Genomic DNA, 72,089 nt, shown 5'->3' with positions numbered 1-72,089 from the left:
ACCTCACACCCATCACACACACACACACACACACACACAAGCTCATGTGCACACACACTCACACACGCCTCACACTCACACCCATCATGCACCACACACATACTCACACACACACACCTCACACTCACACCCATCATACACCACCCACACACACACAAGCTCATGTGCACACACCTCACACCCATCACACACACACAAGCTCATGTGCACACACCTCACACCCATCTCACACACACACACAAACTCATGTGCACACACACCTCACAGACACACACACACACACACACACACACACACACCTCACACCCATCACACACACACACCGCACACCAATCACACACACACACCTCACACCCATCACACACACACACACACACACACACACACACACACACACACACACACACTCACACACACCTCAGACACACACTCACACACACAGATACACATCTATATACTATATTACTACATTGGTATTATTGATTATTGGATGTTTGTCAGGCTTTGTAATGTGTAGTTTTTCATGGATTCTATTGTCTTTCTTTAGTGGATGCTTGCAAGAAGTTGAATCTCAAGGTTATTTATTGTATACTAACTTTGATTATAAATTTACTTTGAACTTTGTACCTGTGGATATTGCACGCTCCTTCTCCAGATCACACAGACACGGATGTAATCTTGGAAGAGGGGCGGGTAGTTGCCTCAGGCAGAATCCTTGACTATATAGACATATGAATGGCCACCTTGGCCAGGCCTTGCAGCAAACCCGACCAGGAGAAAATCCAAATTTGGAGTAGTCGAAGCTTAATATTGGATGGTAATGCCTGTTTCTGTTTCAGCTCATCCAGACAGGTGTGAAAGCTGGTCCCAATATGTCATGTCCAGAACCTCTCTGCCTGGTTCATTGCGACCCCTCATAAGGCAAACCTTCCAGTATCATGGGATGAGATACAGCTGAGGATAGTCATATCCAGACCAGGTATCTCCATGCCACTGAACTGCTGGAGCTTTGGCAAGCAAATGTATTTGATGAACAAGGAATGGATCCAAATGGCAATGGTGGTGCACATTGGGGAACCAGGAATGTCCATGGTCCCAATTAAAAAAAAGATAATTTTGAACCCCATTCAAAGGGAGTCAAAGAAGCATTTGCTTTTCCTTTGTGGGGAATGGTTATTCATTAACACAGTCAGCACCAGATCTGGGGCACTGTGGTGCACTGAATACCAAGCCAGCTGCTTTTCTCTAACTTATCAGTGCATTGTAAAGCTGGCACAGGGACAACAGGTTGAGTATCCCATATTTTAACTCTTTCTCACCTCAGACTCGAATTTTACTGATGGGAAATTTTGGCCCTTTGGTTCTTACTGCACAGCTATACTAGCCTCAAGTTCAGATACTTATCCATTTCAAATTGTTACTATTTGACAGCCTCTCCATTGTCCATCAGTAAGTCTGAGAGATTCACCTGCATGAGAACCACACAAGACAGTGGCAATATTATTTTCAGTCAGAATGCAACAACAATGAAAATCATTCTGACCAATGTCCTGTGGGATACACGAGGAATACCTAACTATTTTATTAGCAGTTAATGAAGTCAATAACCTTGAGCTACCAAGATAACATTACTTTGTTTGCCTTTGGTAACTGATTGCAATGCTTATTTATAGCAGAGCTGCAAAAGTCCTAACTGGGAGGTTTTGTGATTTGAAATAAACCACGCATGGATAAATGTCACTGAGAATTATTTTAGAGGCAGCAATGACTAACCAACGTGGATTTGAAATTGCTACTCTGTCAGTGTAATCCACCAAATAATTGAATATCTTATAAATACCAAAAACCTAATTTCTGCTCAATCAGTAAAACAGTGCAAAATATCACAGTGAAACCTAATTTGACATTGTTAGTATGACTCTGGAATGAGCTTTTCTTTTCCCCATATGGAAAGATTGAAGAAGGTTGGTATTCACTCACCGGGGCTTAGAAGAATAAGAGGTGATCAATCAAGAATAAGAAGATACTTCACTCTATGGAGTCTAGATCTATGGGGAGTTGCCTCAGGAGAGGGAGAAACCAATCAGGACTGAGATGAGAAGTAATTTCTTACTCAGAGGCATTAACATCTGTACAACTCTGCAGAGAGGATGTAATTGTTTCACCTTTGACTACATTCAACATTGTGATGCTAAAAATAAAGGCATAGAGATTGAGTGGACGGGTGGCCTTTCCTGGGGTAGTGGGATCATTTTGAACGGTGAGTGGGTTTGAGAGACCATGTGGACTACTGCTACTCTTCTGCTCTACATTTTTTGAAGAAAGTGAACCCAAGAGAACTCTGCAACATTTTTGAAAACAGTTTATTGACCTCATGACGAAATGTCTTTGATCTGCAACATTAACTCTGATTCTGTTAAAACAGATGCTGCCTGATCTGCGCAAGTTTCCAATATTTTGTGTCCTTATCTCAGATTTCCAGCATCTATTGCTTTTAATTTATATTTTACTGTACCTAATTGAAAGGAGTAGTAACCCCAAATCACCACGACCCTTTTGGATGCTTTTTGCTGGATCCTGGGAATGAAAGGGTAAATGTATAAGGAGCATTTAATGGCTCTGGGCCTATATTGACAGGAGTTTAAAATAATGAGTGGGGATCCCGATGAAACTTTTCAAATATTGGAAGGCCTAGATAAAGTGGACATGAAGAGAATGTTTCCAAAAGTGGGGGAGTCTAGGACCAGAGGGCACAGTCTCAGAGTACAAGAATGCCTCTTTAAAAGAGATAAGGAGGAATTTCTTTAGCCATACAGAGTTGAATCTGTGGATTTCATAGCCATGGACAGCTGTGGAGGCCAAGTAATTGGGTATATTTAAAGCAGAGATTAATAGGTTCCTGATAAGTATGTGTGTCAAAGGTTATGGGCAGAAGGCAGGAGAATGAGGCTGAGATGGAAAATAAATCAGCCTCGATCAAATTGAGAAGCAGACTCGATTGGCCAAATGGTCTAAGTCTGTTCTTACGTCCTACAATCATTTTAATGGATGCTGGAGCAAGCTCAATAGACTGGATAGCCTACTCTGCTTCCTCTTATCGTGTTCCTGGGAAACTCCAATGAAAATCCAATGTCAAACCCAAGTTACCAGGGATCAGATAAGTCAGGTCCTAGTCTTTAGTGAATTCCAGAGGGTAGTTTTTAAAGTGTGAAGCCTCCAAACCATAACATAATTGAAGTGATCATATCATTTGTACTTTCAATATACCTTCATTCTGGATTGATTTTCTCTTCCATCAATCTCAAGTCAATTAGAAAAATATTAATCTCAAAGACATGCAAGTTAGTAGGTTAATTGGTTATTATAATACTGACTCTTAAGGGAGAGAAAGAATGTTGGGGAGAAATTGATGAAAATGTGGAAAGAATAAAAAAAGGGTAGAATTAGTAGAATTAGTGTATTGGATGGTTGATAATCAAAGCGCATTTGATGGGCCAAAGGGCTTGTTTCCTCACTGTATCTCTCAAGGAATATAACCTTAGAACTTGATATATCATAGACCAGCTCTAATAGGTCATAGAATGTTAAGATGCCTGCTAGATATATGTGATTAAGATTTCCCAATCAGCTTTGTCAAAGATCAACAGATTGCAGACAGACGGCTGTCTGTTGGCAAAATGCCGACGCGATATTCATCTAATTCTAGGCAAATTCTTAAGACATTCCTCAGAAGTCAATAGAGTGGGCCGGAATCTGTGATCTCAGCTTAATTGAGCCAATTAATTTTGCTTTGCGGGCTTTGTCTCTCTGGAGTCCGCTGTGTCAGTGATATTCAGCATTTCCATTTAAAGAGAGGGTAAATGTCTGTAGAATTTGTTACTGTCAGGGATGGGTGGTGCACATAGGGTAAGGGGAGGTGGGAGGGGTGTGGACAGAGGAATGTGTGGGTGGGTAGCACCTCGGGTTATGGCACTCATCTGAATCAGAGCTAGGTGCGGACAGGAGGAGGCAGGATACACTTCACAATGTGAGGACATAAACTACCGCTGTTACCTTGGCATGCTGAGAGGTAACTGAAGCGAAAAGCACCAGGAGAACTGGACAAGCTGTAGGGAGCACTTTTGTAACCAGAGTAAGGGTTGGGAGAGCAGGGAAAAGTTGGAATGTTTGCTGCATTGGCCACATCCTGTGGTTTAATCCACCCTTTCCTTTGTTTCCCCCAAATTTCTTAGTGTTCCCCATCACCATATTTCTCACATCCATTTCATATTTCAGTAGCGCTCAGCTTGTTTGTGTCCCTAGCCACTTCATCACCCTCTTGGTCATTCATTCACTAGCTCCGAAGTGATATGGATTCATTTCCAATTCATTTATTAATTACATGTACATCAAAACATCCAGTGATATATGCTGTTTTGTGTTCACAACCAACACACCCAAGGATGTGCTGGGGCAGCCCACACCTTCCAGTGCTGACACGTCATGCTCACAATGTTCAACACAACCAGAACAGAACACAGTATACCACAAGGAGCAGCAACAACAACAGGCTCCTTTTCAGCTCTCCAAACCCCTCACACATACAAGGCTCTGACCTCTAACCTCGCAGGCATTGGGCCCCCAACCACCAGTCTCTGGCCTAGACTCGCCCTCTACTTCTGGACTCGTTGATGTTGGTCTTTTACCTATCTGGCTTTCTATCTTCAGTCTTGCCGAGTTCCAGATATAGGCCTTTGACTTTTCCCTCTGGATTTTGCTGACCTATGGTTATCGACCCCAGAACTCACTGATTATGGGTTTATCCTTTGGAGCTCGACTCCAGGACTTGCCAGTCGCGGGTTTGACCCTCAGGCCTCAACCGTAGGCTTCACCAGTCATGGGTTTGACATTTGGGCCTCAACTGACCCAACCACCGGAATCATTGGCCTTCGATTGCAGAGTGCCTTGGACCGCGACTTCCATACTTGCACAGACCTCCGACCCAGTGCCTGGGGAAGTCACCAGCACTCGTGATTCCCACCCACACAGACCTCCAACTTGGGTTTTGGCAACCTGGAGATCACTGGTTTCTTTAATGCCTGTTGGCCTAACCCAACCCTTGACCTTACTTTGGCTTAGCGGAAGAAACTACAGTCTGGTAGTAGATGAATTGTCTGTCTGGCTGGAGACCTGTGACTAGCAATGTGCCGCAGGGATTGGTGCTGAGTCAGTTGTTGTTTACCAATCATGTTAATGATTGAAATGATAATGCGGTAAACTGGATCAGCAAACTTGTTGATGAGACCAAGATTAGGGCCCTAGTGGACAGCGAGGAAGGCCATCAAAGCTTGAAGGAAATGGGTTGAACAGTGGAAAATGGAACTTAATGTAGACAAGTGTGAAGTGTTCCACCTTGGGAGGACCAACTGAAGGAGGTCTTACACAGTGAGCACTAGGGCACCGAGGAGTGTAGTAGAACAGCAGGATTTGGGAATACAGATCATAATTCCTTGGAAGTGGTATCACAGACAGACAGGGACTTAGAGAGCTTTTGGCACCTTGGTCTTTATAAATCAGGGCACTGGGTACAGGAGTTGAGATGTTATGTTGAAGTTGTATAAGATGTTGCTAAGGCCGAATTTGGAGTACTAAGTGCATTTCTGTCAACTACCTACAAGAAAGTTTTCAATAAGCTTGAAAGAGTGCAGAGAAAATTTACAAAGACTTGAGGACCTGAGTTATAAGGAAAGTCTGAATTGGTAATGTTCTCAAAGGCTACGGGGAGAAGGCAGGAGAATAAGTGTGAGAGAGACAATAAACCATCAACGATCAAAGGGCAGAGCAGATTTGATGGGCCAAATGGTCTAATTCTGCTCCTACGTCTTATGATTTTATGGTCTAGGTTAGGACTTTATTCTCTGGAGTATTGGAATATAGGAGAATGAGGGGAGATCTTTCACCAATAGTACAGTGGTAACAATAAAGACGGAAAATCATAGAGTGCAGAAACAGACCCTTCAGGCTACATAGTCTATGCTAGCCATGAAGCACCGATTTAAACCAAGCCCAAATTTGAATATTCTCCCCGCATTCGAAAGATTTCAATAAGATCCACCCCTCATGTCTAAATTCCTGCTAATATAGACCCAGAGCTATCAAACGTCTCTCATATGATAACCCTTTCATTCCCAGAATCGTCCTTGTGAACCTCCTCTGGACCTTTCTAATGCTAACACATCTTTTCTTAGATGAGGAGCCCAAAACTATTCACAATACTAAAGGTGAGGCTTCTCCAGTGCCTTATAAAGCCTCAGCATCAAATCCCTACTCTTGTATTCAAGAGTTCTTGAAATGAATGCCAACAGTACATTTGCCTTCCTCACAACTGACTCAATCTGCAAGTTAACCTTTTGGGTGTTTTGCACGGGGATTCCCAAGTCTCTTTGTATATCAAATTTTTGGATTTTCTCCCTGTTTAGAAAGTTGTCTGCACATTTATTTCTATTACTAAAGTGCATGACCAAGCATTTTACAACATTGTATTTCATTTGCCACTTTCTTGCCCATTCTCCAAACCTGTCTAAGTCCTCCTGCAGACTGACTGTTTCCTCAACACTACCTGCCCCTCCACTAATACTCGTATCATCTGCAAACGTGGCAACAAAGCCATCTATTCCATCATCTAAAGCATTATTTTTTACATACTTGAAAAAGCTTCTACGATCCACTTTGATATTGTTCACTTACTTGCTTTCATATTTCATCTCTTCCCTTCTAATGATCCTTTTAGTTGCTCTCTGTAGGTTTTTAAAAGTTACACAATTCTCTGTCTTCCCAATAATCTTTGCTTTATTGTATGCCCTCTCTTTTGCTTTTACATTAGCTTTGACTTCCCTTGTCAGCCATGATTGTACTATTTTGCTATTTGAGTATTTCTTTGTTTTTGGAATACATCTATCCTGCAGTTTCCTCATTTTTCCCAGAAACTCACACCGTTGCTGCTCTGCTGTCAACCCTTCCAGCAGCTCCTTCCAATTTACTTTGGCCAACTCCTCTCTCATGCAATTGTAATTCCCTTTACTCCACCAAAATACTGCTACGTCAGACTTTACTTTCTCCCTATCAAATTTCAAGCTGAACTCAATCATATGATCACTTGCTCCAAAGGGCTCTTTTACCTTAAGCTCTCTAATTACCTTCGGTTCATTACATAACACCCAATAGCTGATCCTATAGTAGGGTCAATGCCAAACTGCTCTAAAAAGTAATCTCGTAGGCATTCAACAAACTCACTCTCTTGAGATCCATTACCAATCTGATTTTCCCAATCTCCCATGACTATCACAACCTTGCATTTTTGACAAGCCTTTTCTATTTCCTGTGGTAATCTGTGGTGCACACCCCAGCTACTGTTGGGAGGCCTGTATATAACGCCATCAAGGTCTTTTTACCCTTGCGGTTTCAACTCAACCCACAAGGATTCAACATCTTCAGATCCTATGTCACACCTTTCCCTGATTTGATGCAAATCTTTACCAGCAGAGCCACATCACCCCCTCTGCCCACCTTCCTACCTTCTGATACAACGTGTAACCTTGGGCATTTAGCTCCCAACTAAAACCATCCTTCAGCCGTGATTCAGTCTGGCCACAACATTATACCTGACAATATGTAATAATGCATCAAGATCATCCACCTTATTTCTTATGCTCTGTGCATTGAGATATGACACTTTGAGTGCTGTATTTCCTACCCTTTTTGATTTTTCATCCCTAATGCACTGATACTCACCCTGCTGAATACAACTTTGTCCTATTATCTGCCTGCCCTTCCTGACATTCTGACTGCACGCAATCTTTGCTTTTTTTTACCATCCATTCTATACTGAGTCTCTTCATTCTGGTTCCCATAACCCTGCCAAATTAGCTTAAACCCTCCCCAACAGCTCGAACAAACTAGCCCATGAAAATATTGGTTCTGCTCGGGTTCAGGTGCACCCTGTCACTTTTGAACAGGTCTTACCTTTCCCAGAAGAGATCCCAATGATCCAATAACCAGAAGCCCTGCCTGCTGCACCAGCTTCACAGCCACACATTTATCTGCCAAATCATCCTGTTTCTACCCTCACTGGAGTGTGGCACAGGCAGCAATCCAGAAATTACTATCCTGGAGGTCCTGCTTCTCAGCTTTCTGTTGTGCTCTCTAAATTCTCTCTTTAGGACCTCATGGCTTTTCCTTCCTATATCATTGGTACCAATATGTACCAAGATATCTGGCTGCTTTCCCTCCCTCTCCAAAATGCTGTGGACGTGAACTGAGATGTCCCTGACCCTGGCACCTGGGAGGCAACAAATCATCCGGGTGTACCATTCACATCCACAGAATCTCCTGACTGTTCCTCTGACTATTGAGTCCCCTATCACTACCGCTCCCCTCTTCTCCCTCTTTCCCTTCTGCACCATGGAACTATGCTCAGTGCCATTAACCTGGTCTCCGTGGCATTCCCTGGGGGGGGGGGGTTATCCCCCACAACAGTATCCAAAACAGTATACTTATTATTGAGGGGAATGGCGACAGGGGTCTCTGCACTAACTGCCTATTCACATTTCCATTTCTCCTGACAGTCACCAGCTAGTTGCCTCTTGCAGCTTAGGGATTACTACTTCCCTGTAACTCTGATCGATGATCTCCTCACTCTCCCGTACAAGCCAAAGGTCATCCAGCTGTTGCTCTAGATCCCTGATACGGTCTTTAAGGAGCTTCAGCTGGATGAGGTTCACACAGATGTAGCTCCCTGGGAGAATCTGAGTTTCCCAGGACTCCAGCATCTGTATGAAGAACTCACAATGAGACAAGAAAAGAATGGTACGGTACAGGAACTGTGGTGCACAAAAGCTGTGAATCTACTCAAGAAGAAGAGCTTACAAAAGGTTCAAAAAAACTAGGTAATGGTAGGAATCTAGAAGATTATAAGGCTAGCAGGAAGGAGCTTAAGAAAGAAAGTAGGAGAGCCAGAAGGGGCCATGAGAAGGTCTTGGCAGACAGGATTAAGGAAAACCCCAAGGCATTCTACAAGTATGCGAAGAGCAAGAGGATAAGACATAAGAGAATAGGACCAATCAAGTGTGACAGTGGAAAAGTGTGTATGGAACCAGAGGAGATAGCAGAGGTACTTAATGAGTACCTTGCTTCAGTATTCATATGGAAAAGGATCTTGGCGATTGTAGGGATGACTTACAGCGGACTGAAAAGCTTGAGCCTGTAGGTGTTAAGAAGGAGGATGTGCTGGAGCTTTTGGAAAGCATCAAGTTGGATAAGTCTCTGGGACCAGACGAGATGTACACCAGGCTACTGTGGGAGATGAGGGAGGAGATTGCTGAACCTCTGGCGATGATCTTTACATCATCAATGGGGATGGGAGAGGTTCCAGAGGAATGGAGGGTTGCTGATGTTGTTCCATTGTTCAAGAAAGGGAGTAGAGATAGCCCAGGAAATTATAGACCAGTGAGTCTTACTTGGTGGTTGGTAATTTGATGGAGAAGATCCTGAGAGCCAGGATTTATGACCATTTGGAGAGGTATAATATGATTAGGAATAGTCAGCATGGCTTCGTCAAAGGCAGGTCGTGCCTTACGAGCCTGATTGAGTTTTTTGAGATGTGACTAAACACATTGATGAAGGTAGAGCAGTAGATGTAATGTATATGGATTTCAGCAAGGAATTTGATAAGGTACCCCATGCAAGGATTATTGAGAAAGTAAGGAGACATGGGATCCAAGGGCATATTGCTTTGTGGATCCAGAACTGGCTTGTCCACAGAAGGCAAAGAGTGTTTTTGCATGGAGGTCGGTGACCAGTGGTGTGCCTCAGGGATTTGTTCTGGGACCCCTGCACTTCATAATTTTTATAAATGACCTGGATGAAGAAGTGGAGGGATGGGTTAGTAAGTTTGCTGATGACACAAAGGTTGGGGGTGTTGTGGTTAGTGTGGAGGGTTGTCAGAGGTTATAGCGGGACATTGATAGGATGCAAAACTGGGCTGAGATGTGGCAGATGGAGTTCAACCCAGATAAGTGTGAGGTGGTACATTTTGGTAGGTTAAATATGATGGCAGAATGTAATATTAATAGTAAGACTCTTGTCAGTGTGGAGGATCAGAGGGATCTTGTGGTCCGAGTTCATAGGACACTCAAAGCTGCTACGCAGGTTGACACTGTGGTTAAGAAAGCACAAGGTGCATTGGCCTTCATCAATCGTGGAGGTGAATTTAGGAGCTGAGAGGTAATGTTGCAGCTATATAGGACCCTGGTCAGACTCCACTTGGAATACTGTGCTCAGTTCTGGTTGCCTCACTGTGGGAAGGATGTGGAAACCATAGAAAGGATGCAGAGGAGATTTACAAGGATGTTGCCTGGATTGGGGAGCATGCCTTATGAGAATAGGTTGAGTGAACTCAGCCTTTTCTCCTTGGAGCAACGGAGGATGAGAGGTGACCTGATAGAGGTGTATAAGATGGTGAGAGACATTGATAGTGTGGATAGTCAGAGGCCTTTTCCCAGGGCTGGAATGGCTAGCACTAGAGGCCACAGTTTCTTTTTGTAATTTATTTTTTATCGAATTTCATCAACAAACAAGCATTTCAGATACAGTGCTATACATATATATCATACAATCATATTCGTCACAAATCTCCACATAATATTTATCTGAGGTATACTCTTATAGAAAGGAGAGGAAAGAAAGAACAATTGAAAGAAGAAAACTATGTACAGAGTAGGGAGTGATCTTTTTTTACAACATATTTATTGACTTGTGAGAATAAAATCAGGCCTATGAGGTGTTATGTAGTTAAACCATTTTTTCCAGTTTATTCAGCGTAAAATCCAAGTCACACGCACATCATTTAAGACTCTCTCTCTCTAGTTCATATTCTTTTATAATAGTTTTCCATATTTTAAGAGTCCATTTCACCCACGGGTTGTCAATATTATTTATGTAACTTTGTAGGTTGTTATCAGCCAAAATTGCCTGTATGGGGATGGAAAGTATCCCCTCCTCAATGTTTTTCCATTGAGCGTCATATGATGGGTTGCACCAGCATATCACAGCTCTCAACTGTGCTGAAAAATAATAATCTCTAAGAGAAGGTAGGCCCCATCCCCCCTTTTCCTTGGCTAATTGCAAAGTTTTGAGACGAACCCTAGGCCTTTTACCTTGCCATATGTATCTTGATAGCATCTTGTTCCATTCATTGAATTGATTTTGGTTAATCTCTATTGGTAGGGTCTGAAAGAGATATAGTAGTCTGGGCAGTATATTCATTTTAATAGATTCAGTCCTTGAACTGAGACCAAGAAAAGGAATTAGAACCCACCTTGTTATATCTTCCTTAATTTTTTATATATAGGCTGATAATTGCATTCTGATAATTTTGCCAAATCTTTTGGCATAATGATGCCCAAATATTTGACATCTCTGTTTGCCATGCCCAAGGATATCTATTTTCAATTTCTCTTGGTGGGCTATAGTTGTATGAAAGTAGTTGGGTTTTATCTATGTTGATCTTGTATTCTGATAATTGGCCATATTGTTCAAAGGATTACATCAATTTAGGTAAAGAGTCTGTTGGTTGCCCTAGAAAGATCAAAATGTCATCCGCGTAACAGGCCAATTTATGCTCTGTCCCTTTAATAGTAATTCCCTTAATATCTTCATTTTGTCTGATGTATTGAGCTAATGGTTCCAGATATAATGCGAAGAGTAGTGGTGACCGTGCACAACCCTGTCTCGTGCCCCTTTCTAGGGTAAAACTATTAGATAAACATCCATTGATTTTAATCCTGGCAGTAGGATTGTCGTATAGTGCCTGTATAGTTTTAATAATTGTGTCATGTAGACCAAATCTATGTAAAACTCTATAAAGAAAACTCCAGTTAACTGAATTAAATGCCTTTTCAGCGTCCACGCTTATCACTATTGCTTCTATTTCATTTGTTAAATATGATTCATAATGTGAAGTGTCCTGCGTATATTGTCTTGTGTTTGGCGTTGTTGTATGAAACCTGTCTGAGCATTATGTATCAGTGTGGGTAGAAACTCTTCTAATCGTTTGGCCATGATGGAGGTAAGTAATCTATAATCCACATTAAGAACAGATATTGGTCTAAATGACCCACATTCCATTTTATCCTTGCCTTCTTTCGGTATAGCTGAGATTATCGCCTCCTTCCTGCGGGATGGCATTTGCGCCTTTCTCAGGGCCCAGTTCAGTGTGGGGTGTAAAACAGGGATTGACTCACTTCTAAACTCTTTATACCACTCTGCTGTATATCAATCTGATCCTGGTGACTTGCTTAATTTAAGCCTACTAATTGCAGTTTTTAGTTCAGCTTCAGTTATGTCAGCAGTCATCTTTCTCTTTTGTTCTTTGCTTAAAGTGGTTTACTCTAAAGAATTCAGGAAGGTGTCAATTTGGGTTAAATTTCTCCCTGGAACTTTGGAATATAGAGTTTCGTAAAACATTTCAAAAGCTTCATGGATTTCACTTAGCTTATTTTTATCACTTTTGTTCTTGGATCCCTTATTCTATGAATTGTATTTTCTGCTATCTTTTTCTTCAGGTTCCACGCCAGTATTTTCTTAGATTTAGATCCACTTTCGTAGTGTCTCTGTTTCAGAAACATTAATTTTTTTCTAATTTCTTGTGCAGCTAAACTATTAATTTCATTCCTAATTTTTAAAATTTCCTCTTGTGTATCTTGTGTCAAACTCAATTTAGGTTTTTTCCTAGTTCCTTCAGCTTATTTTGTAATTCCTCTAATATTCTATTTCTTATTTTTTTCTTATATGAAGATATCGCTATAATTTTCCCTCTTAAGACAGCTTTCAGAGTATCCCATAGAACGGGAGGTGAAACCTCTCCATTATCATTGAATTCTAAGTAAAGACCAATTTCTTTTTTAATTTGTTCTTTAAAATAGGGATCATTGAGTAGACTTGAATTTTGTTTCCAAATAGTATTCTTTGGTTGTAGGTCAAAATCAACAGATAAATATATAGGTGCATGGTCACTTACATCTATTGTCCCAATTCCACAGGTGATTATTTTGTTTCTATCTTTTCCAAATGTTATGAAATAGTCTATTCTTGTATATACGGAATGGGGAGCAGAATAATGCGTGTAATCCCTTCTGTCGGGGAAAAAGTCCCTCCATATATCAATTAGTCCAACATCCTTAAAAAGTGTGTTAATTTTCTTTATGTAAGGACTTTGTTTCATAAGTTTTTCTATTGGAAAAGTCTAACTTTGGTTGTAATTGTAAAATTAAGTCCCCCCCCCGCCCCCCATATCAAGAGACCTTCTGTTTCCGTTACCATAATATTTGTAGTTTTCTGGAAGAAACTAATATCACTTCCTGGGAATGCATATATATTCAATAAAGTAACTGGATTTCCACCTATATTCCCCCTTACCAGAATATATCTGCCCTCCTTATCTCCCAGTTCAAATACTTTTTCAAAATTTAGCTTACTTGAGATGAGATTAGAAACTCCGCTTTTATGTCCTGGTTTATATGAGGAGAAAAACAAATTAGTGAAGCCCATTCTCTTTAATTTTCCATGCTCATTATCACTTAAGTGAGTTTCCTGTAAATATACTACATGGGCTTGTTCTATTTTCATCTTTGATAGAATTTTACTGCGCTTGACTGGATTCATTATCCCAGTCCCCAAGTCTGGATCCCTCACAAAGTCTGGATCTCTCACAAAGACAGATAACTACTGTGGTATCAGCTTGACCTGCATTTTAGCAAAGTTATACAATCGGATGATCTTGAACAGAATTCGCACCGCCATTGACCCTAAGCTAAGATTCAATCAGAATGGTTTTTGGCAGAAGAGAACAACAGTAACGCAAATACTTGCTCTCCGTAGGGTCATCGAGGAGGTCAAGAACAACTTACCAGCCGTGCGTACTTACATCGATTTTCGCAAAGCTTTTGACTCCATTCATCGAGGTAAAATGCTGAAGATCCTGAAAGCTTACAGAGTGCCAGACCATCTACTGAGAGCAATAGAGTCCAGCTATACCAAAACCATGGCGAAAGTTGTATCAACAGATGGAGAAACAGCAATGTTCGAGCTCGTAGCTGGAGTGCTGCAAGGAGACACTCTGGCACCCTACGTCTTTATAATAGTCTTTGATTACGCTCTGCGTCAAGCTACCAAAGATCATGACAAGCTTGGTTTTTCCATAAAACCATGGTGAACCAAAAGGGTCAGAGCAGTTACACTCACAGATCTCGATTTTGCAGATGACATAGTCCTGCTCTCTGACCAGATGGAGGAAGCACAGCAGCTACTGACAAAAGTGGAAATTGAGTGCAATAAAATTGGAGTTCACCTAATCGCTAAAAGGACAGAGTACATGGCGTTTAGATGCAACCAAGGTACTCTCAAACTGCAGAGAATGACACCATTAAGAAAGTCTTTGACTACAAGTACCTCGGGTCAAGAATGATGAGTTCGGAGAAGGACATAAAGATATGGAAGGCGCTGGTGTGAAGGGCTGTGAATGACATGAAGGAAATCTGGAAGTTGAACCTGACCAGAGGGCTTAAAAAGAGGATTTTCATAGCAGTCATAGAGTCCATTCTCACATACGGATGTGAGACGTGGACACTCACCAAGACGATGTGAAAGTCTCTAGATGGTTGCTATGCACGAATGCTCCAGATGGCTCTTGACGTGAGTTGGCAACAGCACATGACGAATGTTGAGCTCTATAACAACCTACTGATGCTCACCACTAAAATCGAGGGGAGAAGACTGCATCTAGCGGGGCACTGTATACGCCACCCCGAACTACCTGCCAGCCTAGTCATCATATTGGAGCTCAAGCACGGGAGGATGAACCCTGGGCGCCCTCCCAAGACTATGGTTAACACGCTCCTAGAAGACAGCGGCGTGGCTAATGTAGATGAACTGAACACACTGATGAGGGAGAGGGAGAAGTGGAGAGTCTGTCATCGTGCCCGATGCCGGCCCCCTAGGCCTGAGTCGACGTAGCAGTAGTGGTAGTAGTAGTGACTGGATTCAACTGCCCATTGATGTTAAAAGAAATGAATTTTACTTTGTCCTTAGCCATGTGTATTTATCTGTTAGTATATCATTAAAATTTGCAGACTGTAACTTAATCAATCTACTCCCTGAACAAATACGGGCCAAGAAACGCGAATAATTTAAAAAAAAGGTAACGAAATGTGTGATTCCAAGGCTGAGGTCTCTAGATGACCCTGGGCTGGGCTAGAAGAAAAGTCTAGCCGTGGGGGTTAGCCCCTCCTACCTGTGAGCTGAGGGCCCCTGTTGCAGTACCTATAAAAGTAAGTAAAAAAAACTATGTCCATTACACAGAAATGGTTTCTCTGTGTATTCCTCTCATGTATATATTCTCATTTAGGTGGGGAAAAAGGAATGAATAAATGAATTTTTAAAAATTGAGTAATATAAAATCCATATTATAACATGCATTTCTCGAGATATCACAGTCAATTTTTGCTCCCGTTTAGTTTATCAGCACTCTTAAAGTTAGCCAAACCTTATGGCTCTTCTGGAGGAAGTGAGGGCAGTCTCCTCCTAATATCCTTCTCTTGTCCTGTTCCCATCCCCTGCTTTCTCCGTTCTCTTACTATTTCCCAAGCTGCTCGGGACAACTGCTCAGCCAGACTTTCCCTTGGTTTGAGGCCACATTTTAACGTTCTTGGAAGTAGGTACAGAGGAGATGTCAAGGGTATGTTTTTTTAAATATAAACGCAGAGAGTGGTGAGTGTGTAGAATGGGCTGCCAGCAATAGCGGTGGAGGCGGAAACGATAGGGTCTTTTAAGAGACTCCTGGACAGTTATACGGAGCGCAGAAAAATAGAGGGCTATGGGTAATCCTACGTAATTTCTAAGGTGAGGACATGTTTGGCACAGTTTTGTGGGCCGAAGGGCCTGTATTGTGCTGTAGGTTTTCTATGTTTCTATGTTACAATGGCCATTTACTACACTAGGTACAGCAAGAGAGAGAAAGAAAGGGGAACCTTAGCAGAAACTTACCCAGAGCCAAGACCTCTGCCGAGCCGATGCCTCGTTTGAGCCAAAGCCTGACACTCCGGCCTACTCCCATCTTCAAGAGGTGGTGCCTCAAGAAGGTGGCATCCATCACCGAGGAATTTCAGCATCTGGGGCATGCCCCCCTCACATTTTTATCATCAGGGAGAAGGCACAGGAGTCTGGCAACCCACACTCAAAGTCTTAGGAACAGTCTCATCCCCTCTGCCCTCAGATATCTGCCTTCTCTATGCACCCATGAACATTGCCTTGCTCTTTCTCTTTTGAAATACTTATTTTTGTGACTTACAATACTATTATTGTTTTGCGCTGTACTGCTGCTACTAAAGAACAAATTTCATGACATTTAGATGAAGTAAATGAACTAAATGAGTATTTTGCATCGGTCCTCACTGTGGAAGACACCAGCAGTGTGCCAGATATTGAAGAGAAGTGAGTGCGGTTACTATGACAAGGGAGAAGGTGCTCAAAAAGCAGAAAGACCTAAGGGTACATAAGTCAGCTGGACCAGATGAACTGCACCCTAGGGTCCTGAAAGAGGTAGTGCTAGAGATTGTGGAGGCATTGGTAATGATCTTTCAAAAAAAATCACTTGACTCTGGCATGGAGCCAGAGGACTGGAAAATTGCAAATGTCACTCCACTCTTTAAGAAAGTAGGAAGGCAGCAGAAAAAAAATTATAGACCAGTTACCCTGATGTCAGTGGTCGGAAAGATGGGACAAAGTCAGCATGGTTTCCCTAAGGGAAAATCTTGCCTGATGAACCTGTTGGAATTCTTTGAGGAAATTACAAGTACGATAGATAAAGGGGATGTAATGAATGTTATATATTTGGACTTTCAGAAGGCCTTTGACAAGATGCCACACATGAGGCTGCTTACCAAGTTAAAAGCTCAAGGTATTACAGGAAAGTTATTAGCATGGTTAGAGCATTGGCTGATTGGTAGGAGGCAATGAGTGGGAATAAAAGGATTCTTGTCTGGTTGGCTGCCAGTGCCTAGTGGTGTTCTGTAGGGGTCAGTGTTGGGACCACTTCTTTAATGGTTTAGATGATGGAATAGATGGCTTTGTTGCTAAGTGTGCAGATGATACGAATATTGGAATATTGGATCTCATTGAAATCTTTCGAATGTTGAAAGGCCTGGACAGAGTCGATGTGGAAAGGATGTTTTCCATGGTGGGCGAGTCTAGGGTGAGAAAGCACAACCTCAGGATAGAGGGGTGTCTATTTAAAACAGAGATTTGGAGGAATTTCTTTTGCCAGAGGGGAGTGAATTTGTGGAGTTACCACAGTCAGCTGTCGAGGCCAGTCCATTGGGTGTATTTAAGGCAGAGCTTGATAGGGTTTTGATTGGCCATGGTATCAAAGGTTACAGGGAGAAAGCTGGGGAGTGGGGCTCAGGAGGGAAAAAAAAAGATCAGCCACGAATGAATGTTGGAGCAGACTCGATGGGCCAAATGGCCTAATTCTGCTCCTATGCCTTAAGGTCTTATGTTAATGGTAATAAACCTGATTCTGATTCTGACTCAGAGGCAGAACATGCAGATGACTCACACAGACAGCAGCTGAAATCAGGATCATAGCTGTATCACTGCACTGCCCTACTGTGTGATTCTGACTTAGGATAGTGATGATAGTGAGAGGGAACTTCCAAGTAAAAAAACTGCACTTAAAATGCTCCCTCTTTCAGCTGCTGCTCAGCCCTCAGCTAATACCTGAATTGCTTTTAATCAGATGGAGTAATAATTTAAGTACTTACTCCAAATGGGTCCAATTTTTTTGTTTCCCTAGTCATTTTCTAAAACCCCAGAGAAAATGATTCTGCACTGGCATAACCTCAGGAAAAATTAAACCCATTACTGTCTCCCGAATATGTTAATTGAAGCACCAATTAGGCATTTGCCTGTAGGTTTTAAATCCATGACTTCAGTGAGTAGGGACCCTGCCAGCAGTGAAATGTACGGCTGTTAAACTTGAAAGTGGGAGCATTTTGGCGGGGCTGTGGTCCCGATCAAGATTTCATTAATTTTCATTCAGGACTAGGCTGTTTCCGCTGCAAACAGCCCTGGGCAGCAATAGCTCTTAGGCCACTCGTTTACAACCCAGAGCTCAAATTTGCCCCCAGAGTCACTGGATACAACACTGAAAGCATTAGAGCTGCATGACTGAAGTCATATCTTTGAATTGTGCAGTTGTACAGATTCTGAAGATCATATGGACGAAGAAATTAAGTTTCTTCCAGGAATGTTTCTGATTTAATGAAGGCTGATCTTTGCCATAAGATTTATGTTCATTTACTTCCTTCAACTTTGATGAAAGCCTTTGTCAGATTTGATTTTTCCTACCAGTGCCGGGCTTTGCCCCTCGCAAGCAAATCGCCAAAGTTTTGTTTCATTTATTGCCAAGACATCAAAAATAGTATCTAAAACACAGACTAATGATGTAGCAGTCTTGGAAACCGTTTGAGGTGCAGACTGCAGGGCACTGACCAATATGACTAAGTAATGGCTTCCACGTTTATGCTGACAAGATGTTTCTTTCAATAATTCTGTTGGGTGCTTTATGAGCTTCATTAAAATAAACCAGCGGCAAAAAGACTTTAAAAAAACAATAAAAGCTGGAAGCACATCACAGCTAAGTCTACATCTGTAAAGAAAGAGGACAGGTTATGGTTTTGGGCAGAGCTCCTCTGTAAAACTGCGATGGAAAGTGAAAAGTATTTTACTTGACTCTGAGAGCAGAGGAAGAAAATTAAAAGCAATGCATGCAGCCATTCTGAAAAAAGGAAGCTGATGACTCAGTTTTCTGATCCTAGCTCAACACGAAAGCAGGGGGATGTTAAATGAACTGAGGAATGCCCTCAGATAGAAGGAACAATATTATGTGCAAATCACCAGGTTAGTGTGAGGCACAATTCACAGCAAGGTAAAATAGTGGCAGGGAATTAAAAACAAAAAAAAAGAAAGCGAGCCCAGAATCTTGAGCTAAAGTATAAATTGGTCAAAGCTGGTGATCAGAGAAAACTGCGGAGTGAGTGGGAGAAAGTTAAGATGCTGGACCTCTGGAATAAATTCTAAATTTTGACTATGTTCACCAGGTCCAGCAGCATCCTCGGAGGGAGAGAAGGAGTTGACATACTTCAAGTCAATGACCTTACCTCAATAGGACAAGATAATGAGTGGGTTAGGAATTTAACTGGTCAAGTGTACTATATATCTAATATAGTGGCACAGGCAGGCGGAACCACTTTGGAAACTCAATTCTGAAGTCAAATTTTAGAAATGGAGTTTAATGTGACTTTGTTGCATGTAACCAATGGCATATAATGTAGTAGGAACTGGGTTAGGCCACTTGGAACTCAAACCTGTTCCACCATTCAACAATGGCCAATTTCAGACCAGAAGACCTAAAGGCATAGGAGCAGAATTAGGCAATTCAATATATCAAGTCAAATCCATTTTTCCATCATGGCTGATTTATTATTCCTCTCTACCCCATTCCCCTGCCTTTCCCCGTAACATTCAATGTCCTGACTAATCAAGAACCTATCAACCTTTGCTTTAAACATAAGTCCAATGACTTGACCTCCACAGTCATCTGTGGCAATGAATTCCACGGATTCACTATCCTCTAGCTTCAGAAATTCTTCCCCAACTCTGTTCTCTGTTCTATGCCATGGCTGTGCTCCTGGATCTAGACTGCCTATCCTCTCCACATCCATTCTCTGTAGACCATTCAATATTCAATAGGTTTCAATGAGATCCCCCTCATTCTTCAAAGCTCCAGCAAGTATAAGCCCAGAGCCAACAAATGCTCCTCATATGTTAAAGCTTTCACTCCCAGAATCATTCTCATGAACCTTCTCTGGACGCTTTCCAATTAAAGCACATCTTTTTTTGGGGGCACAAACTACTCACAATACTTCAAGTGTGGTTTGATCAATGCTTTTGAAAGTGCTGGAAATACTCAGCAGATTAGGCAGCATCCGTGGAGAGAGTTGATATTGCATAAAGTTCTGAGTATCACCAGAACTTACTTTCTTGTACTATTTTTTGTTTGGTTCCTAGCTTGGCTGGGTGAATAGTGTCACAACTACAATCATGGACCTAATCCACGGAACTGATTGTGGACTTCGGGAAGGGGAAGTTGAAGTTGGGAGAACATACACCAGACCTCGTTGAGCGGTTGGCAATGGAAAGGGTGAGCAACTTCAGGCTCCTGGGCATCAGCATCTCAGAGGATGTACCCTGGATCCAGCATATTGATGCAATCAGCAAGAAGGCACACCATTGGCTGTACTTCACCAGGTGTTTGAGGAGATTTGGTAAGTTGCTAAAAACCTTTGTGAATTCCTACAGATTCTGATTCTGCTTGCTTGTGATTTAGGCATAAAGATGTCCTTTGTCGTGTACATCAGAATTTCCCAAACTCCCATTTTTTAAAAGATACTCAGTATTTTTGTTTTATCTTCCCAAGTGGAAAGGAACATATCATTCCATCTGCCACGCTGTGCTCTGCTCACTCAGCTTGTTTACTGCATCCTCATCACTAGTCACATCTTCATTTTGTTTTGTGTCCTTATCAAACTTGCAAATATTACATTTGGATCCAGCAGATAAATTATTGATATAGATTATGAATAGTTGGGACCCAAGTACCCATCACTTCAATGTCCCTCTAATCACAGCCTCCTATCCTCAGAATGATTTATGGATTCCTACTCTTTGTTTTCCATCTGTTAATCACCTCTCAGTTCAAACTAGATTATGTTCCCAATTGTATGTGCCCTAAACTTTTACAGCGGGACCTTATTAAAAGTCAGCTGAACATTTCAATACAGCCCACCTTTAGAACTCCATAGAATTCCAATAGATGTGTTAAACGTCATCTTATCTTTCATAATTCCATATATAGTTTTCTCAGTCATATTAGTATTTTCTAAGTGTCTTCACACCATGTTTTTTATTATAGATTCAAACATTTCCCCAGGCTAACAAGCCGGTAGTTCCCTGTTTTCTTTTCCTCTCCTTTCTTCAATTGCTGTTTTCTAAGCTGCAGTTACCTTTTCAAAATTCTGTAATTGAGTTTGACTGACTCTTGGGATTCGTCAGTTTTCAGCCTTATTAACATCTCTGGTAATATTTCTCTTTACTCATGTTACTTTCTTCTTCTTCCTCTTCTACACTGGGCCCTTGGTTCTCCAGTGTCACCAGGAAGTTGTTTTTTTTTTGAGAACAAGCCAAATGTTCATGTTTAATTCATTACCATTTCTCTAGTCCAAATTATTAGTTTTTCCACCTCTATCTGAAAAGGGATGGTAGCAAATTTCTTGCCTTTTCTTATACCTGTTGATTCGTTGTCAATCGTTTTTATATTTCTTATCAGCTTACTTGTTTTGATTTCTTGATGATCCTTTGCTAAATTCCAAAAGATTCCCAAACTTCAGACCTCATGTTTTGTTCTGACAACTTTTTAACCATTCTTTTTAGAGTTAATGCTGCTTTTAATGTCTCCTGTAATCAGTGTTTGGGCCATTTTTTTTTTCATATTGTGACTCTAAAGAAGGCTGAACTGTTGTGAGTTGTCTTTGTCTTTTATTTCTTTAAATGTTATCCACTGCCAGTCCACTGACATACATTTGTATTTGCCAATCTTCTGCAGTCAATCTGTCCACAGCTTCCTTTCTTTAGATGAAACCCATAGTTAAAGATTCAGCCACATCACTTCTGAATTAATGGAAAATTTTATCACATTACATTCACGCTTTCCATTACAGTGAGGTTATTATTATTTTGTGTTCAGGAGTAGTACCATAGCTAAAATAACTTATTCCCTCGATTGTTTCTCAAATCTTAATTTAAAAATCCACTTTATGTGTGTTTTAGGAATACTTCCTTTAACTTTGAATTGAATTGACTTTAATACTTACTTCCTTCAAAAGCATAAGGAGTAAAAATCTTTACGTTAGGTCTCTGTCGAAATGTGCAATGTACAATTTATAGTAAATTATAATAAATATTATGTACAACAGGACAGTCAATATAGCATAGAAATACAATTGTATCAGTGTGAATTAGTCAGTCTGATGACCTGTTGGAAGAAGCTGTCTCGGAGCCTGTTGGTCCTGGCTTTTATTCTGCGGTACTGTTTCCCAGATGGTAGCAGCTGGAATAGTTTATGGTTGGGGTGACTCAGGTTCCCAATGATCCTTGGTAGCACTAATAAGATATATCCAGTTTATGTGTACATTAAAATCCATATCATAACAGTATTACCTTAGTTACACATGCACCTCTAAAATCCTCATCTATATTATGCCTCGTATTATTATGCAATTTTCTACAGTTCCTTACATTTGCCTTGAACTTACCTAGAAGGTTGCTTAGGCTAAATAGTAAAGAGCTCACAGTGGGAATGGCAAAAGTCAAACGATTCTAGGCCAGGGAGCCTGTGGAGTGTGCATTTTGGTAGTAGACTGTGTACATACATCTATTGATGCTTCTGGACACATCTTCAGTGATGTTCCTGGAATCATTGGGTATTTCGGGTCTTTCAACATCATACACCCTGATCATGCCTCCACCTATACGAAATAAATGTGCAGACTATTTTCTAAACAGGGAGACAATCCAAAAATCAGTCAGGGCTGATCAGACCCCAGCTTGTGTCCAGATGGCTAGCTACTTATGACTCCATGGCTCCCCTCTTTTGAGCCACAGCCATCTCTGCCGCATCGGTGGTACTGCGGATGGCTCTCCTCTTCCTCTCTCCCTCGATGCCCAAAATGCTGAAGGCTCTAACTAAGGAACGGGCTGTGAATCTCCTACAACCAACCTCCACTGGGAGACACCTCGCTCTCCATCCAGCCTGCTGACAGTTGCTGACCAGTCCTGCGTACTTGGAGAGCTTCCTTTCAAAGGCCTCTTCCAAGCAATCTTCCCATGGGACTGCCAGCTCCAGCAGCACCACTTGCTTAGTAGACTCAGGCACTAGGACAATGTCTGGTCGCAGGGTGGTGGCTGCGATATGGTTGGGGAACTTCAGCTGCCCTTCGAGGTCCACCAACAGCTGCCAGTCCCTTGCAGAGGTCAGAATGCCTGCAGATGTTCTTTTGGCAGGTATTGGCTGCTCCCCAGCTCTGACAAAGGCAATGGTCTGCTTGGAGGGTCGGGACCGCTTCACCCACTCAACTCCTGCGATGGTCTTCAGGACCTGATCATGCCTCCACCTATACGAAATAAATGTGCAGACTATTTTCTAAACAGGGAGACAATCCAAAAATCTGTGTTGCAAAGGGACTTGGGGGTCCTTGCGCAGAACACCCTAAAGGTTAAGTTGCAGTTTTGGTTGGTGGTGAGGAAGGCAAATACCATGTTAGCATTCATTTCAAGTGCCTAATCTACTGTATCACCAATATCCCTGATGTAGAGGAGAGTAACAAGACTTTATTTTATTGGGCCCCATTAGTGCAATTGCCTGCTCGTCCTCAATTTTAAAACCAAAATTTAGTGAGTAGCTTGTGTAATAATTTTTATTGCATTTACTGATTTTGCGATCAATGAAGGTGCAGAAGGTCACCATTGGTCTCAAACAAGGATGGCTACATGTATGCAATATATTATTGCCCTTTTCCAACATCTGTTGCTGACAGGGGCCCTTTCAAGGGGATCTCTGGTATCAAGTAATTATGACATCCTCTGGTTGGTGAGCAGCCAATCACATTAAAATATTCTCTCAGGCAAAAGTTCAGGAAAGAAAGAGCACAATTGTTAATTCCTGTTGTTGCTAAGTATTTTATATTTCAAGAGATTAATATTGAAACTTATACACATGATTAAGGCAGAAGCTGAAATATTATAAACGAACTTAGGAAAAATGAAAGCTAACAATATATCTATTTCTTTGTTATAATTCATCATGTGGGAGTATTACAGCCAATATACATAAAACTGGATTTCAAGAGCCAGAGTCTTTGCTGTGCATTCACATGTCTTGGCACTGCATTAAGACTCTTAAAACTCGCGTTACCAAACATAAAAGTTTCAAGGTATTTTGCAGAGTGGCTGGTTTGTAATTGTCTGAAATTCACATCTTTCTCAGTAATTTCTCTACATTACTTTCTGTATTATTTTGTTAATATGCATTGTTAATTTTAATGACATGTATTCATCATATTCCTGGGTCTCGACATTCAACTAACCCATTTAAGACATTTATTTTCCAAGGAACAAGTGGCCTCTATGTTATTCTTACCAAAATGGAATACTTCTCTCCTATCTGTGTTGAAACCTATTTACTTATTAGTCACCATTCTTCAGCTTTAAGTTCATTACATTTTAAAGTGTTTATTTATTTATTATTATTATTTGTTCTTGTATTTGCACAATTTGTCTTCTTTTCCGCATTTGCTGTTTGTCAGTCTTCGAGTGTAGTTTTTCACTAATGAGATTGTTCTACTGTGAATGCCTGCAAGAAACTGTATCTCAGGATATTATATGGAGACCTATACGTACTTTGATAATAAATTTATTTTGAACTTTGTACTTTGTATTTTACTGTGCATTAGTTTTCTTTGTATTAACTACACCCTCTAGGCAGGCTGGCATACGAAAAATTTGAAATTGTACTTCAGGTTTCCAACTCAAGGTATTATTTGAAATGTTTATAAGCCGAAAGGATTACAATGTTATTTCATACAGTTTATTCTTTTCGTTATTTTACTGTCCTCTTCAGTTTTGAAAAATGCTATCAATGGAATGCAAACTGGATGCAACTGCGGCACTTTCAGCTGTTGGTAAAATATCCTTCATTCTGAAAACATTGAGCGCGTTCTCCATGAGAAAGTAATGACAGAAAAGCTGTGCACTTGTCTTAAATTCATTTATAGCCCATCCCTAATTGCCCTTAAGGAGCTGGTGGTGAGCCATCTCCCCGCACTGCAATGTTCTGTCTAGTAACAACCGAGTGGCTCTGGTATCATTTCAGAGGGTATTTATGTACCAGGCACATTGTCGTGGTTCTGGAATCTCAAATAGTTCCAACATGAGGAAGCTGAAAGACCCTTTCTTCTTACTTGTTGATATTCATCAGATATTTCATAGCTTGATCCGGTTAGGTTTTTTGCTTACTATGAATGATATGGTCTTGAGTTAAAGGAGAAAGGTGACAAGTTGAAAGGGAACATGAGGGGAAACGTCTTCACTCAGATGGTTGTAAGAGTGTGAGTGAGCTGCCAGCGCAAGTGGTGCATGCATGCTCAATTTCAACGTTTATGAGAAGTTTGGATAGTTACATGGACGGTAGAGGTATGGAGGGCTGTGGTCCTGCTGCAGGTAGATGGGAGTAGGCAGTTCTAATGGCTGTACGGCACTTTTCTATGATTCTACAACTCTAAGACTCTATATAAAGTGACTGAAACTTAAACTCTCCAGTGCACTTATATCCGCATGTGCAAATTCTGCGTCCAGACCACTTGACCACTATGCTGCCGTCTACTTCTTGTCTAGTTGTTGTTGCACTGTGTGCATGAGGAGCAAGACCACATAATATTAGTAAAACAGTTCTCAGAAAGGCATATGAGGTAACTCACCAAGACCTGCCGAGATAGATTTAGACAGATTAGGAGAATGGGCAAGAAAGTGGCAAATGAAATACAATATAATATTGGAAAATGCAGTTTGGAAGTAGAAATAAATGTGCAGACTATTTTCTAAACAGGGAGAAGATCCAAAAATCTGTGTTGCAAAGGGACTTGGGTGTCCTTGTGCAGAACACCCTAAAGGTTAAGTTGCAGGTTTGGTTGGTGGTGAGAAAGGCAAATACCATGTTAGCATTCATTTCACGAGGCTTAGAATACAAGAGCAAGGATGTGATACTGAGGCTTTATAAGGCACTAGGAAGGCCTCACCTTGAGTATTGTGAACAGTTTTGGGCTCCTCATCTAAAAAATGATGTGCTGGCATTGGAGAGGGTTCAGAGGAGGTTCATAAGGATGATTCCGGAAATGAAAGAGTTATCATATGAGAAACATTTGATAGCTCTGGGTCTTCTATTTACTGAAATTTAGAAGGATGAGGGGTGGATCTCATTGAAACTATTTGAATGTTGTAAGGCCTAGACAGAGTAGATGTGGAAAGGATGTTTCCCATGGTGAGGGAGTCTAGGACAAGAGGGCACAGCCTCAGGATAGAGGCTGTCCATTTAAAATTTCTTTAGCCAGAGGGTGGTAAATTTGTGGAATTTCTTACCACAGGCAGCAGTGGAGGCCAGGTCGTATTTAAGGCAGAGCTTGATAGGTCCTTGATTGGACAAGACATCGAAGGTTATGGGGAGAAGGCAGGGGAGTGGGGCTGACAAGGGGAAGAAAGAAACAGCCATGATTGAATGGCGAAGTGGACTCAATATGTTAAATGGCCTAATTTTGCTCCTGTGCCTTATGGTCAAAAGGTGAACAGCCTTTGTCTAATGAAGGGACACTGACTACACTACCGATATAGTCTAGACAGTCTGGATCTGCATTCCTTGGAATCCTTGGAATTTAGAAGAGTGGGGGTAAATTTATTCAAACGTATGAGATCCTAAGGGGGCTTGACAAAGTAGATGTTGAACTATTTTCCCTAGAGGAAGAATCATGGACAAGGGTACAATAGGTCACTTAAAACTCAGGTGCATAGAAATTTCTTCTCTCAGATGGTAGTGAACCTCTGGAATTCTCTACGTCCCATCCCTGACTGGTGGTGGAGGCAGATTATTAGGTCTGTAGGTGGATAAATTAAGCTGTAGGTGGATAAATTTTTGAAAGTTCAAGGACTCTTGGGGAAGTGGTATGGAAGAGGAGTTGAGGCCAGCAAAAATCAGCCATGATTATTTAATGGCAAGGCAGGCTTGAGAGTTTTCTTTCTTTCTTTCTCTCTCTCTTTCTTTCTTTCTCTCTCTCTCTCTCTGTCTCTCTCTCTCTCTCTCTTTCTCTCTCATCTACTTTGTTAGACATGCATCCACCTTTTCATTGTTATAACTTTTTTGGCTAATTTCCATCCCCTGCTACTTAATTCTCTCAAGAAGTTAGACAATCTTTAATTTTTTTTAAATTCTCAACCAGGTGGCATTGGATTAGTCAAACATAAGTCATGTGAGCAGTTGAAGTTAGAATGCATGACTGCAGCAAGTAGCTGAGTGGGACCTGGAAATGGACTGCAACAGATCCAAGGCCTGCAACTTGGGAAGAACCATGGCTTGGATTCTAGGCATGACTGCTGTGGTGTACTGGTATAACTCCTAACTTGCTGAAGTAGTCCAATTGTTTCATTTTCAGTCCCGGCCGTTTCTGGCATCTCCAAGCCTGAATGCTTGAAAGTGCCGTGAGCAAAACAGTTCTGATTTGTCTTACTACTTATTTCTTGCAAACTATCAATGACAAACTATACTCTCTGTTCTGCTTTTTCGTATTGCCGTCCATCAGCCCAAATGGATAACATAACATAAGCACTCGTAACTGAAGCTATTTAAAAATTGTTCACTCTATTATAGCGTAGTCTTGTCTAATGGCCACACAAGTACACATGACTGATGCTAGTTAGAAAATGTTTGGCAACAGTCTCCTGTCCCAACTAAGATGCATAATGACCCAACTAAATGAAAGGAATCCCAGCTAATTTCTCAATTCAGTTTTGTTCCAAATAAATTTCTGCCCTGATTAACTGATAGCCCAATTAACCAGAATCCACTGTACTTAATGTAAAGTCTGAATGAGAGAAATTCAAAATATAGGCAAGCAAGAAGAATCTGTTATGGTTTGGAAGCTGGACAACTGAACCAGGAACCTAACAGGAAGGTGAGCACCAAGTTTCCAGCTAGGACCTTCGAGCCAAAATTTTTTCCCTTATTGGCAACAGTTAACTCACTGGCAAATAAGTTATCATCTATGTACACATAGTCCTGACGAAGGGTCTTGGCCTGAAACGTCGACTGCGCCTCTTCCTATAGATGCTGCCTGGCCTGCTGCGTTCACCAGCAACTTTGATGTGTGTTACATAGATCATTTGGGCTGTTTCATAGACCTGGTTGGTTGGGTCTCAATCACAGCTGGATTTGCTGCGGTCTTCCAAGTTTTAAGTAAATTTGTTATCAAAGTACATGATTGTCACCATATATAACCCTAAGATTTGTTTTCTTGCTTGCATACTCAGTACATCCAAGAACCATAATAGAATCAATATAAGACTTTCCCCCAACAAGACAGACAAGCAACCAAGGGCTATTTATTTAACAATGCAGTGCAGCGTAGGGTCTTTTGGCCCTTCGAGCCACGCCAATCCAACAAGCCCCTACAAACCCAATTGACCCTAACCTAATCCCAGGATGATTTACAATGACCAATTAATCTACCCGGTACGGCTTTGGACTGTGGGAGGAAACCTAAGGACTAGGAGGAGACACACCCATTCCACAGGGAGGATGTACAGACACTCCTTACAGAACGGTACCGCAATTGAACTCCAAACTCCGGGACACCGTGAGCCGTAACAGTGTTGTGCTAACCGCTGTGCTGTTCCTGTACCTGGTTGTGTGTGTCCTGAGGCTCCTTTACCTTCTTCCTGATGGTAACAGCAAGAAGAGAGCATGACCTGGGTGGTAGGGTCCCTGATGATGGACACTGCTTTCCTGTGACAGTGCTCCATGTAGGTGTGCACAGTGGTCGGGAGGGTTTTACCCGTGATGGACTGGGAAGTACCCCCTACCTTTTGGAGGATTTTCCATTCAAGGGAATTGGTGTTTCCATATTAGGCTGTGATGCAGCCAATCAACATATTCCCAACCACACAACTATAGAAGTTTGATAGACGTTAGATATCATGCTGAATCTTTATACTAGTGCTATGGTGGAGTGTTTTTCTTTGAGAAGGGACATTAAACTATGTGCTTAATTGGTGTAAAAGAACCCATAATATCATTTTGAAAGATACTCAGTGATTTATCCTGGGTGAATTTACCAACTTTGACACATCTATGCACATTACTGTCTAATTACTATCACATTGTACTCTCTCGAATTTTGCTAGGAACAAAATGACTGCTACATTTTCTGCATTACACAAGAGTTAAAACTTCCAATAAAAGTTCATTGGCAGTGGAGAGTTTTAGAATAATCAAATTCAGGTGACTGCATAGAGCATATAATATTAGCGTGCCATCCAGTAAGTATATATCTTGAATTTTGTTCCTGTCTGCTTCAACAGAAAACCACAAAATATATTTAACAGGAGAGCAAGTTAACAATATCATTGCTTGACGCTTTGACAAACAGTTTCAATAGTGTCTCTGGGTACCCATTCCCAGGAAATAGAAGCCAAGGTTTATTAATAAAAATGCTTCATTAGGAAATTAAGAACCAGATCAACAAGGAAGATTTTTCTTTATAAATATAATGCAGAATACAGTCTGTTGCTTCCAATAAAAGAGCCAAGGAATTCAAACTGCTGTGTATTGCAATTAGAATTAAAATCAGGTTTATCATCTCTGGTGTACGTTGTGAAATTTGTTGTTTTGAGGCAGCAGTACAGTGCAAGATGTATTGTAAAAATTACTATAGGTTGTAAGAAATATAAAAAATAAATAAATAAATACATAGTGCGAAAAGAGTGTAAAATACTGAGGTAGTGTTCATGGGTTCATGGATTGTTCAGAAATCCGATGGTGGATGGGAAGAAGCTGTTTCTAAAAAGTTGAGCATGAATCTTCAGGCTCCTGTACCTCTTTCCTGATGGATGCAAAACAGAGAAGAGAGAAGGGAAAACTAATACACTAATTAGCAGCTAAATCTCATATGCTATTGGGTTACTAAAGCTGAGTGTTCAGACATTGAAACTAATTGGCAAACTGATCCCCTCCAGGATTAGGCAGACGATGGCACACACCTGCTGGCAGAATGAGATCATTTATTCCTCCTGTGCGTCATAAAGTACAAAGATGTGTTTATTTTTACCTTCGATTTCTTTAAATATCAATACTGGACAACATAGCATTGATGGAAAAGAACCTGGCAACCATGTATAAAACTTAAGAGCAATTTGGTACACAGAATGACAGCAAAAAATTATTCTGCGATGATTTTAGAGCAAATCATGCAAATTCATTATGAAGGGAGGATAGAAACTTAAATATCTTTCTTAATTTTGGGCTTTGCCTATGCGCTTTGCAGTTATAGACTCAGATGCTTTTGTCTTTAGCATTTTGTCCTAAATGACAGACTGATTTTCTTTCTTTACTAGGCTTGTGATTTTCAAAAAAGATTGCGCAGAAAATTATCGGTTTAACTGCATGCCAAACACATTTATTGTACAAAATCTAATATTCTGTCTGTCTGAAGTGTAGAACAATGATGGGAATGATTAATCCCTGTCTGTTTTAGTGATACTCCTGTAGGCAGGACAAGTGTCAATGTTAATCTTGAACTGGCCACTGGAAAATGCATAAGAATGGCCCTGAGGTAATTCTGATGCAATCACTCTCCTCCCATTCTGTGAGAAAAGTGGCAGGCATCCACTAATGGCATAATTGAAATCAGGAATCTGGGGAAGCAAAGAGCTAATGCACTGCGACTTTTATACATTGGAGGGATAATACGTGCTGAAGGTGGAAGGCGAAGCCTAATGGTTGCTATTGACTGAGGAGCATTGTTCTGATTTTCAACATTATCACTAGAAAGCGATTTAAACTGCAATGTAAAGGAATACTGATAGGAATCTTCCAACAAGTGCAGACCTTTCTTTGAGCTGTAAACCTTACTGGCCTGATGACTGAGGCTATGACATTCTGAAATAGTTGTGCTGAAACAGGAGGGTTTATGGCCTATTTAACTTTAAGGCCTGGACCTTCTTCACATGCCAGTAGCCATGACAACTCACTATCTAAGCTAGGAAGATCTTGGGCCCGCCAGCTGTGTTCATTATTTGTTACAGGCTTGGGGACAAATGGGAGGAGCCCAACAGCAATTAGCAATGGATTTCAGCAATTCAGCTCAGGCAAAGAAGTTCCTTCTGACTCCAGAAACCCCCTTTTAAACTATAACTTCTTCAATCAGATCGCCTGGTACCAGCTGAGCTGAAGTTAGCTCATTATGGTCATCGTGGTAGTGTAGCCGTTAGTGTGATGTTATCTCAGCGTGGGGCGTTCAGCTCCAGTTTGTACATCCTCCCTGTGAATGTGTGGGTTTTGTTCAGGTGCTCCACTTTCCTTCCACATTCCAAAGACGTTCTGGTTATTAGGTTCATTGTAAATGGTCCTGTGATTAGGCTAGGGTTACATAGGTAGGTTGCTGGGTGCTGTGGCTCTTTGGGCTGAAAAGATTTGCTCTGCGTTTTATCTCTAAATAAAAAAAATATATATAATAAAGTTGGTAGCACACTTAGGGTTAGGAGAGCCACTTCTTCACAACATCAGGGATGACTCAGGATCACCTCAGTGGTGAGGTTCAACCCTGACCTTGTGGATTTTACATGTTCAGAATCAAAATCAGAATCAGCTTCATTATCACTGATGTATGCTGTGAAATGTATTGCTTTGCAGCTGCAGTACAGTGCAAGGCTTAAAACTTCATATAAGTTACAAAATAAATATATAGTGTGGAAGTCAAATCATGAGTTAGTGTTCACGGGTTCACGCACCGTTCAGAAATCTGATGGCGGAAGGGAGGAAGCTGCTCTTAAAATGTTGGCGCTTCAGGCTGCTGCACATCCCCCCCAATAGCAGAATGAGGTGAGCGCATGTCCCAGATGGTGGAGGTCTTTATAAATGGGTGGTACCTCCTTTAGGCATGGCCTTTTGAAGGTGTCCTCGATGTTCTCCTGGTGACTGCATGGGTTTCCTCTCCTGCAGCCCAAATGCGCATTAGTTAGCCACTGAAAGTTGCTCCTAGTGTGTAGGTGAGTGATAGAATCCGGGGGAAGCTGATGAGAGTGTGGGGAGAATAAAATATGCGATTAATGTTTCCATGCTGTCTCTTTATATTACTCTTTACTATAAGTCCTCTTTGCATGCTGTATCCTTAAATAGCTCTTTATTTGTTTTCAATAAAAGAAATCTGTTTCTGTTTCCGAATTTCAGCATCCGCTTTTTTAAGTTTTCTCTCTGTTTGTCTTTTCTTCCCAGACAGTTGGTCCATGCAGAAGACTTGTTTCCCCCATCTTTCTGTGGAATATCTAAAATATTATATTATATCTAAAATATTAAATATTGAATCCTAGGGGGACCAATATCCGGGCAGGGAGATTAGCGGGGGCTACTGAGGTGACTTTAAACTAGAATGGTTGGGAGGTGGGAATCAAATTAAAGAGGCTAGGCGTGAGGAGGTTAGTTCACAACAGAGGGATGGGAACCAGTGCAGAGAGACAGAAGGGTGAAAAGTGAGGGTAGAAGCAAAAGGTACAAAGGAGAAAAGTAAAAGTGACAGGCCGACAAATCCAGGGCAAGCATTAAAAAGGGCCACTTTTCAACATAATTGTATAAGGGCTAAGAGAATTGTAAAAGAGCGCCTGAAGGCTTTATGTGTCAATGCAAGGAGCATTCGTAATAAGGTGGATGAATTGAAAGTGCAGATTGTTATTAATGATTATGATATAGTTGGGATCACAGAGACATGGCTCCAGGGTGACCAGGGATGGGAGCTCAACGTTCAGGGATATTCAATATTCAGGAGGGATAGACATGAAGGAAGGGGAGGTGGGGTGGCATTGCTGGTTAAAGAAGAGATTAACGCAATAGAAAGGAAGGACATAAGCTGGGAAGATGTGGAATCGATATGGGTAGAGCTGCGTAACACCAAGGGGCAGAAGACGCTGGTGGGAGTTGTGTACAGGCCACCTAACAGTAGTAGTGAGGTCGGAGATGGTATTAAACAGGAAATTAGAAATGTGTGCAATAAAGGAACAGCAGTTATAATGGGTGACTTCAATCTACATGTAGACTGGGTGAACCAAATTGGTAAAGGTGCTGAGGAAGAGGATTTCTTGGAATGTATGCGGGATGGTTTTTTGAACCAACATGTCGAGGAACCAACTAGAGAGCAGGCTATTCTGGACTGGGTTTTGAGCAATGAGGAAGGGTTAATTAGCGATCTTGTCGTGACAGGCCCCTTGGGTAAGAGTGACCATAATATGGTGGAATTCTTCATTAATATGGAGAGTGACATAGTTAATTTAGAAACAAAGGTTCTGAACTTAAAGAGGGGTAACTTTGAAGGTATGAGACGTGAATTAGCTAAGATAGACTGGCAAATGACACTTAAAGGATTGACGGTGGATATGCAATGGCAAGCATTTAAAGGTTGCATGGATGAACTACAACAATTGTTCATCCCAGTTTGGCAAAAGAATAAATCAAGGAAGGTAGTGCACCCGTGGCTGACAAGAGAAATTAGGAATAGTATCAATTCCAAAGAAGTAGCATACAAATTAGTCAGAGAAAGTCACCTGAGGACTGGGAGAAATTCAGAGTTCAGCAGAGGAGGACAAAGGGCTTAATTAGGAAGGGGAAAAAAGATTATGAGAGAAAACTGGCAGGGAACATAAAAACGGACTGTAAAAGCTTTTATAGATATGTAAAAAGGAAAAGACTGGTAAAGACAAATGTAGGTCCCCTGCAGACAGAAACAGGTGAATTGATTATGGGGAGCAAGGACATGGCAGACCATTTGAATAATTACTTTGGTTCTGTCTTCACTAAGGAGGACATAAATAATCTTCCAGAAATAGTAAGGGACAGAGGGTCCAGTGAGATGGAGGAACTGAGCGAAATACATGTTAGTAGGGAAGTGGTGTTAGGTAAATTGAAGGGATTGAAGGCAGATAAATCCCCAGGGCCAGATGGTCTGCATCCTAGAGTGCTTAAGGAAGTAGCCCAAGAAATAGTGGATGCATTAGTGATAATTTTTCAAAACTCGTTAGATTCTGGACTAGTTCCTGAGGATTGGAGGGTGGCTAATGTAACCCCACTTTTTAAAAAAGGAGGGAGAGAGAAACCGGGGAATTATAGACCGGTTAGCCTAACATCGGTGGTGGGGAAACTGCTGGAGTCAGTTATCAAGGATGTGATAACAGCACATTTGGAAAACGGTGAAATGATCGGACAAAGTCAGCATGGATTTGTGAAAGGAAAATCATGTCTGACGAATCTCATAGAAATTTTTGAGGATGTAACTAGTAGAGTGGATAGAGGAGAACCAGTGGATGTGGTATATTTGGATTTTCAAAAGGCTTTTGACAAGGTCCCACACAGGAGATTAGTGTGCAAACTTAAAGCACACGGTATTGGGGGTAAGGTATTGGTGTGGGTGGAGAATTGGTTAGCAGACAGGAAGCAAAGAGTGGGAATAAACGGGACCTTTTTAGAATGGCAGGCGGTGACTAGTGGAGTACCGCAAGGCTCAGTGCTGGGACCCCAGTTGTTTACAATATATATTAATGACTTGGATGAGGGAATTAAATGCAGCATCTCCAAGTTTGCGGATGACACGAAGCTGGGTGGCAGTGTTAGTAGTGAGGAGGATGCTCAGAGGATGCAGTGTGACTTGGATAGGTTGGGTGAGTGGGCAAATTCATGGCAGATGCAATTTAATGTGGATAAATGTGAAGTTATCCACTTTGGTGGCAAAAATAGGAAAACAGATTATTATCTGAATGGTGGCCGATTAGGAAAAGGGGAGGTGCAACGAGACCTGGGTGTCATTATACACCAGTCATTGAAATTGGGCATGCAGGTACAGCAGGCGGTGAAAAAGGTGAATGGTATGCTGGCATTTATAGCGAGAGGATTCGAGTACAGGAGCAGGGAGGTACTACTGCAGTTGTACAAGGCCTTGGTGAGACCACACCTGAAGTATTGTGTGCAGTTTTGGTCCCCTAATCTGAGGAAAGACATCTTTGCCATAGAGGGAGTACAAAGAAGGTTCACCAGATTGATTCCTGGGATGGCAGGACTTTCATATGAAGAAAGACTGGATGAATTGGGCTTGTACTCGTTGGAATTTAGAAGATTGAGGGGGGATCTGATTGAAACGTGTAAGATCCTAAAGGGATTGGACAGGCTAGATGCAGGAAGATTGTTCCCGATGTTGGGGAAGTCCAGAACGAGGGGTCACAGTTTGAGGATAGAGGGGAAGCCTTTTAGGACCGAGATTAGGAAAAACTTCTTCACACAGAGAGTGGTGAATCTGTGGAATTCTCTGCCACAGGAAACAGTTGAGGCCAGTTCATTGGCTATATTTAAGAGGGAGTTAGATATGGCCCTTGTGGCTATGGGGGTCAGGGGGTATGGAGGGAAGGCTGGGGCGGGGTTCTGAGTTGGATGATCAGCAATGATCATAATAAATGGCGGTGCAGGCTCGAAGGGCCGAATGGCCTACTCCTGCACCTATTTTCTATGTTTCTATGTTTCTATTATATATAGGATGTGCAGAACAAGAGTGGCAGAGGTAGTTCGATGTGGCGGGTTGGCAGAATTTTTGGTCTGTTGCATGCTCTTTCCACTGTTCTTCATCAGCCTCCATTTGCTCTTGTTGAAGAAACTCCAGCTGTGTGAGTCCTTTTCAGAGGCCTCACATCAGTTTGAGTGGCCTTGGGCCAAGATTTGCAATAGCCAGTGAGGATTTGAAGGCATCCTCAAAGTAATTTCACAGCGCTTGTGGAAATTGCTAGCCATGATGGAACTTGGAGATGACTGCTTATCTCAGGAACCTCAACAACATGACCATTTCCTTAGATCAGAGCCCAGTAGGGAATGTCAACCAGGGAATCAGAATGAATCATAATCAGAATTTGATTTAATGACACATAAAGTGAAATTTGTTGTTTCGTGGCAGCAGTGCAGAACTGACGTGAATTACAGACATAAGACTCTAAGCTATAGCAGCAGAATTAGGCCATTTGGCCCATCAAGTCTGTTCTGCCATTTCATTAGGGCTGTTCCATTTCCCTCTCAGCCCCAATCTCCTGCCTTCTCCCCGTATCCCTTCGTGCCCTGACTAATCAAGAATCTATTAACCTCTGCCTTAAATATATCTGTTGACTTGGCCTCCTGTGGCAACAAATTCCACAAAAATAAAGTGCAAAGCAAGGAATAATGAGGTAGCATTCATGGTTTCATGCACCATTCAGAAATCGGATGGTGGAGTTGGAGAACCCATTCCTAAATCATTAAGCGTGGGTTTTTGTCTCCTGCATCTCAGCCCCTCTCTGACAAGTAGTAATGCGAAAAGGGCATGTCCGACGTGCTGAGGGTCCGAATGATGGATGCTGCCTTCTCGAGGCACCACCTCTTGGAGGTGTCCTTGATAATAGGGAGGTTGTACCCATGGTTGAGGTGGCTGAGTCCATAACCCTGTGCCAATCTGTGCATTGCAGGCTCCATGCCAGGCTGTTATGCAAACAGTGATAGTGCTCTCCACTGTACATGTGTAGAAACCTATAAGAGTATTTGGTGATACACATATCTCCTCAAGCTTCTAGTGAAGTATAGACACTGGTGTGCCCTCTTCATCATGGCATCAATGTGTTGGGTCCAGGATTAGTCCTCTGATACTTTGACACCCAGGAACTTAAAGCTGATCACCCTTTCCAGCACTGGAGCCTCAATAAGGACTGGTGCAGGCTCTCAAGACTTCCCCTTCCTGAACTTCATAGTCAGTTCCTTGATCTTGCTAATGATGAAGTTGCTATTTAGACTCCATTATCTCTTCACCATCTGAAATTTTACCAACAACACTGGTATTATTGATTTCTACGGTGTTAGTGATTATATTGATTTGCCCTTCCAGCAGATTTAAGAGATTCGGTTGGGGCACTTTAGCGCTACTTTTCCAGTGCCTGTGGTGCCTGGTCTGTGTTGTCTATGCCTCTAAAGCATACAGGATCATGGGATCATTACTTCTCTATGAACCTGAGGTCAGGTTTGAAATCTTATTCTTCATGCACTTTTATCATCATCAGGGCACAGTTGTGCTGGCACTCTGAAGTTTATCGATGGTATCCGTCCTTGCTGAGAAGTGACTCCCAAGTTATGAGAAGCAGGGTTGCAGAAATACCGTGAACCAATATGAGCAGCTGAATGGTGGAAACCTCTGTGTCACCATCATAGAGAGTGTAATGACACACCCCATCCCACATCTTACTGTTAGTTTCACTTGATTTTCTTATTTCTGTATTTTATTATGCCAAGGAGGGAAGCTATTCATCTCAGTCTATGAATTTCATCTATCCACTAAACATCCCCATCACCAATTTTTTTCCTATTAATACTCTGATTCATTTACAGTGAGGGAAATTTTCTCTGGCCAGTTAACTACTAATCAGCAGGAATTGGGTACATACAAGGAAATCATAGCCCCTAGAGGAAGTCCTCAGAGTCACGGGGAGAATCTGTAAACTCCACTAAGACAGCAATGGAAATTGGAATGGAACTGTAGAACTGTATCTATGTCTCTCAAATGATGAATGGATTGAATAAGGACAACTCCAACACCAGCTTCACATCAAACCATACTATAAGAATATGCAGTTTAACTCATTTGTATTTCAGACTTCAGTGTGCAAAAATTTACAAGGATGTTGCAGGGACTTGAGAACTTGACTTATAGAGGAAAGTTGAATAGGTTAGGATTTTATTCCATGAAGCGCAGGAGAACGACAGGAGATCATATAGAAGTATATGAAATTATGAGGGCATAGATAGTGTGAATACTTGCAGGCTTTTTCCTTTCAAATCGGGCGAGTCTAGAACTAGAGGTCATAGGTTGAGGATGAGAAGTGGAATGTTTAAGGGGGAGGTTCTTCACAGGGGATGTTGCAAGTTTAGAACAAGCTGCCAGTGGAAACTGTGGGTGCGGTTCCTTTGTAACATTTAAGAAAAATTTGAAAACACGGATTGGGACATGTTCAGGGAGGGGACATACCTATGACCATCCCATTATCATCGATGAATATGTGAGATCTGTGACTGGCTACATAGAGAAGTGCACTGAGGAGATCACCATGAGGCAAACCAAGTCAAACTATGTAAAGCTGTGAGGGCTGATAATTGTCGGTTGATGAGTAACTGTGCAGCCCAGTTAATAGAGGTTCTACCAGACACCTTCAGCATCTCTCTGGAACAGTCCCCTGTCCCTTCAGGCATCACACCTAGCCCATCAATGCCACCTCTTTGGTCAAGAAAGCAAAGTGGCATCTCCACTTCCCAAGGAGACTGAGATGAGTGAGGATCCCCCAACCCCCATAATCTCCATTGGTCAGGGTCAACCATGATGTTGCATTCAAGCTGTCTACATATACAGAAGCCAATACGCAAGCCAGGGCAGTACAATATGAAGAGCAAGCTCCCTCTCTCCACGCAGTTGATGAACCCAAAGGAACGGTAGAGACTGATACAGTTTGCCACCAGTGACGTCACAGGAATTGCCAGTCAGCGTTGAACTCAATGCCGACTGCCTTAGGGACTAAAGTTCCGGACTTTTTCTCAGAGTTTACTCCCGAAGCCTTCCGCATGAGTGGGTATAGCCGCTAGGCAGCGGAAGTTTGAGATCAGAGTTTTCCTTCTCCTAGATACACTGACACCCACAGTTGACGATCCACAAGTGCCTGGAGTGACTGGTTTTAAGGTGCCAGTAACCTGCCTTTGTCCCTTCGCCTGTCAATAGAAACAGTTCTGCTGGGCCTAGTAGCTAAACCACACGTGAAGGCCAGGAGTTCGATAATTGCCAGAGGCTATTTGAGACACATGCCATTCGGAGCATTTGATAGGTAGTGGAAAGTTCATTCCCATTATCCCCTTACCCCGCCCCTCCTCCCCCCACCCCCCACATTCTAACAAGTTTTTACAGGAACGCCATCAAGACTCTCCTGACCAGCTGCATCAAGTTCTGGCAGCAGTGGTGGAGGCCCAAACAATAGGGTCTTTTAAGAGACTCCTGGATGGATATGTGGAGCTTAGAAAAATAGAGGGCTATGGGTAAGCCTAGGTAGTTCTAAGGCAAGGACAAGTTTAGCACAGCTTTGTGGGCCGAAGGGCCTGTATTGTGCTGTAGGTTTTCTATGTTTCTATGACTGCTGAGACGACCATTCAGTGTCTCTCTTCCACCCTTCACTGATCCCTATCAGAAGTGCTGCGTTCGCATGGCCCTTTGCATTGTCAGTGATCCCTCCCAGCTGTCTGTCAATCTCTTTGACACCCTACCATCAGGGAGGGAGGTACTGTAGCTTTAGGACATGAACTGTTAGGATGGGAAATAGCTTCTTCCCCCAGGCTGGAAGACTCAGAACTCCCTACCACCACCCAGGTCTCATCACTTATGAAACTCTTTAACTTGTGTCATAAATACACTGTATTATTTGTTAATTTATTTGTGGTAATATTACTTAATGTGTTGTGTGTGTGGGTTAAATGTGCTGTGTGGTGCACTGGTGCACCTTGGCCCGGAGGAACTTTTCTTTGGTTTGGCGGTTTACATGTGTGCGGTTGAATGACTATACACTGAACCTGAGCTTGAACTCGGATAGGTACATGGATGAGAGGATATGGAGGGCTATGGTCTGGGTGCAGATATATGGGATGAGGCAGAAGACCAAGTTGGCTCAGACTTGATATTCTAAAGGCCCTGATTCTTCACTGTAGCTCTCTGTGACTCTACCACTCTGGAACATTATCAAATCACCTGGAATCGCCACTTGTGTAACTTCAAAGAGTGGGGAATTGGCTTTGAGCGCCTACTTTCTGTCCAAAAGAACTGCAATGCAGTGTTGCAGTACTATATTATAATTCTCCTAGTAGCAATTACTTAAATTATAAAACATCTTCCCCTATTTTTGCAACCTGAAACCCTGCTTGCCACTCCACCTTTCTGCCTCCAGCCTCCCAAAGCATTTCTGTTATTTTTTGTGGGTGTCACTGCCAAGGCCAGTTTAACTACTTAGCCATGAGTGCCCTTAAAAAGGCGGTAATACAGTTGCACTCATTCTGATTAAGGTGATCCCACATTGCTGATGAATAAGGTGTCCCTGTACATCAACCCAGTGGTAATGAAGAAAATGCCAGTTTTTTTCCTCACATTATTGAGTCAATTGTTAGCTTCCACCCTCCTTTGCTATTGAAGGATGGTGATATTGAAAAAGATGATGAGAATCAAGTCCGATAAAGGGTCACGGCTCAAAACGTTAACCGTTTATTCCCCTCCATAGATGCTGCCTAACTTGCTGAGTTCTTCCAACATGTTTTGTGTGTGAGACACCATCAAACTGTCAAGGACCACAGTGACAAGTAATCAAGATTTCCCCAGTTGCCAAGGCTAAGATAAAACAATGAGCAAGCATTCACAATCGCATCTCCCTCATCTTGGAAGAAGCTCAGCATCGGAGTCCTTAAGTTTGTGAAGGACTTTTTTGAAACCTACATGCAGAAGTCTAGATTTAAACATTTTAGTTGCTAGGATTTTGTCTTGAATTGATCTTTGTGCTTTCCTTGAATGAAATCACTCCAAATTACCTCAGGCGTCATGACTGTCTAATTTCAATAAGCCAGTGGAGTTTCTCCCTAGATATATTTCAACATATTAAACCATAAAACATCGGAGCAGAATTAAGCCATTCAGTCCATCAAGTCTGTTCTGCCATACCATCATGGCTGATTTATTATCCCTCTCAACCCCATTCTCCTGCCTACTCTCCGTAACTTTTGACTCCATTACTAATCAAGAACCTATCAACCTCCGCTTTAAATATTTCCAATGACTAGGCCTCCACAGCCATCAATGGCAATGAATTCCACAGATTCACCACCCTCTGGCTAAAGAAATTCCTTCTTATCTCTATTCTGTTCTGAAACTACGCTCCTTGCCCGAGAGTTCTTCACTACAGGAATTTCCACTGAAGTTTAAAAATTATAAGTAAATAGTGCAAAAGAGGCATTATGAGACTGTGTTCATGGATTCATGGGCAGTTCAGAAATCAGACGGGTGAGGAGAAAAAACAATTCCTACAATATTAAATGTCGATCAGTGGTGTATCTAAGGTATGGCAGGTATGGCATGTGTCTTGGGCGCCACTTGAAGGGGGGGGGGCGCCACTGAACAGTTTCTATTAAAGTCAGACAAGCCATCCTCGGATAGTGAAAAAAGAATTTTCTTCAGATGTATGATCTGTCTTTGATTATCATGGGTGAGAAGCTCTAGGATGGCCTTATTTCAGAGTATTGTGTAAGAAGACCATGAAAGGTTTCTTCACGAAGAAGAAGGAAAGTGGAGCTGAAGGATGGAAGAGACGAAAGTTGGAGGTGGAGGAAGCCAAGAAGTTGAGCAAGTTCTTCATGCCCTTCTTTGAAAAGCCCGGAACAAGTAGTTCGACACGTTCCATGGAGTCGCCTGCACCTGCTCACTTGCTACAAGTTTGTTATAATCCGAATGTGGATCAAGTACAAATGTGTCACAAGCCGAGGAGGAAGTCAAGTCAGATAAATCCGAGTATGATGAGATTAAGAGTGAGGCTGCCGCAGAGAACGTGGACGTGGCAGGAGGGGAAGACGATAGTGGTTGTGGTGATGTTGAGTTTATTGATGAGATTTTACCTGACGAGATTGAACCTGACGATACTGAACCTAGTGAACTGGATGGTGTCAAAGAGCCTCGAACTATCATACCAGAAGTGATTGAACAGCATGACATTGGACTTCTGAAGTTCGACAAGGATACTGGAAAAGCAATTCTGCCTGACACGTTGAGAACAGAAATAATAAAGCTGGGTTTGAAGTATTTCCAGAACAGTGAGGGGCCTTTCCAAACAACAAATAATCGCTCAATGAGCAAAACTTGGTTCAAGAGGAAATTGGGAAATGGTCGTGGTGAGGAAGTGACTTGTTCATGGCTGGTCTATTCCCCTTCTAAAAAGTCTGCAATTTGTATCTGTTGTCTTCTCTGTTCCCGGTCAGAACATGAATCCTCATTGGAGCAGGAAAGTGGATTCAAACAGTGGAAAGCACCTGAAAGGATTAGTGTTCATGAAAATGCCAAGAATCATCGGGAATGCTTCACACAGTGGAAAGAAATGGAAAGAAATTTAGCTGGAAACAGAGGATTATTGACGTGGTATTTCAGTCACAGATTGAGGAGGAAAAGCAGAAGTGGCGTGATAGCTTGACGAGAATCCTTCACTGCGTAAAATTCCTTGCGACTCAGAACCTGGCTTTGCGAGGACACAGGGAGTCACTTCAGCTAGACGATGACTCCAATGTGGGAAATTTCCTTGGCTTACTGAAACTACTGGCCATCTATGACCCTGTTATAAAAGAACACCTCACTCATTTGGAAAGTCGTCCTGAATCCACATCATACCTTTCACCGGGTGTTCAGAACGAATTCATTCACATGATGGCATCCACTGTTCACCAAAGTTTACTGAGAAGCATTCGTAAAGCCAAGTACTATGGTCTCATGCTCGACTCGACTCCTGATCAGGCACACTGTGAGCAGACGTCAGAAATAGTGAGGTATGTGGAAGTTGATTCTGATATGAAAACAGTCCGTGTTAGAGAGTCCCTCCTTGGTTTTATCCAGATAAGCCAGAAGGATGCTGAGAGCTTGGTTGAAGACATCTTGAATCAGCTAGAGAAGGACGAAATGGAGCTACAAGATTGTTGGTCACAGTGCTATAACAACGCTGCAGTGATGGCTGGACACAGAAGTGCTGTTCATCAAAGAATAAGTGAGAAAAACAACCTGGCAGTGTTTGTGAATTGTGAGAGTCACTCACTCAACTTGGTGGGTGTACATGCAGCCAACAGAATACAATGATGGTCCCGTTTTTTGGAACCATCGAAACTCTCTATGTGTTTTTCTCTCATTCAACACTGCGCTGGGAAAAACTCAAAAACGCCGTGCCTGTGGTTGTTAATTCGGAGTCCGAAACCAGGTGGAGTGCAAGGACAGAAGCAGTGAAGCCCGTCAACAAGTACCTTGAGGAGATACTTCAAGTTCTCCAGGACATGATAGACAATAAAAACGAGACCAGTGAAACAAGAAGTGATGCAAGGCAGCTGTACAACCGCAAGTTGAGTTACGATTTTCTGATTTTGCTAGGATTTTGGAACAAATTACTCATTCGCATTGACTGTATCCAAAAGAGGGCTGCAGGATCATAGCATGAACTTCCACGATGATGCCCTGGATTTGAAAGCCCCCTGAGATCATTTTTATGTTGAAAGAGAAGTGTTGGTCAGTGAGTCACTTGAAGAAGGAGTCGGTCTCTGTCAAGAATAGAATATTGAAGTCGAAAGACGTCAGAGACGAAAGAAACAAATGGCTGATGAGAACTTGGGAGGCGCTGGGTTAACAGCGAAGGAGGAAATGGAAAGAGTCATGAAGTGAACACTCCACCATCTTCACAGAGAAATGGACAAAAAGTTCGCTCGTTTGCACAACACTGACACCAAGTTTGGGTTCCTTCTCGATGTCGAAGGACTGTGTTACAGCACCAACACTAACGACCTAAAGAAGTGCGAAAATTTGGGTGAATTGTACAGCTCTGATGTTGATGGACAGCAGCTATATGAAGAAATTTTGGGTTGCAGAATGTTGCTATCAAGACCTGAAGAGCTTCTTGAATTTATTGTTCAGTATGGAGATGAGAGCATCTTCCCCAATCTTCGCATTGCTATTCAGATAATGCTAACCATCGCAATTTCCATTGCCAGCTGTGAGAGTTCATTCAGCAAGTTAAAACTAATACTTTCGTATTTGAGAGCCTCCATGGGTCAAGGCAGACTCTGTGATCTTGCTCTGCTGAGCGTAGACAGAGAAGAAATTGAAAAAACTGACTTTGATCACATCATAGACCAATTTGCATCAGTGAAAGCAAGGAAGGTGCAGTTACGATTTTCATGTAGTGCCATAACTTGTTAATTAAAAGATTAATGAGCTTGGCTTGTATTTTTGATCTGATATTATGGTAAACTTATCTAAAAGATGGGTGTCAGATGTTTGGACAGGAGTGCAATTTCAGTGCTTGACATTGGCGCTATTTTCTGTAGATCCGTCCCTGGTGTCGATCTTCAGTCTCTTGATGGTATTAATGAGAAGAGTCTATATCCCAAATGGTGAGGGTCCTTAATGATGGATGCCACCTTCTTGAGGCACCAGCTTTTGAAAATGGCCTCGGTGGTGGAGAGGGTTGTGCTGAGGATGGAGCTGGCTGAGATTGCAACCATCTGCAGCCTCTTCCGATCCTACACATTGGGGCAATGATGCAGCCATTCTCCTGCCTTCTCCCCGTAACCCTTGATGCCCTTAATAATCAATAACCTATCAAGCTCTGCATTAAATACACCCAATGACTTGGCTTTTCATCACCCTCCGGCTAAAGAAATATGCCTGCTTATTTCATCATCTTTGTGTTGAAAACTGATGTGTTTAAAAAATTCTTGTTTTGGATAAGTTACCTTGAGGAAACTTATTTGAGGATTTGCTGGCTATTATACAGTAAATGCTGATGTTGCTTAGGCAATAGATTAGGCAACTTCAGTATTATTTCCTCTTCTAGTGATTTCTTATTTTAATAGACAAGTGATTTTGAAATTGGTCCCTTAACTTGCAATATTTAATCTATTTTTAAATGTTACTCACTAAATTCAATTTGTCATGCAAATGGGAAAGATCTATAACACTGAGTTTGTAGCCCATGATGTTGCACTGTTACTACAAGTTTGGAGAAAAACAGGACATATTTTGGGTATCTTGAGGTCTTAGAATTTGTGATATTTGTGCTTAGTGACTAGTAATTTAATGAGAGTAAACAAACTCGCTCAGGGGAAGACATTTCATGAACTGTTATTTTTATGAATGGATTTTGAAGGCGACCCACATTTTCTCTGCATTCTATGATTCTGAAACAACCACCTCAGCCTTGCTTTTGATTGCTATCGATTTCTGGAATTCTTTCAACAGAATCTGATGGTTTGCTCCATCAGTTCTGCTCACGTCTCTTGGCTGATTTGCATTGCTGACCTGCTGGATGTGGTGAACAAGCACACCGTGACTGAAGGAAACGGAGATAATGATGTTCAGAGTATAAAATCTAAAGAATGTGTTTACACATTTGATATGATGATGCGAGCTGCGTGCTACTCTTACTCTGCATGGTTATTGCCACACATGAATAAAACTGGCAAAACTTTGAGGATACCCTATCTCATGACAATCTGAGTATTTCCTCACTAATATAAAAACACAAAAAATCATATTTATTTAAATTCCTCTCCAAATGTGGCAGGATCAAAATCCTTTCTGACACGGAGGAGTCTCAGAGTAATGCATCTTCTCCCATCTCATTTTAGAAAGTTTTGATGTACCAGCTACATCCGTACCAGCTATACCAGCCCGACAGTCAGGGTGCCAGTGTTGAACAGAGCGATCATGATGAAGAATTCGCCAGTCTTACATAGAAACATAGAAACCTGCAGCACATTACAGGCCCTTCGGCCCACAACATTGTGCTGACCATGTAACCTACTCTAGAAACTGCCTAGAATTTCCCTACCGCATAGCTCTCTATTTTCTAAGCTCCACGTACCTATCTAAAAGTCTCTTAAAAGACCCTATTGTATCTGCCTTTACCACCATCGCTGGCAGTGCATTCCATGCACCCACCACACCACTCTGTGAAAAACTTACTTCTGACATCCCCTTGTACCTACTTCCAAACACCTTAAAACTATGCCCCCTCTTGTTAGCTATTTCAGTCCTGGGAAAAAGCCTCTGGCTATCTATACAACCAGTGCCTCTCATCATCTTATACACCTCTATCAGGTCATCTGTCATCCTCCGTTGCTCCAAGGAGAAAAGGCCAAGTTCACTCAACCTATTCACATAAGGTAGGCTCTCAAATCCAGGCAACGTCCTTGTAAATCTCCTCTGCACCCTCTCTACAGTATCCACATCCTTCCTCTGGTGAGGTGAGCAGAACTGAACAGTACTCCTTGTGGGGTCTGACAAAGGTCTTATACAACTGTAACATTACCTCACAGCTCTTGATCTCAGTCTCATGGTTGATGAAGGCTGACACATCATATGCCTTCTTAACAAGACTGTCGACCTGCACAGCAGCTTTGAGTGTCCTGTGGACACAAACCCCAAGATCTTTCTGATCCTTCACACTGCCAAGAGTCTTACCATTAATAATGGTAAGGAGGAGCATGCATTAATAATGGAGAGAGGAGAAGATGGTGGCGCGACGCAGTGCGCGCAGCTTCTCCGGTGAAATGATATCGTATTTGTTAAATAGGGTACCGTGCACAATTCTGATTTGATGGAGACAGCTGTGAGAAGCATGAAGGAACATCTGGAGAAATTTCTGAAATGCCCGGTTTGCTGCCGCTGCTACTGTGCGATCAAGAATCTCTGGAGAGAAGGCCCCAAAATCCTTGGCTTTGCCTACTGCTGGCGGCTGGGGCTGAGGTCGAAGCGCTCGGCAGAGATGGTGCTCGGTGCTCGGTGTCGGAGGGCTAGTCGGAGGCTTGAAGTTTTCGGACAACTCAGAGTCGGACTGTGGTCGGGCATGGCATGGAGAGTTTTCTTCCTTCTCCTGTCTGTGTGAGATGTGGGACTTTCAAGAGACTTTGAACTTTTTTTTACTGTGCCCATGGCCTGTTCTTCATCATGTTATGGTATTGCTTGCACTGTTGTAACTATATATTATAATTATCTGGTTTTTGTCAGTTTTTCAGTCTTGGTCTGTCCTCTGTTTCTGTGATAGCACACCGGAGGAATATTGTATCATTTCTTCTATTGGTGGCATCCGTTAGTCTCGCGAGACCATGGATCTGCGCCTGGAAAGTTTTGCTTCAGTCTGCGTTAGAACAGCGTCTTTTGTGCCTGTAGAGTCCCACACGGGAGTCACTTGAAGGCACTGTCCTCCAGTGTTGTCTTGGTGCTGTTTTTCCAACAAGTGTACTTTTCTTCAGCAGCGATCCTCAGCTTCTCTTCTCCTCTTTTTAGACCTCTGCATAGTTCCAGCCTCCAGTGAGAGCGATCACTTGCGATGTCCTCCCACCTCTCGATGTTCATTTTCAGTGACTTCATGTCTCTCTTGCAAACGTCTTTGAAATGAAGATGGGGCCACCCTTGTGCTCTCTTGCCAGAGCAGCAGGTCTTTCGGGATCCTCCCGTCTGACATGCGGTGTACGTGGCCCAGCCAGCGGAGAGGGCGTTGTTGGAGCAGGGTGAAGAGGCTGGGTATCTGGGCTCGGGCCAGGACCTCATTGTTGGTGACTCGGTCAGTCCACGTGATGTCCAGGATGCATCTCAGGCTGTGAAGATGGAAGGCGTTGAGATGCTGCTCTTGTCTGTAGTAGAGGCTCTCTTAATGCATGCATTACTAAATGACAATAAAAAAGAACTGTGTGTCCTCATAATCTAATTTAATCTAATTAACATTACATTCTGTCTTCAAATTTGACCTACCAAAATGAACTACTTCACACTTATCTGGGTTGAACTCCATCTGCCACTGCATCCCAGTTCTGCATCCTATCAATGTCCCGTTGTAACCTCTGACAAACCCCCAGACGATCTACACTTAGTACTGACAAGCATTAGTGAACTGGATGTTTTCCTCAATTTCACAAATTGTCTAACATACAGTACAAGATATCTACCCTTTCCATAATATTTATTTTCAGTGTTAATCAGTTTTTGGGACACATACCTGAAGAGAATTAATTTATTCATTTACACTCAGTGAGCTTAAAAATGACAGTACATTTCAAAGCATCCAACATCTTATTGTAGATGAGATCATTAAAGATCAGCACTAGTTCCTCATTTGAGTATTACTAGCCAAACAATTCTTTCAAACATTACAACACTGTAACCAGAAAAATTATGTCATGTGCATTATCAGGAAAAGCTACTTAAAACAAGACTATGTGACCACGAATTGGTTCCTCAACTAAGCCATCTCAATACATGAAAGTGAATGAGATTAAATAACTACAAGCCAGTAACAAGTGCACACAGCACTTGCAATATTCCCAAAGGGGATCTTGAAGATAAAGTCAGCATGCTGTAACTTCCACAATGATATTAATCATTTCACAATGACATTATTCTGATATAAAATAATGAAGCACAAGTTTGTGCAGAGGCTCTCAGTACAGATGATGACTGCCAATGCTAAAATACTCACCTATGTCTCATGACTTCACAAAGCCTAATCATTCCAATGATCTTTATGTCAACCTCCCAGCTCACACCTTTATAATCTTGAACTCATACAAAACATTCCAGTTGTATCCCTAACTGAGGCATAACCTTTTCGCTTTTCCATGGTTCCATAACCACCTCTGGCTCTCTGATCCTGCCAATTCCAATCTCTCAGACACCTTCCACTTAATCATGCCACATTGGGTTTTATCCCATTTATCGTTCATTTTTCATAAGTGGGGATTCAAGAAAAGCCTAAATTGATTGTCTATCCCTAACTGGTCATGAGTCATCTTCTTAAACTTCTTCAGACGTGCTGAAGTTACTAACCACACTGTTGTTAGGAACCGTTTCCAAAACGTAGAAACAAAACGATGAAGAACAATAGTATTTTTCCAAATCAGAGTGATGTGTGACTTGGAGGGAGAGCTGTAAGTGATATATTCCCAGACATTTGCTGCTTTGATAGTGGTTTAGGAGGAACTCTTCAGGTGGTCAAGGTGAGTCAGCTTGTAAATAGTACATATTTCATTCTAGCTTCTTTTAAATTCTTCGGCCTTGTCTTGGCCTGCGCACCCCCCCCCCCCATCCCAAAACCTTTCTACTCTCTAATTGCTTCTGTTCCTTTAAAACTCCTTGGAAGCTAACTCCTTCACACAAACTTCTGCTCCTCTGTATGAAGGTCAGGTATGTTCCAAATTTTGCTTTGACAGCGCTGCTTTAAAATGCTTGAGGATGTTTTGCTTCATCCAAGGCTTGTTAGAATTGTAATATGTTGTGATGTAAGTGACTTGATTGGTCGTTGGTGATTGCTGATTGATGCAAACCTTTGGAGCTACAATACAATGGAAAAATGTTCTTCTTCCACCACCGTATCATACATTGAAATGTGGACTGAAGCACTGTAGTCAACAATAAGGAGTGGAACTGGACAATTTCCTGAGGATTTCGTTATTAATATGCACCACCTTCTCCTTGCTGCAGAAATCTCCATGGGTAAGGTCTGTTTAAAGTAGCCAGTTCAGATCATGCCATTAGCCTGGAGTAATACTGATGTCTGATGGCCTTGGAGTGAGACATTGGATGGGGACTTGTGAAGAGTCTCTGGGGTGGGCGTATAACTAAATGAGCAGTGAGAACACATTGAGTTCATTTGCTGCAACACCTTGACTGCTCCCTTTCCGCTTCTTTCCATCAGAAGATACATTTCCATTAGGACCACTACTTTAGGCCTGCACTAATGGAGAAATCCAGGAACATATCCTCAGTGATTACCCTCCACCTCTTTTCTTTCTACTCGCACTAGATATCCGAAGTGAGAAATAACCAACCTTTTGTGCCGCTCATCTGAAAGAATATAAATCCACACCTCAGGTTTTCCACTTTGTGCGGTTTACATTCCATCTGTGTCCTTCGCAGGCTAATTTTGAAATGATTTAGAAGTCATAGAACGAGCTCTCCAGCCCTGTATCTCTTTCATCAATCAATTTCCCAGCTACTTACTTCACCCCTCCCTCTTCTGGCTTCGCTTATCACCTGTGTTTCTCTGTCACACCCCTGCCTTTTAAATCTACCTCTCATCTTTTTCCTCCAGTCCTGCTGAAGGGTCTTGGCCTGAAACATTGACTGTACTTTTTTCCATAGATGTTGCCTGGCCTGCTGAGTTCCTCCAGCATTTTGTGTGTGTTGCTTGGATTTCCTGCACCTGCATATTCTCTCTTGTTTGTCTTAGAATGATCGTCTGGTGTTTTATATCAGAATATTCTTCTTCCTTTTTCCCATTACGCCACTGGCATTTAGGGTAGCGGTGAAGGTCCTCCATCTCTGATGCTGTTCAGGGCTTCCTTCATCGTGTCAGTAGCTTCCTCTTGGTTTTCACTACTGTCATAATGCAAGCCCTGGGTGGAGACTCAGGAATACCATCTCACTCAGATGTAGAGGATCTTCATTGCCGTTTCCGTAACAGTTTTGTTTGACCATTTAGGGTTGTTAGACCTGAACTGAGCCCCCAAACCTGGAGGACCAGTGACCCACTTCTTAGAGTGGCCTTTACCCTTTGACCTGTTTGGCATGGGTGACCCTACCGAGAGCCGAAGCATAAAACCCACCTCCAGCCAAAACAGCTCTCTGGGTCATTGAGGCACGCAAGTCTCCAAACCACAATAAAGCTGTGGTCCTCAGGAGGATATTAGAATATAGCAGGGGAATTTTAGTCTCGGGTATCTCCAATGAATCTGGTAGAATAATCAAGGCACCTGAGAATAATTACCATTATATCCAGCACTTCCATACTTTCCCAGTGCAGCAGAGACTGGTGGACAAGAAAATATTCACAGAAGTCTGGTATTGGTATTATTTAAAGATAAGGAAATCCGCAGATGCTGGAAATCCAAGCCACATGCACAAAATGCTGGAGGAACTCAGCAGGCCAAATAGCACCTATGGAAAATAGTAAGCAGTTGATGTTTCAGGCCAAGACCCTTCATCAGGACTGGACAAAAAGATGTGAAGTTAGAGCAAGAAGGTGGGGGGACAGGAGGAAGAAATACAAGATTGTAGCTGGTAGGTGAAACCAGGAGAGAGGGAGGGATGAAGTAAAGAGCTGGGAAGCTGATTGGTGAAACAGATAAAAGGCTGGAGAAGGGGAATTTGATAGGACAGGGTAGAGGACCATGGAAGAAAGGGAAGGAAACGGAGCACCAGTGGGAGGTGATGGGCTGATAAGGAGATGAGGTAAGAGAAGGAAATGGGTTTGGGAATGGTGGAGGGGGGTGCAACTAGCAGAAGTTTGAGAAAATGATATTCATGCTATTAGGTTAGAAGCTACCCAAAAGGAAAATAAGGTGTTGCTCCTCCAGACAGATATATGTAAGAAAGGAGCTTATGGGTGTTAGCTTTCATAAGTTGAAGGATAGAGTTTAAGAGTTGCGATGTAATGATGCAGCTCTATAAAACTCTGGTTAGGCCACACTTGGAGTACTGTGTCCAGTTCTGGTCACCTCACTATAGGAGGGATGTGGAAGCATTGGAAAGGGTACAGAGGAGATTTACCAGGATGCTGCCTAGTTTAGAGAGTATGCATTATGATCAGAGATTAAGGGAGCTAGGGCTTTAGTCTCTGGAGAGAAGGAGGATGAGAGGAGACATGATAGAGGTATACAAGATATTAAGAGGAATAGATAGAGTGGACAGCCAATGCCTCTTCCGCAGGGCACCACTGCTCAATACAAGAGGGCATGGCTTTAAGGTAAGGGGTGGGAAGTTCAAGGGGGATATTTGAGGAAGGTTTTTTACTCAGAGAGTGGTTGGTGCGTAGAATGCACTGCCTGAGTCAGTGGTGGAGGCAGATACACTAGTGAAATTTAAGAGACGACTAGACAGGTATATGGAGGAATTTAAGGCTGGGGGGTTATATGGGAGGCAGGGATTAAGGGACGGCACAACCTTGTGGGCCAAAGGGCCTGTATTGTGCTGTACTATTCTATGTTCTATGTAAGTACCAAGATGTAGTAAAAAGTAAAGAAGAATGCATACTATAGTGTTAGAGCTACACAGGAAGAGCCGTGCAGGTGATAAGCAAAGTGCAAGGACCATAACAAGTTAGAAACTTGCTTCTACAGTTTTACATTCCTGAGGTAAAGCAGAACAGCACAGGTAAAGGGACTTTGGCCCGTGGTGTTGTGCCGGATTGATTAAACTTGTAATTAAATGCCTAACTAAACTAATCCCTTCTGCCTAGATGATGTCCATATCCCTCCATTCTCAGCACATTCATGTACCTATCCAAGAGCCCCTTAAACACCTCTATCACATTTGCTTCCACTACCACCCCTGGGATTGAGCCCGACTGAAACCACCAGGATTAAATCCGACTGAAGCCCAATTCTGGTCCGAATGTATTTGAACTCCCAGCATCATTTCTGTAATTGGTGCCTTCATGAGAGGATTCATAGAACTAAAACTCCCCTCCTGGTGCAGGAGGATCCTTGTGCGAGGTTGGGTTGAAGCCATGCTATTCTGGCGCAGCAAATGAGGTTTCCGGTGCCATTTAACTTAGGCTGTGTCTCACACATGATATTGATACTGGATGGAGCATAGTGGCAAATGTTTCGTTCCATAAATAATAAAAGCAGACAGGTCTTTAAAAAATATATAGGTATATAAAGTGCACGCAGAAGAATATATGCGCGCAGGCAACAATTTTTTCTCGCACTTGGGCAATTTGTACACTGACTCGCATTTTAATTTAAAAAGGATACTGCATTTTATAGGCTCAAATCATTTGAGTGGAAATTAGAAACATCTTTGGGCCCACATCTGTTTTGTTTGGAACATGTGCTTCCTCTTTGATTAAAGCTCATAGACAAAATAATACCTTATTATAAAATATTACACAAAGGGAAGAAAATACAGCTTCTACAGGAAGCCATTGAATTGGTTATCATGTTACAAAGTATGTGTCCTGGATTCTTCACTGGTTTAAAAATAATAATACATTTCATTATTATTATTCTGCCTCCGAATCTGAGCGGGCTCAAGGCTCAGGTCTGAAGAAACTTATTGGGCCTATCTGGATGTAATTCTGTAGCAATGACTCATCGCTGTGTTTTTCTTATTTTTGGCACGAGTTCTCATGTGAACAGAACTGTATGCATTTTATCTCCACATTCTTTGGCTTCCTTAATACCTCTGTGGCTATTTCTGCCAACTGTTCCGTGATCTGCTAGTACCCACAATGTGGAGTGCCATATCTTGGTGGCTATGAACTGAGTTGAAAGAAGAGGGGATTGGTAAGCTCTTTTTAATGTTCAATTTAGTTACCAAAGGCCAAAAAACTTTGAATTTTTTTCACTGTATCTGTTTGCCGTTGTAAATTGTATGTTCCACATGATTATCCAAAAGCTTAAAATGAAACGGGGGGTGGTATCATTTGAAATGCGAACGGAACCATTTTTGCAATGTATAGCAGGGAAATATGTTGAGATTCCATTTGTGCCATTTTCAGTCAGGGTCAGTGTATGTTTTTCTGTGCTTCTGATCATGAAAAATGCAAATTAAAAGATTAAAGTGCTTTCCCAGTGTTGTGAATGATGCAACTTTTGAGAGCAGGGCACTCAGAGAATCAGGAATAGATTTGGTTCAGGCTGATGCATGTGGCCTATTTCCTTTTAATGATTATTATAACAGCGTGAAAGCTTTTAAACTTTGCATAAAGTACCTGTATAAAGTAAGGTGTAAGGTCATAAATATTAATGACAAACAATGTTGTGAATAACAATGAGTAAATCAAAAGTTAGGGTGCAGATGCCTGAAATCTTGCATGAACCTCAAACACCAAATAGCTGTTTGATAATTATTGACAGACTATTTTTAGTAAGTTATTTGCTATGCATGCAATACATCGGGAAGTTTTACGTATATTGTACAACATGGATAGCTATTTACCTCACCCATCTAATTACCTTCCTCCTTCCCCCAAAATATTGTCTTGTTGAAGCACAGATTTTCAAGTTATGGTTACCCACCAGGGATTCTCACGTGGGTTTGATCTATGACTGAGAATAGATTACGAATATAACTGATCCAGCTTCCAATACATGCAATGTGCCCACACATTCACTTCAAGCAGATGCTGTCAGATGCCTATCAGGTACAAGACCTCTGCTCATCTTACCACCGGCCTAACTCAGGCGTGCTGGTCACCCTTACTTCTGTTTGCCTAATTTCAGTTGAGATCAGGAATTTCACTGGTCTTAATGGCTCAGTTATCATTGGATATATTGACCAAGCAAGCAAGAAATAAATTGCCATTAAGGTAGTCATTTCAGAAAATCACTTCTATTCTAATATAGGTGGATTGAAAAATAGTAATACGACTAATCATTCCACTGCAGGTTCTTGCCAGAGCTTTTCCTCTCAACTACCACGACAGTGGATAAACAACCACAGAAATCCTTTCCTATCCGTTAATATAAATTTGAACAACCAATACAATTTTTTTTTAAAGTTCATAACTAATTATCTAAATTGATACTGTACTCTAGATCATTGATTTATGCCTTAGAAACACATAGAAGAGCATTCCTGTCAAATGGCCGCATCTGAGGTTGATGGGTGTTTGGTGTCACCCCCATACTTTGAGAAGGAGATGCTTACATACATCCTTCAACAGTATCTGAAGGTGGACCAACAATTTTAGGGGCAACAAAGATTCGTGTGGTACCTGCATGAAGTATTCTCGGGGACACATCACAAATTATTTTGGTGGGTGACAGAGGTTCACTAGATAAGGAAGAAAATTATGTGGTTTGGATAGGACTCCAATTTGTATTCCCCACTTCTTTCATTCCACCATGACATAATATCCACTATTCTCTCTTTACAAAGGAAAACGTTGATGGTTCTGTCCAATGTCTTTCAATGGCGACTTTATTAGAAAAACATGTACATGTGCTCATTAATGCAAATATCTTATCAAGCAATCATAAGGCAACAATTCAATGCATAAAAGCATGCAACCATGGTCCACAGGTTCAGTTGTTATTCAGACCAAACATCAGAATGAGGAAGAAATGTGATCCAAGTGACTTTGACCATGCAATGATCATTGTTGCTAGATGGGGTGATTTAAGTATCTCAGAAACTGCTGATCTCCTGGGATTTTTTGCACAATAGTTTCCAGAGTTATATAGAAAGGCATGAAAAACAAACAAACCTAAAAAAAGTGAGAAGCAGTTCTGTGAGCAAAATACCTTGTTAATGAGAGATGTCAGAGGAGAGTGGCCAGACTGGTTCTAGCTGACAGGAAGGTGACAGTAACTCAAATAACCACACGTTAAAACAGCAGTGTGCGAACAAGCATCTATGAATGCACAACTTGTCCAACCTTGAAGAGCATGGGCTACAGCAGCAGGAAACCATGAACATACACTCAGTGGCCACTTTATTAGATACAGGAGTTTTCTAATAAAATAGCCAGTGTGTGTAAGTGTTACATTTAGTCACTTTTATTCTTCACCAGAAGCAGAAACAGATCACGGATTCCCCAATTTCTCCACAAGGGATTAAATCTTCACCATCTGAGGAATCAATCTGTAGAACCTTAATTTCACTCCCATTATGGCAAATATTTACTTCCTTAGGTTGTGTAGGATGTCATCTCACCAGAGCCATATATAATTGCAGTAAATGTCTTTTTCAATATACTGAACTCTCTCCACAATTAAAGTTATCACGCCATTTACCTTTAAAATTGCTTACTATACCTGCTATTTACCTGTGGTGGCCAGTGCGATCATGTTTGCTGTTGTGTGCTGGGGCAGCAGGCTGAGGGTAGCAGACACTAACAGAATCAACAAACTCATTCGTAAGGTCAGTGATGTTGTGGGGATGGAACTGGACTCTCTGACGGTGGTGTCTGAAAAGAGGATGCTGTCCAAGTTGCATGCCATCTTGGACAATGTCTCCCATCCAGTACATAATGTACTGGTTGGGCACAGGAGTACATTCAGCCAGAGACTCATTCCACCGAGATGCAACACAGAACGTCATAGGAAGTCATTCCTGCCTGTGGCCATCAAACTTTACAACTCCTCCCTTGGAGGGTCAGACACCCTGAGCAAATAGGCTGGTCCTGGACTTACTTCCTGGCATAATTTACATATTACTATTTAACTATTTATGGTTTTATTACTATTTAATTATTTATGGTGCAACTGTAACGAAAACCAATTTCCCCCGGGATCAATAAAGTATGACTATGACTATGACTATGACTATGACTATTAACTTTCAGTGATTTGAGTACAAGGACACCCAGATCCTTCTGAACAACACCTTTTAATGTCTCACGATTAAAAATAATACTCTGCCTTTCCATTTTCTCTATCATAGTGGATGGTCATACTTTTCTTTTCATTACATTCCATCAGCCATTAGCTAACCATTACTTAACCTGCTTCCCTACGTTCTTCTGTTAGCTTAAACTTTGTATCATCAGGAAACTTGGATATGTAACACTTGATCTCCTCATCCAAATCATTGACATTGAAATGGGACACTGCCAACAATCCCAATGTCATCCCACTGGTCACAGTCTCACAGTCTGAAAACTAACCATTTTCTATTGCTACTTTCTACCCTTTAGCCAGTCCTAAATACACATCTGTGTATTACCACAAATACCTTGTGCTCTGTTTTTAATTTACAATCTCGACTGTGGTTCCTTATCAAAGGCTTTCTGAAGGTCAAAATATACCACATCAACTCATTTGTTCTTATCTATCCTACTAATCACAATTTCTAAAAACTTTAGCAGATCTGCAAAATATGTTTTCCATGTTTTAAATCCACATTGATTCTGCACTATCTTATTATTTACTAACTGCCTTGTTTAGCATTTCCATGGATTCCAGTATTTTCTCTAGTGCTAATGTCAGGCAATTTGATCTTTATATTCTATTTTTTTTCTTTCTCTCTCCCTTTCCTTTCAAAAGTATTGGGCTAACATTTTCTACCTCCTAATCTGTGGGAGATTCAAGAGACTTCAGATGATGGAATCTGACTGCTGGAGGAACTGAGTGAGTCAAACAGCAACTGTGGAGGGACAAAAATTGTTACTGTTTGGTACAAGACCCCTCCAGTAGAACTGATGCAGTGTCTTGATCTGAAATATCAACATTTCCTCTCCCCCAGCAGATGCTGCTTGATCTGCTAAGTTGTCCAGCAGTTTGATTTTTGTTCTAGAATTTGTGGGATTTTGGACCGATGATTCACGTTTCTATTGTCTCCAAGCTAGCTCCTTAAATATCCTAGGATACTGAACATCAGGTTCTGGGACTTACTGAAGTTTATTCCCATTAATTTCCCAATTGTTTTTAAGGATTCTAATTTCTTTGATTATTTCATTTTCTCTTGACCCGTGGTTCTTTATTATTTCCAAGAAATTTTGTTCTTTTTCTTGCAGTCAAGCACAATACATTTGTTTCATTTCCCTGCAATTTTTTGTTTCCAATTTAGTATCTCCTGCCTCGGTTTCCAAGGAACCTTCAATAAATTTTGCTTATATTTTTCTCATTTGTATATTTGTATGAGTGGCAGGGTAGAGATACGTCTCAACCAAAGGAGGTGTAAGGCACTCCTTCTCTCCACTAGACTGCAGGTCACCCTTGGGCAAGGTGTAGCACCTCCTCAGCCCCCCAGTCAGGGTCACATGAAGTCATGGCAGCTGGTGTGAATGGTCGTATAAGCAGCTGGTGCATAAACGTATCACAAGTCCTGGTTACATGACCACTGATAATTTGATATTGATAATGGCTGGGGTCACCTATCTTGTAAAGACACTGCCCAGAAGGCAATGGCAAACTACTTCTGTAGAAAAATTTGCCAGGAATGATCATGGCTATGGATAGGGACGATGACTGCCCATGTCATAGGACATGGCACATAATGATGATGATGATGATGATATTTAAAGAATCTTTTACAGTATGGTTCTGTTTCTACTCTTGTACTATCGTTCCATTTTCCTTATCGGTGTCTTGGTCATCCTTTTCTGAATTCTGAAATTTTCTCAATCCCCAGTCTTAATGTTTTGGTTGGCAATGTTATTAGCTTCGTTCTTTGGTCTAGTATGTTCCTTCACTTCTCTTAATAGCATGTCAAGTCATCTTTGACAAATGTTTTGGAATATTTTGAGGTTGTAACTAACATATTGAACAAGTTGATGGTTTGTAAAGCAATTGCGTCAATCTTTACTGTTAAAGGTTCCTCCCTGATCTAGAGAGCACAAATATTATATCATTTAAGAAATAGTAGAGTTTCTTAGCAATTTACTTCATGAAGCAAAAGTTACTTTGTGAAGCACAACTACCGACCCTAAGCCAGTGTACCTGCTTTTTCTCAGTGGCAAACCAAGTGTGCGGATGAAACTAAAGCTGGTGGCAGCATTCTCTGCCTTGCAGCCTGTTCTGTAAGTGCTGCACTTCAGAATTACCAGGGGCAGCATGAAACATTCCAGAATTACTAACAGGATAAATGGGAAAAATCAGCAACTAGAACAAAGATAAATAACATTCAAAATGCTCAGAAGTCAGTCAGCATCTGTGGAGCAAGAAAAAGCAGGCAATTCAGGTCAGTGAACTTTCATCCTGGAATTCCTATGCTGAATGGACTTTAATGCCAACATTATTCAGCAAAGAATGGAGTAGTTAAAAATAAGCATGAAGGATAACACGTGTAACTTGCATACTTTCTGTTTATTCAGGAGATCAAGGGTTAAAGTCCTTATTGCACTATTTGTGTAACCACATACAATTTTTGTTTACTCAGCAGGGCAAGGGTTAAAGCACCTCTCTCAGCAATTCATGCTCACCATATGTGGTTCCTGTTTATTCAGGAGTGCAAGAGTAGCCAGCTACAGCACGGCTGACATTAACTGAGCTGCATTCTTCGCGTCTAGCCTACGACCGAGGGCTCTGGTAGACTACTCAGAAGTTCAAAGTAAATTTATATGTGCATGGTACCATGTACCACCTTGAGATTCACTTTCTTGCAGGCATTAATGAAAAAAAGAAGTACACTAGAATTTATGAAAAAAATCTGCATATAAATGAAAACTGACAAACAATCAATATGCAAAAGAAGACAAACTGTGCAAATAAAAAATAATAGTGCTCTGAATTTCTCGTGTTCACATACAGATTAAGTTATTTTTGGCAAAAACTCATGAAATGTTTAAAAATGTTTAATTTTAAATAATTCATATCAATAAGATACAATCATAGATTGATTTCACTCTCACATAAATCCAGAAACAATCTCAATGCATAAAGCTTTAAAATGTTGATCCTAATGTTTTTGAGAAAATTCAGTTCCATCCTTCCTAATAAAACTGACCCCATTACAAAATGTTTCCTAGCAGCACCTGATATGATTTCAAATGTTCATACCGAAGATTAATTCCATCCATTCTGTGACCAATACGTTGCTTTCCCCTGGGAATCCTATCCTGCTCATTACCACACTATTGCTTAAGTGTTTATGGTCTACAGGCACAAATTTCATCCCAACTAACTGGGGAAGAAATTCCGCGAAGTGTGATTGTGAAAACAAGATGGAGTTCATGGCTAATCACAGAAGAGAGAAGATAGAAGATGAGATCAAATTACGGTTAGCAATTAATTAAAAGGAAATGTTGGGACTCTGGTATCATTCCTACACTGGCATCCCGCCGCCACCTCACAGAGCGTTGATATGTGCTCTCAGTCCTCCAGCATGAACACTCATGCCTGGCTGTTCTTTGTGAAGAACACCTGTTGGGACTGCTTGCTTCTGTACTGAGAACCTGGTTACTTGGAACCGGTCCTCCTGGGCTCCCCCTGCAATGAACTGGGCATGGATTAGTTGGGGGAAGTTCTCTGTGAGGGCTTCAGTTGAGCAGGTTGGTGTGAGTGATGTGGCTGCTCAGCACTGGGTTGTAGGTATCGGGGTGCTCCATAGCTGGAGTATGGGCCATTGTCAGGGATTAACATTTCCTGCAGTCTGTGTTGTTAAACCTCCTCTATCATCACCTCCTGTTGGCTGTGATGGAAAATACTTCAATACCCCAACCCTCTACTTCCTTCCCTACCCTTTGCGTGGCTAATTGACACTCCTCAGCCCAAAGGTATGAGCTTACCTCCGCAGACCATAAGACATAAAAGCCATTCAGCCCATTGATTCTGCTATGCCATTCAATCACAGCTAATTTACTTTGCTTTACTTTATTGTCGCCAAACAATTGATACTAGAGCGTACAATCATCACAGCGATATTTGATTCTGCGCTTTGCGCTACCTGGATTACAAATCGATAGTAAATATTAAAAATTTAAATTATAAATCATAAATAGAAAATAGAAAAGGGAAAGTAAGGTAGTGCAAAAAAAAAACCGAGAGGCAGGTCCGTATATTTGGAGGGTACAGCCCAGATCCGGGTCAGGATCTGTTCAGCAGTCTTATCACAGTTGGAAAGAGGCTGTTCCCAAATCTGGCCATACGAGTCTTCAAGCTCCAGAGCCTTCTCCCCGAGGGAAGAGGGACGAAAAGTGTGTTGGCTGGGTGGGTCGTGTCCTTGATTATCCTGGCAGTACTGCTCCGACAGCGTGCGGTGTAAAGTGAGTCCAAGGACGGAAGATTGGTTTGTGTGATGTGCTAGGCTATGTCCATGATCTTCTGCAGCTTCTTCCGGTCTTGGACAGGACAACTTCCATACCAGGTTGTGATGAACCCTAGAAGAATGCTTTCTCCGGTGCATCTATAAAATTTAGTGAGGGTTTTAGGGGACAGGCCAAATTTCTTTAGCTTTCTCAGCAAGTAAAGGCACTGGTGGGCCTTCTTGGCAGTGGACTCTGCTTGGTTGGACCAAGTCAGGTCATTTGTGATATTGACCCCGAGGAACTTAAAGCTTTTGACCGGTTCCACTTGCGCACCACCGACGTAATTTGGGTCGTGCAATTTATTATCTCTCTCAAACCTATTTCCTGACTTTCCCCTGCAAGCTTTGACCCCCTTTCCTAACAAGAACCTATCAACCTTTAAATATACCCAATGCTTTGACCCCCACAGCTGTCAGTGGCAATGAATTCCCCATGTTCACCCTCCTCTGGCTGGCTAAAGAAATCCCTCCACATCTTTCTTCTAAAGGGATGTCCTTCTATTCTGAGGCTGTCTCCTCTGGTCCTAGACTCTCCCATGATTAGAAATATCTTCTTCATTTCCACTCTATCTAGGTCTTTCAGTATTTGATAAGTTTCAAAGAAATCCTCTCTCATTCTTCTAAACTCTAACAAGTACAGGACCAGAGCCATTAAATGCTCCTCATACATTAACTCTTTCATTCCACTGATCATTCTCATGTACTTTCTCTGGACAGTCTTGAATGCCTATCCATCCTTTCTTCAATAAGGGGCCCAAAGCTGTTCACAATACTCCAAGTGTGATGGGACCACTGCCTTGTTTTTATACTCTAGTGCTCTCAAAATGAATGTGATGAAATGAACAATAGAGATGTCTTCGTGCAGCCAAACAAGAAGGAGATAAGGTAACCCATCCCATTCAGCCAGGGATGATGGGAGAATTTGCAGGGTCCCAATGGTTTAAGTTCAAATTCATGTTTATGGTCATTCATCCACCAAATGACCCAATGTTCCCAGGACCAACGTGCACAACACAGTTCATATAACTCACACACAGAACAGAAAGTAATATTACTAACAATGGGATGGCTCAGGTCAGTAGTGTAATGCAATATTCGCCACTCGCCTGGATGAGTGCAGCTCCATCAACTCTCAAGAAGCTTAACACCATCCAGTAACTGGATTAGTATGCCTCCCACAAGCATCCAGTCCCTCCACCATCGACAAACAGTTGCAGCGGTGTGTACTATCTACAAGATGCATTGCAACAACACACCAAAGTTCCTAAAGCAGCACCTTCCAGACCCAACATCACTACCATCTAGAAGGACGAGAACAGCAGATACCTGGGAACGCCACCACATGGAAATCTCCCTCTAAGTCACTCACCATCCTGACTTAGAAAGATATCGCTGTTCCTTCATTGTCACTGGGCCAAAATCATGGAACTCCCTCCCTAACAGCACTGTGGGTGTACATACATCTCAGGGACTGCAGTGGTTCAAGAAGGCAGCTCATTACCATCTTCTCAAGGACAACTAGGGATGGGCAATAAATGCTGGCTTAGCTGGCAATGCCTACATCCCATAAATGAATGAATGAATAAATAAATAATTAGTAAATAATAAAATACGTTTCAGAAAATTGACATTTAGCATAACATGCATTTACAACACGTTAAAAAGCAATCATTATAATGCTACTGACACTTTATATGTGATGAGATCTGGGTGGTGGCAGGGAATTGAGTAGCCTCATAGCCTGGGGAAAGAAGTTGTCTTCCATCCTAACAGTCCTTGTCCTGATGCTACTGGATCTCCTAGCTGGTGGTAGGGTGAGTCAAAGAGATGGTTGGATGGATGGGAGGGATCACTGGCAATGCTAAGGACCCTGCATGATAACTATCTCTAATGGGGATGGCTGGAAGAGAGACCCTGATGATCCTCTCAGCACTCCTCACAAACCTTTTGTAGGGTCCTGTGGTCAGATGCCTTGCAATTCCTATACCAGGTAGAGATGCAGCTGGTCAGGACACTCTCAGTGGTGAGAGTGTCAGTGGGGAGGGTGGGGGAAGGACTATCTCATCGTCATTGTTGATGAGGCCAACCACTGTTGTGTCGTCAGTGAACTTGTTATTGGGTTTGATCTGGATCTGGCAGTACAGTCACGCGTCAGCAGTGGGCTGAGCACGCAGCCCTAGGGGGTGCTGACGCACAGCACAACTTTGCTGCTGAGTCTGTCGTCTTTCTGCCAGGAAATCTAAGATCCAGTTACAGAGGCAGGTGGGGAGACTCAACGAGGACAGTTTACCCACCGGCTTCTGACGAATGATCTTATTAAATGCCGAGCTGGTCGATAAACGGCATCCTGGTGTATGAGGCACCATTTTCCAGGTGGTGCAGCACAGGGTGGAGGGCAGAGGTTATGGCATGTACCCGTCAACGTATAGAAGGAATGCGTCTGCTCCCTAGGAATGGCTGTGCTCACCGTGTCTGACAAGGTATAGCCCTGAACCCCACTTCTCAGCCCAGCCAGTTCAATATCAGCTCTCACAGGCAACCTCTGCACACTAGGCTGGTGGTGTGATTCCTTGCTGGATTTGCACAAAGCTCCCAGCACAGCAGCACCATCAGTAATCTATCTTTTTTGCACACAGTTCCACTATTACCTGCTAAATTCTTAGTCAACTCTTGTTCTCATCCCTGGGATCATTTTGCAGGAGGGAGAGAATATTTTGCCCATTTGACTTTGATTTGATTTGAATTAACTTTTTTGACACCTTCTACCTTTCAAAGGGGATCTATATTCTGCTTACTGGTAGCTAGCAATTTGGGTTCTTGAGATATAGTGCCTTGAAAAAGTGTTCAGCCCCACAACTACTTTCACGGTTTATTATCTCATTTTCTGAATTTAAAATACATTGAAGTAAGATTTTTTGAGCTAATTCTCAAAGCAATGTGCATTATTGTAAATCAAAAGAAAAGTTCCAAAACAATTTACTAAAAATTTAAAACAAAATTCTGAGGCTGAAAAAGTACTCATCCCTTTTGTAATTCTCAGATGCAATATACATTAGTCCTGACGAAGGGTCTCGGCCTGAAACGTCGACTGCGCCTCTTCCTATAGATGCTGCCTGGCCTGCTGCGTTCACCAGCAACTTTGATGTATGTTGCTTGAATTTCCAGCATCTGCAGAATTCCTGTTGTATACATTTTACCTTATCAACTCACCCAATATGGTGATGTAAAAAATTGGAGGATGACCTGTTTCAATGAATTCATAGGAATAAATAGCCCTTCTCTCTGTAAGGTACGACCCATACGTTCAAATGCTGTTCATAGACTTCAGTTCAGCATTCAACACAATCATTCCTCAGAAACTGATTGGAAAGCTGAGCCTACTGGACCTGAACACCTCCCCCTGCATCTGGATCCTAGACTTCCTGACTGGGAGACCTCAGTCAATCCGGATTGGAAGCAGCATCTCCAACACCATCACACTGAGCACGGGGGCCCCCCTGGGCTGTGTGCTCAGTCCACTGCTGTTCACTCTGCTGACCCACGACTGTGCTGCAACACAGAGCTCGAACCACATCATCAAGATCGCTGATGACACGACCATGGTGGGTTTCATTAGCAACAACGATGAGTCCGCATACAGAGAGGAGATGCAGTGGCTAACAGACTGGTGCAGAGCCAACAACCTGTCTCTGAATGTGAACAAAACAAAAGAGATGGTTGTTGACTTCGGGAGGACACGGAGCAACCACTCTCCGCTAAACATCGACGACTCCTCCGTAGAGATCGTTAAGAGCACCAAATTTCTTGGTGTCCACCTGGCGGAGAATCTCACCTGGTCCCTCGACACCAGCTCCATAGCAAAGAAAGCCCAGCAGCGTCTCTACTTTCTGCGAAGGCTGAGAAAAGTCCATCTCCCACACCCCATCCTCACCACATTCTACAGAGGTTGTATTGAGAGCATCCTGAGCAGCTGCATCACGGCCTGGTTCAGAAATTGCACCATCTCAGATCGCAAGGCCCTGCAGCGGATAGTGAGGTCAGCTGAGAAGATCATCGGGGACTCTTTTCACGCCATTACAGACATCTACACCACACGTTGCATCCGCAAAGCAAACAGCATTATGAAGGACCCCACACACACCTCATACAAACTCTTCTCCCTCTTGCCATCTGGCAAAAGGCACCGAAACGTTCGGGCTCTCATGGCCAGACTATGTAACAGTTTCTTCCCCCAAGCCGTCAGACTCCTCAATACTCAGAGCCTGGACTGACACCAACATACCGCCCTCTATTGTGCCTACTGTCCTGTTTATTACTTATTGTAATGCCTGCACTGTTTTGTGCAATTTATGCAGTCCTGGGTAGGTCTGTAGTCTAGTGTAGTTTTACATAGTTCAGTGTAGTTTTCGTATTGTTCCATGGAGCACCATGGTCCTGAAAAACGTTGTCTTGTTTTTACTGTGTACTGTACCAGCAGTTATGGTCGAAATGACAATAAAAAGTGACTTGACTTGACAATATGATAGATTTTCAACAGACCAAACCAAAATGAAAACAAGAGCATTCAAGGCAAGTCAGAGAAATGATAATAGAGAGCACAAATCTGGGGAAGGGTAGATGACCAACTCAAAGGTACTGAACTGAGCTCAGTGCAGTCCATTGTGAAAAAGTGGAAAAAATATAAAAAAGGTCAGACCCCTCCTCTAAACTTTGTTCCTGCCACTTGTCAGAGAGGCTACTGCGATGCCAACAGTCACTCTGAGTGAGCTGCAGAAGTCAATGGCTGCAACTGGAGATGAAGTTCACGGCTCCACAAACTTGAAAGCCTTGCACATAAAGGGTATTTATGGAAGTGTGGCAAGGAAGAAGCCCTGGCTAGGAAAAAAAGCATATCCTTGCCTGTCAAGACTTTGCAAAACATTACTTAGAAGACACTGTGAAGATGCGGAAGAAAGTCTTGTGGTCAGATGAGATTAAAGTGGAACTTCTTGGCCTCAAACGTGGTGTAATGTAAATCTAATACCGTACATTCGCTAAGTATGGTGGAGGTAGCATCATGGTAAGGGTATGCTTTTAAGTAGCAGGGACTGGAAGTCTGGAGAGGATTGATGAAAAGATGAACGCTGTTAAACACAGAGAGATCCTGGATAAAAACCTTCTAGCCTCTGTCAGAAAGCTTAGACTGGGGAGGAAGTTCATCTTTCAGTGGTACAACAACTCAAAGCACACTGCCAGAGCAGCCATGGAGTGGCTTCAGATGAAGACAACTGACGTTCTTGAGTGGCCCGGTCAGCATCCTGACTTTAACCCAATCGAAGATCTCTGGCAAGATCTCACAACTGCTGTTTACTGCTGCTCCCCAAATAAACTGGCACTGCTTGCGCAATTATACAAGGATGAATGGGCAAATCTTGTCCAAAGGCTAATGAAGGCTCATCCAAAAATGCTACTGGCTGTAAAAGCTGAAAGAGGTGATTCAACTAAGTACTGAGCAATGGTGGATGTATACATTTGAAATACTGACATTTCAGTTTTTGAATTTTTAGTTTTCTCATTCCTTACAATTTTTCTGTATTTTTGAGCTCTGCTGTGGAAAAAAAGAGAACGTGATTCACAAATAAAAAATCTCAGTTAAATTGATCAAAATCCCTGGCTGTAATACTCATTTACGTGAACAAAGGGCTGGGGGCTAAATAATTTTATAAGACACTGTATTTTGCACTGGGAAATGAACCTTATTATCAGCAGCTGCTTCAAATGTTTGTCTTGAAGATATCTATTGCCCACGTTCCATGTTTGAATTGGCAGAGGTGACAAAGTGCATCAGTATGAGCAGAATCATGCTCTAGATAATGTTGGATGATGTTCAATACCTTCAGTATCTTCTCCTCTTATGTTTTCCCATTGATGTCCATGATGCATGATCAGTCGTAGCTCCTTTTTGAAGTCATGGATTGAATTGTCCGACCAGTTTCTCCAAAACCCAATCGTCAAAAGTCCACAACACTATGACACATGGGAGCAGAATTAAGCCTGGAAAAGTCATGGAAAAGTAAGCACAGAAACAGGCCCTTTGGCCCATCTAGTCCATGCTTACTCCCATTAATCTGCACTGGGACCATAGCCCTCCATATCCCTACTATACATGTACCTATCCAAATTTCTCTTAAATGTTGAAATGGACCATATGTGCTGCCAGCTCATTCCACACTCTCACGGCCCTCTGAGTGAAGAAGTTTCCCCTCATGTTCCTCTTTCACCCTTAAGCCATGACCTCTGGTTGTAGTCCCATCCAACTTCAGCAGAAAAAGTCTGCTTGCATTTACACTATCTATACCCCTTACAATTTTGTATACTTCTATCAAATCACCTCTTCAATCTTCTATGTTCTAGAGAATACACCCTAACCTATTCATTTTTTCCTTATATCTCAGGCATCATCCTTGTAACTGATCTCTACACTCTTTCAACCTTGTTTACATTTTTCCTATAGGTAGGTGACCAAATTTGCACATGATAGGCCTCACCAATGTCTTTTGCAACTTCAACATAACATCCCATCTTCTGTACACAATACATTGATTTATAAAGGCTAATTTTGCCAAAAGCTTTCTTTACAATCCTATCTACCTGTGATGGCACTTTCAATGAATTATGGACCTATATTCCCAGATCCCTTTGTTCTTCCGCATTTCTCAGTGCCCTACCATTCACAATGTAAGACCTACCCTGGTTGGTCCTACTGAAGTGCAGAATTTGCACTTGTCTGCGTTAAATTTCATCTGCCATTTTTCTAGCTGATTCAGATCTTTCTGCAAGCCATGATAGCTTTCCTTACTGTCCACTAGACCCCCAGCCTTGGTGTCATTTGCAAATTTGCTGATCCAGATCATTGATATAGACGTCAAATAACAAAGGTCCCTACATCGATCCCTGTGGCATGCATCACAGGTCTGTCTCCATTAAGAGAGGCAACCTTCTGCCACCACTTCTCTGGCTTTTCCCACAAAACCAATGTCCAATCCAATTTACTGCCTCATCCTAAATGCTGAGCGACTGAACCTTCTTAACCAACCTCCAATACGGGACCTTATCAAATGCCTTATTAAAGTCCATGTAAACAACATTCACTGTCTTGCCTTCATCCACTTTCCTGGTAACTTTCTTGGAAAATTCTGTAGAATTGGTTAGAAATAACCTATCACACATCAAGCCACTCTGACTATCCTTAATCAGAGTACCTTCCAATAACTTTCCTACAACTGATGTCAAACTCACCAGCCTATAACTTCCTGGTGCCTGTTTGGATCCTTTTTTAAACAGCGGAACAACATTGGCTATCCTCCAATTCTCTGGTACCTCTCCAGACATTTAGGATGATTTAAATATCTTTGCTTGGGCCCCAGTACTTCCTGCACTTGCCTCCCATAAGGTCTGGGGAAACACCTTGTCAGGTCCTGGGGATTTATCCATCCTGATTTGCCTCAGGACAGCAAGCACCTACAACTCTGTAATCTGTATAGGGACCATGAAATTCATTTAATTTTGCCTCACTTCTATGTTGTCTGTATCTTTTTCTTGAGTAAATACAGATGCAAAGAATTCATTTAAGATCTCCCTAACTTTTTTGGCTCCATACATGGATTACCATTCTGGTCTTCCAGAGGACTAATTTTGTCCCAGAAATCTTTTGCTTTTAACATATTTGTAGAATCCCTTAGGATCCTCCTTCACCTTGTGTGTTAGAGCAACTTCGTGCCTTCTGTTAGTCTTCCTGATTTATTTCTTCAGTGTTCTCTTGCATTTCTTTTACTCCATAAACACTTCATTTGTTTCTACTTGCCTATACCTGCTATGCACCTCCTTTTTTTCTCTTAACCAGGGCCTCAGTATCTCTTGAAAACCATGGTCCCTACACTTGTTATATTTACTTTCTATTCTGACAAGCACATACAAACTTTGTGCTCTCAAAATTTCAACTTTGAATGCCTCACACTTTCCAAGTTCAACTTTGCCAGAAAACAGCCCACCCAAATCCACACTTGCAGATCTTTTCTGATACCATCAAAATTGGCCTTTCTCCAATTTAGAATCTCAACCCGCAGACCAGACCTATCTCTTTGCATAATTACTTTGAAACTAATGGCACTATGGCACTGTATGCAAAATGTTCCCCTACACAAACTTCTGTCATCTGCTCTGTCTCATTCTTTAATAACAGACCCAGTATTGCATGCTCTCTCATTAGGACTTCTATGTACTGATGAAGGAAATGTTCCTGAATGCATTTGACGAACTCTATCCCATTTAGTCCTTTTACAGTATGGGATCCCCAGTCAATATGTGGAAAGTTAAAATCACCTACTATAACAACCTTATGTTTCTTTTGCAACAGTCTGCGATCTCTTTACAAATTTGTTCTAAATCCTCAGGACTGTTGGGTTGTCCATAATATAGACTCATTAACATGGTCATACCTTTCTTATTCCTTAGTTCCACCCATAACGCCTCACTGGTCGAGTTCTCCAGCCTGTCCTGATTGAGCACTGGTGTGATATTTTCCCTGACTAGAACATAGAACATAGAACAGTACAGCGCAGTACAGGCTACAATGTCGTAATTGCGGGTGTTGATCCATACCCTAAGCTCATCTGCAATTTGGCCAGTTGAAGCAGCCCAAGGTTGCTCTGCCATTCAGCCAAAGGAGATTATTTTTCATCTCAACCCCATTCTCCTGACTTCTCCCCATAAACGTCAATACCCTTACTCATCAAGAACCAATCAACATCCACTTTAAACATACCCAGTGACTTGACTTTTGCAGCATGAAATCTGCAGCATGTTATTCAACAGATTCGCCATCTCTAGCCAAAGAAATTCTCCTCACCTCTGCTCTAAAGAGAGGTCCTTCTATTCTGAGGCAGTGTCCTCCAGTCCTAGTCTCTACCACTATTAGGAACATCCTCTCCATGTCCACTCTCTCCGGGCTTTTCAATATTCAGTAGGTTTCAGTGAAACCATCGTCCACCCACTTTGTTCCGAGGCTTCTCAGAGCTCTCAACACACTTGCCAAGAAAACTGCCAACATTCACCCATGTTTCTGATCAGAAGGTAACTGGATTATGGTGAGTCTGGGAATTGCTGAGGGGCCTTAAGGGGAAATGTAAAAGTTCTCTGGGCTGAAGTATAGTTCTGAATATCAGGACAATAAAATAGTCATTATAGCAGCAAAATAAAGTGCACCTTTGAAGCGGGCCAAAAATGGATGAAACGGGTGTATTTAACTTTGCACAATCATACAAAAAGTGTACTGTATACAAATTGAAAGCCAGAGAGCCGGCAAAAAAACAATATTAAAAAGAGGAGCAATCCAGCTGGAAATAAAAAGCCGTACACTTGGCCTTTCTCATGGAGTTTGTTACAAGCAAAACCAAAAAAAAATCAGCCACTGAAGGAAAAAAAGAACAGTATAGGATACTATTTATAGACAGAGTAAAATAATATAAAAGGAACTGCTTTCTCCTGCATTTGAGAAAATTTAATATAAGCATACAACAAGAGTGATTTTTTTAAGCCAACTAATCATTCCCAGTTTCAGCTTCTGACTCAGGTTTACTTCAACCACTTGGCAAAATTACCATCAGTCAACAATTAAAACTGCAAAGTCCCTGTAAACTATAGATTATGAACCGGCAAGAAACACTTTATTTTAATAAACAATGAAGATGTAAAAATCATGAATAAAGATTTGCAATGCTAGGGTCAATTTCAATACAGTTCACCTTTTGCCTATAAAACCACAGAGACTATCAATCAGTTAAATCAGGTGCAAACCTCAGGGCCCTTCTTGTTATTTTTTTAAAACTCTGAGAGTTAATTATCTAAATGCTTGCTGCACATATATTAAACAGGAATCAAATTTCAGACAATGAGCCTCCACGGTTTGGTCATCATTTAACATCATATCCTGACTGCAAGTATAATATAGAATAAATAACAGGCAAAGCCACCATTTTATTGCAACAGCCAAACTTTCAATGGCAGACTCAGACCTGAAACGTTAACTCTGTCGTTCTAGCAATGCTGCTTCACCTGCTGAATATTTCCAGCACTTTCAGTATCTACTTCAGCTTCCAACATCTGCATGTGTTTGATTTTCATTCTTGTCTTACAGTACAGGTGTAATACTGCTTAAAATGGCAGGTTATACGAGGCATTAGTGTTCAAAAACAAGAAAGAAAATTGGATTCTAATGGGACATGCAACATAAAGAGATAGAAACATAACATTGGTTTGCCTTGTTACTTGTTTGCAGCACCAACATGTCAACTTCCAGTGAATTTTGGTGAGTCACTGAGAAGAAGTGCAAGGGTGTTCTCATTATCCTTGTAGGTGCTGGTTATACATAAACGATAAACCACTTATAATAGTTGTCTTCCATGCCACCAAAATAATTAACTACCCCATTCAAGCCACTGGCCTTAACAAGGAAGAGATACTATGATGATTCTGAAAAAGGATTTTTTCATGGGAAGGGGGGAATGGGGCAACTGTGGACCCTTCTCATTTGTTGTTATCACATGACACCAGTGAGGACATGGGGGTCCAGTACCTGTCTGCTGAATTCCATCAGGTATGCATTTAGGCCAGCAAAAGGTTAAAGTATATCATGTACTACTGTAAGGTAGAAAGATGGTGAGAGTTAGATCATGTATTCATCTGCTTCTCTAACTTGTGCCCCCTTTCAGCAGGTGCACACGCACTTATCAGGAAAAGGGGAACAAGAAGGCAGCAGATCATTGAAATGAGCCTATGTTTGAGCTTGCTACTTGCAGGCACCACCTCAGTTGCTAGGATATGCCTGGAAGAACTGCAGTGCCTCTTTGTCCAACGAGCTGCAGAACAGCATAGCCTAGGAAATGGGTGGGAGCAAGCTTGCGCCCGAGGCTGAGCTTAACGCCAGCCCCAGTGGAGGCATCGTGTGCCCACTGAGTGGAAGAAGACCAAATGCAATCCATAGGGACACTCCTAATTCCTCAGGCAGCCTTCCAGAAAGAATGTACACAATGGCTCTGACTTGTGTGCTATGTTTATACATTTATTTGAGAACACAGAGTCACGACAGAGAGAGCACAGGAGGACCTTACAGCTCTGGAACCACTGACAATGCCTGTAAGAACTTTGCTTTTAGCTCGATTTCAGGGGCCAGGCTTGTAAAATCTGTAGAAGATAATCGATAGGGCTTTCCAGAGCTCTTGGCACATTTGTCTCTTATTTTCATGTCCAGTACTCCAAGACTCAGACCTGTTGAGGGTTGCAGTGGCTCAACGGCGCAGATTATGCCAACCTCTCATTCAACTTTCATGCATGTTGGGTTGGCTGCTCCTGACAAAACCAATATTGGTCAACCTGAGTCCAGGTGAAGGACCTCGACCTGAAATGTTGATGGTCCATTTTCCTCCACCGATTCTGCCTGATCTATTGAGTTCCTCAAGCAGTTCGTTTCCTTGCTCATGATTCCAGCATCTGCAGTGTTTAGTGTCTCCTTAATCAAAGGTCCTCTGTCTAACTCAACTC

The 72,089-nt window shown here is 41.9% G+C and overlaps 1 protein-coding gene across 1 annotated transcript; it reads left to right on the top strand.

Moving 5' to 3' along the window:
* Nucleotides 1–53,061: 53,061 nt before the first annotated feature.
* On the top strand, nucleotides 53,062–71,428 carry LOC134354537 (uncharacterized). The gene is made up of 4 exons (XM_063063456.1): nucleotides 53,062–53,107; nucleotides 59,369–59,486; nucleotides 63,553–64,621; nucleotides 71,348–71,428. The coding sequence occupies exons 3-4, from the start codon at nucleotides 63,821–63,823 to the stop codon at nucleotides 71,426–71,428; spliced, it is 882 nt and encodes a 293-aa protein (XP_062919526.1). The 5' UTR covers nucleotides 53,062–53,107; nucleotides 59,369–59,486; nucleotides 63,553–63,820.
* Nucleotides 71,429–72,089: the final 661 nt, after the last annotated feature.

The sequence above is a fragment of the Mobula hypostoma genome, chromosome 12 (assembly GCF_963921235.1).
Source record: "Mobula hypostoma chromosome 12, sMobHyp1.1, whole genome shotgun sequence".
Lineage (NCBI taxonomy): Eukaryota > Metazoa > Chordata > Chondrichthyes > Myliobatiformes > Myliobatidae > Mobula > Mobula hypostoma.
Note: the sequence above shows the minus strand (reverse complement) of the source record. Positions and strands in the feature narration are given on the sequence as shown.

Coding starts and splice junctions, on each gene's coding strand:
- LOC134354537 (XM_063063456.1), top strand. CDS start 63,821: ATGCTGTTCATAGACTTCAGTTCAGCATTCAACACAATCATTCCTCAG. Junction 64,622..71,347: donor CCACACGTTGCATCCGCAAA/GCAAACAGCATT, acceptor TGCTACTTGCAG/GCACCACCTCAGTTGCTAGG.